The sequence below is a fragment of the Amblyomma americanum genome, chromosome 1 (assembly GCF_052857255.1).
Source record: "Amblyomma americanum isolate KBUSLIRL-KWMA chromosome 1, ASM5285725v1, whole genome shotgun sequence".
NCBI classification, from domain to species: Eukaryota; Metazoa; Arthropoda; class Arachnida; order Ixodida; family Ixodidae; genus Amblyomma; species Amblyomma americanum.
The window spans coordinates 381,826,335-381,896,409 of record NC_135497.1 but is presented as its reverse complement, the minus strand read 5'-3'; the positions used below and the strand labels follow the sequence as shown (position 1 = coordinate 381,896,409).

General features: G+C 49.9%; 3 protein-coding genes across 3 annotated transcripts; all 3 read left to right on the top strand.

The window, feature by feature from the left end:
• Positions 1 to 29,435: 29,435 nt before the first annotated feature.
• Positions 29,436 to 38,018, top strand: LOC144122702 (uncharacterized). Its single transcript, XM_077655813.1, has 4 exons — positions 29,436 to 29,726; positions 29,840 to 30,135; positions 30,877 to 31,109; positions 37,131 to 38,018. Exons 1-4 carry the CDS (start codon positions 29,512 to 29,514, stop codon positions 38,016 to 38,018), a joined length of 1,632 nt encoding a protein of 543 aa, XP_077511939.1. The 5' UTR covers positions 29,436 to 29,511.
• A 5,155-nt stretch (positions 38,019 to 43,173) lies between these two features.
• LOC144101622 (uncharacterized) lies at positions 43,174 to 51,668 on the top strand. Its single transcript, XM_077634767.1, has 4 exons — positions 43,174 to 43,532; positions 43,641 to 43,936; positions 44,678 to 44,910; positions 50,530 to 51,668. Exons 1-4 carry the CDS (start codon positions 43,318 to 43,320, stop codon positions 51,589 to 51,591), a joined length of 1,806 nt encoding a protein of 601 aa, XP_077490893.1. The 5' UTR covers positions 43,174 to 43,317; the 3' UTR covers positions 51,592 to 51,668.
• A 4,970-nt stretch (positions 51,669 to 56,638) lies between these two features.
• LOC144122686 (uncharacterized) lies at positions 56,639 to 65,236 on the top strand. Its single transcript, XM_077655812.1, has 4 exons — positions 56,639 to 56,929; positions 57,037 to 57,332; positions 58,074 to 58,306; positions 64,616 to 65,236. The coding sequence occupies exons 1-4, from the start codon at positions 56,715 to 56,717 to the stop codon at positions 65,234 to 65,236; spliced, it is 1,365 nt and encodes a 454-aa protein (XP_077511938.1). The 5' UTR covers positions 56,639 to 56,714.
• The last annotated feature ends 4,839 nt before the right edge of the window (positions 65,237 to 70,075 follow it).

The window sequence follows — 70,075 nt, the reverse complement described above, 5'->3', positions numbered from 1 at the left end:
AAGCATGGCTGGCAACACCACTTGATGTAAGTCTGTTTGATCCCATTTTCCTTTAAAAGGCGGCTGCCGCGGCCGGGACTGACCTAGAATTACGTGCGAGTGGAGAGGAGGACGCGAATATAAAGCGCAGTGCACGACGACAGAGGCACGCCTCATACATAGTGTTGTTCTGCATCATGGACTGCCCCTTTCAGTCCTTCCCGGTTACTGTCCAGGGTCCGCTCGCACGAAGCAACTTACACAGTCTAGTACCTAGTCTCGTTTTACTCGCAGTTTAGATCACGGTGCTAGAAGCGGTCTAGAATGAATCGCTGGGTTTGAGGAAGGAAAGGCGCATAACTGACTTATTTTTCTGGTGGACACCTCAACCGCACCTTCACGGAAGAGCGTGAATGTTTGCGTCTCTCGTTTCCTCAATTCCAGCGGAAAATCTAGGCTGCTGAAAAGGCTATGCTCGGAATCAGACAGTCCAATCTTATTCGTTGTCTTAGCATTCTTTTAGTTTTGAGGAAACGAAAGGCACATAGCTGGATCTCTTAGTAGGCAGACGCTTGAACTCCGAAGTCTGAAAAATTACCGCCGGCTAGATCGCGGCACGCACGTGATAATGATGCGATAAATGGCTGCTGTTGCACCGCCTACCCTGTGTTGCTTGACCTCCTCTCCACAGCTACCGCAGGCTAGATGGAGTTACGCATGGGGCGCCTGTGCGTCACACGGCTGCTGTTGTTACCCACAACTGGTGTTTAGCTCGCGCTAAGCTAATACAGCTTTCGCTCTAAAAAAAATCAATGCAGCATTCCTTAGGCGTCGAGTCGACCGGTGCTTTTCCCCTCTTCTTCGACTGAGACAGATTTTCAACATAAACAAGAAGGCAACGCTCTCAGCGCAGAGCCTCGACGCCAAAAAAAAAAAAACGTTGCTACGTCGTTGCACTGAGTTACGAAACTGACGCCTTACCGCAACAAAACGCGGCGATATAAGGGACAGGAATTCAAGGAGCGACAGGCACAACACCGAACTAAAAACTGAGTGTATTGCATGCGATATCGCAATAAATACACAGAAGGCATGCGACACAAGCAAAACAACATCAATCCAATATGTCCTACTTACTGGTCCATATCTAAGAAGCCGTTCTCTTTCTTCGATAGGCGAAGCGAAGGCACACTCAAGCACTTGTCGCCTCTTATATGGATAACAAAAGCTTCGTTCATTAGACGTGCGTAAGTGCGATGCACTTTGCATTTTAGAAACTGTGGAATGCCTTTCCACGCTCTCGCATGCTTGACTAGTGTATGTCGGCCAGAAAGGCCGTTGCTTAAATGACACATTTAGAGAGCGCGCAAACGATGTCCGAGTTGCCAGAAGTATTACAAAAGCCAAGCATGCGACGGCGTGTAAATGGATTCCTCAATTTGACAAATACAAAGTGCGTCGACACCGTGTTTTGCTTCTTCGTGTTCTTCTTGCTGAGACTACATGAAGGGACAGAACAGCAGAGAGGACGCGATGGTATGGTCCTTTGGATCTTGTTATCGAGATACGTTAATTGCAGGGTTTTTTCGTTTATCAGTACGACTTCCGAGAGCACGGTTAAATACACCGCACTTAATGATAAACGGTCTGCCTCAACGTTCACGCTGCCACATTTGGGCCAAAGAACCGGCGCGTACATTTAAATATTGCTTGATCAAGCCGCCGCGGTGGCTCAGTGGTTATGGCGCTCGGCTGCTGACCCGAAAGACGCGGGTACGATCCCGGCCAAGGCAGTCGAGTTTCGATGGAGGCGAAATTCTAGAGACCCGTGCGCTGTGCGATGTCACTGCACGTTAAAGAATCCTAGGTGGTCCAAATTTGCGGAGCCCTTCACTACGGCGTCCCTCATAGCCTGACTCGTTTTGGGACGTTAAACCCCACAGACCACAAGTCACAAATAATGCTTGATAAGTGTAATGAGCCGATGATGCAACAAGATTAGGTTCACTGTGCAGAGAACATGGCTAACTTGAGCGACCTAGGTTCTTTAATGTGCACAGAAATTTGAAGGGCGTTTCCGCACTCCGCCTGCTTCACAAATACTGCCTCCGAAGCCAGGAATTGGAAATGCACTCTCTTGCTCGGTAGAAGAACGCCACCGCCGCTATACGCGCAAGCGCCGGAGGCGAAGCAAAGCCTGGAGTACAATTTAGTGACTAGTGTTGTGTACTTTTAGCTACGTGACGTGAAAATGATTTGCTAAAGCGCCCCTGCCCTTCCTCCTGCCGCGCTTTTCTTTTCCGCCGACACCAATGAGGCTAAAAGACCGAGGTGCACGCACAAAGATAATACTTGAGACTGTTAACTGGACTTGGTTAATGTTCGTGGCGAAGAATGGCAGTGAGCCTGCTCAAGTATGATCCGTTAGTAACGTTCTGCCACAAAATGCCCCAGCGACATTCCAAAGTCGTGAAAATTATGCGGCTGCATATTTGTTATAAACATTCAGGCATATTTTCTGCCTTTCATACTGCCCTGTTTTGTGGCACCAAAATGCATAGTGAGTGCAAACTGCTGAACACCGTGAGATCGCCAGTCGAAATTTATTGGTGCGCTAACATACCATTCGCATCTAGTGCGCCTACGTTAGAGGGTCTGGAAAGTGAAGAGTGATAGGTAGAGACTAGGAAGGGTCCATACCACTGTTAGTAGCGCAAATTATTTTGTTTTCTGACATTGGGACCTCCAGAGTTTTGAGCAAGGGAATACCTCAGCGGTTACGACGCTCGGCTACTGTGCCGGCGGACATGGGTTCAGTCCCGGCTGCGGTGACCGCGTTTCGAGCAAAAGGCGCCCGTGTGCTTTGCGATGTGAGCGCACATTAAAGAATCTCAGGTGGCATGAATTAGTGTGGAGCGCTCCAGCTCGACTTCCCTCATGTAGCCAATGTGTCGCTCCGGGGAGTTAGACTGGACAGTTTACTATAGTCATTAATCCACAGCGGCCTTAATGACGATTCCGTGTCATAACATTTATTTGAACAAATGGGCTTGTGAGAAATGTGATTTCGTGTATTCATAACATTAGGCACAAAACAATTAGTCGCAGCTTGATGTACAATTTTCTGGTAGTCAGAATGTGGCAGCAGTTTATGCAATCATTGCACCCGTCTTCTTGGACGATAAATACTTTAATTTTCAGGAACATACGTCCACTAAATGCTGGACTGATTACTGCATAAGACATAATCGCTGGGTTGTAGTACCCTGTCTACCCTGGTGAATGCCCTGCGCTACAGTTCCAGGAGATCATGAACCGAAGGGGCTTTAAAACGCGGCATTCGAATAACGCAAGTCTGATAGCTCCAACAGCAGCTGGGTACTAAGCACGCATTAGCCATGATCGTGTCGAGTGCTTCCGGGCCCGAGTCAACTTCGTAGGTGTGCCGCGCAAAGCAAAACATAACCGCTTCAAGGCGGCGGCGACCGCACACGGGCACCAAACGCGCCCTCACGGGAGTTTGCGCAACGATCACTGTGGGTGGTACCAAACCGCGACACCTAGTCTCAGCACAACTTCTTCGCGGAGGGTGCCCACCGCGAGATACAAATAAAGAAAGTAGCGCTCACGCATTGAGGTGAATTGCGTCAACACTAAACGTGCAAAAACACAGCTTGACACGCCACCGAAAGCCGGGAACGCCGATTAGGTATACGTCCGCCGTTCGGCATTCGGTTTGCCCATGCCCCTAGGTATTTCCTGTTTTGGTGAGATGAATATTTCATAACAAAAATGAACCTTAAAATTAAAAGCAGCACTGCGCTCTTACCTACCAGAAATTCTCAGATTAATTCCTTTGATGCCGGCCGATACGGCCAGTTGCTTGCAGGAGTCATTGTGGTACGCCTTCTGTGCACGGTTTGGACAGTGGAATTTTGGACCCACATCGTGTGCTGCCTCCTCGCTTGGGTCACCGCCCACAGCCAGGCTGCACTTCTTGTTCTGCTCCGGGCGGCCGGAGCCACCGCTGGTACCACCCTGTGTGGAACTGGTCCGAAACAGGAGACTCCGTCTTCTCTGAGGACGCGGAGCGGAGACAAGGAGTCGGCCCCGACAAGGTTGGTGCCCCACTCTTCTGTCGTCTCGCATGCACTGGCTACCCACCGGAGCGGAGACGAGGAGGTGGCCTCGACAAGCTGGGCGCCCCGCTCCTCTGTCGGCCCGCTTGCACTAACTACCCACAGGAGCGGAGACGAAGAGGTGGCCTCGGCGATCTTGGAGCCCCGATCCTCTGTCGGCCCGCGTGCACAAGCTACCCTCAGGAGCGGAGACGTCGAGGTGGCCCCTACAAGCTGTCTGCTGTGCTCTTTTATTGTCCCGCGTCCACTGGCTACCCAAAGGAGCGGAGACGAGGAGGCGGCCCCGACAAAATGGATGCCCCGCTCATTTGTTGTTCCGCGTCCACTGGCTACTCACAGCAGCGGAGACGTGGAGGCGGCGCCGACAAGATGGGTGCCCCACTCTTTTGTTGTCCCGCGTCCACTGGCTTCCCACAGGAGCGGAGACGAGGAGACGGCCCCGACAAAATGGGTGCCCCGCTCCATTGTTGTTCCGCGTGCACTGGCTACCCACAGGAGCGGAGACGAGGAGGCGGGGCCGACAAGATGGGTGCCCCACTCATTTGTTGTCCCGCGTCCACTGGCTACCCACAGGAGCGGAGACGAGGAGGCGGCGCCGACAAGATGGGTGCCCCACTCTTTTGTTGTCCCGCGGCCACTGGCTACCCACAGGAGCGGAGACGAGGAGGCGGCCGCGACAAGATGGGTCCCCGGTTGTTTATTTCTCCGCGTCTCCTGGCTACCCACAGGAGCGGAGACGAGGAGGTGGCACTGACAAGATGGGTGCCCCGCTTCATTGTTGTCCCGCGTCCACTGGCTACCCACAGGAGCCGAGAGGTGGCGGCCCCGACAATATGGGTGCCCCGCTCCTTTGTTGTCCTGCGTCGACTGGCTACCCACAGGAGCGGAGACGAGGAGGCGGCCCCGACACCTGGGTGCCCTCCTTCCTTGTTGTCATGCGTCCACCTGTTACGCAGAGGAGCGGAGACGAGGAAGCGGCCTCGACAAGCTGTCAGCCCTGCTTCCTTGTTGTTCCGCGTCCACTGGCTGTCACAGGAGCGGAGACGAGGAGGCGGCCCCGGCAAGCTGGGCGCCCGGCTCATCTGTCTTTCCGCGGCCGCTGGTTACCTAGAGGAACGGAGACGAGGAGTTGGTCCTGGCAATCTCGGTGCCTTGCTTTTCTGTGGTCCCACGTATACTGGCTGTGAACAGCAGCGGATACGAGGAGGCGGCCCTGATAACCTAGAGCCACCCGCCCTTCTTTCGGGCCTCGTGGATCAGCTGCACCCCCAGCACCGTTATGGTCCGATGGCGGCGTGGCTGGAGGGGTGGCGGTGAAAGAGTGGTTGCGTGGTGCTGCCATCAGCTAATTGTCTGCTGCTGCTGCTGCTGGGGTCGTCGACCTGCGTCTGGACAGCGAGGACGTCCTTTTCTTTATATATCTACTTGCATTCTTTTTATTCTGGCTTCTATTACTATGCAGGCTGCGACGATTAAAAACAATAAAATGCATTTCGTATCTTTTATACTGAGGTTGTTGGCCTCTTCAATTGTCAGAGTGGAGGCGGGAATATAGTTCTAATCGACTTTAGCTTTAGGAGGATGGTTTGTTGCAGTGTTAGCGGGCTTAAATAGCCTACTATCAATTTGTGGAGCTAAAGAAGGCTAGGTTGAAATGTCGAGTAGCCCCGCACACTATCGATTAATTCTATAGAAAGATGAGGAATAAAAATTTACTGGACAAAAAAAAAGGTAATTATTTTTTTCTCTTCACGGGACTGTTCAAACCTATTTTTCTTGAGAAAAAAGGAGCTAGGTGCGATGCTGGAGCGCTTGCAAGCAGAAGATATATGACCTGACCAAATATCTGGCACTGTGTACGCAGATGTTGATATTGACTGAGGACAAGCAGGTCACCTCATGCGAAATTCGAGCACAACAAAAGTGGCTACCATGTCGCCTAGTCATTGGGTGCATAATAAAGTATAGACTGCTTTTATATTTTGGTATATTTGTCCAGTTAAGTGTAACTAGCGTTTCGAGACGGTGTTGTAGGCATGCGTTTTCTCGTAACGGTAATTTTCATTTGATGCACCAGACGTCCACACTGTAAACACAATGGTGACAGTTATGACGTGATCTTAATTTTCTTGACAATGTATTTATAGCTTTTTGGTCGCCTCCTAGTGGATCTACTTCTTCGGGAGAGATTTTGCACAAGCGGCAGTGACAATTGGCTCTCGAAAAGAAGCGACGCCGATCAGAAGACTCTCAGAAACTTGTACATAGAAAATGAAAAATCTTGAGCAGTATGCAATTTTTTTAAGTCAACGCACTAAGTGCTTTAGCGAGCAGTGTCCACGGACGAGCACCAGGAATTAGAAAACTGCTGAGAGCATTCTCTAAGGGCTATTTTCATCCTCTTTTTTTGAACCTTACTTCCCGGTACCTCTGTAATTTTAATAGCTTTTCATTTATACTCAATCGTTAACCGAATCGAGCTGGTAACCGAACACAACTAAGTTGGATTGCTGTTTTAGTGGAAGCTTTTCGCGCAAGCGCAACGTGCAGTAGAGTCTGGTACCGAACCAGAAACGCTCAGCCACATATCATGCAGAGACAACCATTGGAAGTGACCTCGCTATGTACCAGCGCCGCACCAGAAACGTGTCAACCTCGTTGTGTGCCGCAGTCACGCGGCGTGTTGAAGGTCTCCAGCGCAAAAAGTGGAAGAAAACGCGTGACTGTTGCGCACAGCGAGCTTGACGCGTTTCTGGGGCGGCGCTAGTAGAACGCAAGGTCACCTCCAATAGGTCACTCTGAATGGTGACTGAGTGTTTCTGGTTCGGCTCGGCAAATACCACAAGGCACACGAACATCATTTATCCAGTCATCTGATAAGACAAGCCGACACCTTCACCTGCTAGATTGGTAATAAGCAGGAGGAACAGCTCTACTATAAACCCGGGATATCCTGTCAGTGCCCATTCTGAAAATCATTTCCACAGCAGTCTCATGCGTGAACGGATGAACGCGGTAATTGCGTGTTCAACATATCCAGAAGCGACGTCATTACCGATGCCGCTTGAATGCTGATGGCATTAAAGCTTTCGTTCTCAAGAAAAGCCGTCCGTGTCAGGCCTTCTAACGAAATTCCTATAGGTCAAGAAGGCCGCTGTGCTGTTGCGTGTCCAGTTCGTATTTCCCGCCCAGGCGCCAGCTTCATCTGCAAGCACTGGACTCCTCTCCTCTCCGCTCTTTTTCTTCCTTCTCCTTGCAGTTTCCTTATCGCTGGAACCAAAAATTGCGCTTCAAGCTCCCTCATCTCGCGCGCCTTACGAGTTTTGTACGAAGGCTGCCGATCTAAGAAAATAATTAATGGGCAGTCTAGTGCGCTGCCCAATCTTCCGTCCTGTATGTGTAAACTTCGAAGCTCTCCGCACTGCTCATAACATTGTTTTGTTAGATCTGAAGCATTTGGAATAAACTCGCCGGGCGCGCGAGCTTAGGCAGCTTAGTGCGCCTACATTATCTCCCCCGACGACTATCTCTTTGATGCTTTGGCGCCAGTCCAAGTCACATTCTCCATCATTCGTGCTAAGCCTGTGCCACTATCATTCATGAAGAATGCAGCTCATATTGTTGACTGCAACAGCGCGTGCACGGTTGCAGAACTGTGCATGCGCGGAATCCAAATCCGGCTCATTGCGTTGTGTTCGATCTCCTGATTAGGTCTCCTTTCGTTAGATTCCCTTTCGAATCATGTATGTAGATAAACGTGTATGAATTGAATGATCAAGCGAAGGGAAGCAGCATTTTTTGATAATATTGCCTCCCTTCTCGATCCTTCCTCATCCAGCTTGTATAGCACGGAGCACTGGCGAGACAGTGCGTACAGAAATCGGTTTTAAGTACTCATTATTGTTGCCTTTAAGGAAGTATTAAAAGCCTAATTTTAAGGCGAAAGCATTTAACGGATCATGCTTGGGTCCGTCAGTCCGTCCGCCCGTTAAGCTCTTAAACTCGATAAGAAAAACGTCTTTGTGCACGATTGGATTCGAACCACCATCCTTCCGTTCCGCAGCAAAGCGTGCTATTGGCAACGCTACTTCCTTTTTTCGTTACAGCATAGAAATAGTGCCGAAAAGATAAATCTGCGCATGCTTACGCCACAAAACACCAGGCCACCATACCCCTGCATGACCCGTCGTTTCGAAACACCAAAAGTCTGGGAGGTACACACAAGCATCCAGATATGGGAGTCAGCTAGGCGGCGTTTGCAGGGCAGCATGTACTCCCCGCACCAAAGAGCATTGTTCACGAAACAAAGATTTCGACAACCGTGGTTATTCTTCGTCGCGATGTATCATGCGGGCCATCCACAGACTAAATTGTCCAGCAAGATAAATTGATCATATGGCACAACACAGTTTTTCTCCGCAGGCAAAAAACTTAAATTGTTGGGTGTAATGTCTATGTCCTTCTTAATTGTACGTTGTAAAATATCCCAGAACAAGACAGCGTCGACGCAGAGAATAAAACACTGGTCAATTTTCTCTGGTGTACTGCTCAGGCGGCCGTTGACCGACAATGGCGCAAGCATCTCCTTAATATGAAGCCACGCCTTCACAGGCAGCATAGACGTGTTCAGTTTAAAGAAGAATGTTTTTACTGCAGAAGAAATGCGCATTCGAAGAAATGTACTACTCTAAATACTGCCAACGCATATGTAGTTCTCCTTGTCTAGGACGCTAGAGAGTGTTTGCGAAAAGTCGTCGAACCTGACGGATGCTTCCAAACGCCCCCCAGTGTCTCCAGCATTTAGGATTAACCAACAATTGGGTGCTTAATTAAAATTTTAAGCACTGATCAGTGACACAATCAGCAATACCGCGCTAAAGGTTTTCGCCTTTCGCACTTAAGGTCAAGAAAATGTCCCACTGAATTTTCTTTTAAACACTTTTATGAAACACGCTGTACATGCGGATTTTATTAGAGAAATGGGTTGATTTTATTAAAAAGCATAGGACACAGCTTATCAGGGTGGTTTCTTAGAGCACCACTCTAAATATCGTAGGCTCCGTCAAGAAGTCCAAAACTGGGAAGATTTATCGACAGCTGTAATGACACGACAGATTGGGAGGTAGTCGAAGCTTTTAACAATGTCAATGTAATGTTAAATTTCAGTCCACGTTCTATATTTCTGTAATTTGTAGGGACATTTGAAAGCTCTGATCATGATCGCCTGTAACTGATTTCATTGCGTCATGTCTGTAGTATGCTTCATCTTGCAACTGCCACTTGAGTGAGGTTGAACTTGATTCGCACATTCTTCAATTTCTGAAACTTACCGTCAGTTTTATCCTACTGTTTCCTTGCTTATCCATCAGATGTATGATCACCTCTTCTTTGCTACTTTGTGATTCTACAGTTTGCTTGCTCCATACATCGAGCTGACAAAGATGAAAGTTCTACTCGTTGTACGCCTTGTGGTTTTTAATTTTTGCTTTTGCTCTTCATTTCCCAACCAATTTTTAAGGTAAGGAAGAGGTCGCACTTCGGTTAGACTCTAGCGAAAAATTACTATGAGTGGAAGAATGATACCTCACTATTTTTCTGCGGCTGAGTATTTCGATTTTTCTGCTGCAACTTAACTCTTTTAGCTTCTCTCTGCCGTGTCGCCATCATCTTTTGTTGTTTTCAGACTTGTGTTTCCGTCATTTCTCTCAGTTTCACTTAATTTTCGTGGGGAACCTTCTACAGTGCAGATGTCGCCGGTGTCAGTGCTGTATAGGATGCCATAAAATAAAACTCCAACTATAAGGGTTTGTTAAAGATGACTGCAGCCAAGGCGTGCTGGCCACTGTGTGTGCCGGAAGTGGCTTTTTTGGTAACGCCCCACCAGCGGTCTTTTCATCAACATGGACCTGGAGGAAGCAGCAGTTTTCAGGGGCGAGGAATAGAAATCGTGAACATCTACCAATCACCCTTCGTTGCAGAGTGTGAGTTCAATTCTGTTTTTTATATTTTTCGCACTTTTTCATCACACCCTTCTCAGTGCGCTGATATGAGCACCTTGGTTCGTCGGCCACCTTGCGTTGATATTATTGGCGCACGAACACGTGCGACGAAAACGAAGAGGGCGCCAGTGCTCACGGCCATCGCGGCTCCACCACCGCGAGCTCTCGCTTCTGCGTGCCCCCGAGGACCTTTTGTTGCGTCAGCCGCCGGCAGCCAGGTGTTCTCGCCGCCCAACAGAAAAACTACCGCTTGCGAGCAGTAGAGTTTAGCTCGCCCTGCGGGGTATGATCCACGCGGGTGGCTCTTCATATGCGCAGCGAAGTGTAGCTCTGTCTTCCGCGGCCACCAGCACGCAGCATCAATCGAACCACCAAAAACGCTGTTGCAACTTCGGGAAGCGGCAGGGACCGACCTACGATTCGCCGCTTTTCCTGATGCCCTGCAGGGCGTTCGAGGAGACCTCCATCCGCCGAGCCCTGTTCATCCAACGCCTTTCCAGGTAGGGGTCCACGTTCTGTCTTGTCTGTGTGCACTGCTCTAAGGCCAACTTGCTCCGGTTCTTTCTCACGGCGTCGACCCCCCCCCCCCCCCTTTTATTTTTTCAGCAATGTCGATGGGAACCGCTTCAAAAATATCCAAGGCGTTCGGCGCTCGCTTCTTCCCTCAGAATACTGGGCCCTGCTTCTTTCACTGAAGCCACAGCCTTGCCTTGTGCCACTCTACCACAGTTGCAGCGCCAAGGCTGTGGTGTGGCCGTTCGTCGCCGAGCAACAGCAGCCCGTCATCGTCGCTGAAAGGGAGAGGAAAATCCGGGACAGCCCTCTCTATGCGGCCGCCGCAGGGTCGTCCAAAGTGGAAGGCCATAGAGTGCACGGGCGCCGTCGATCCAGCTACCCCCGAGGTAAGTATGGCCACCACCCACATACAGATTAGCGTCGCTGAGAGCACTTCAACGTGCCCTCTCGTAGCTTTAATAATGAGAAACCTGATGTGAACTTTGTGTTTCACGTGCTGCCACGATAAGATCCGCCTGTACGAAATGCTTGACGAAATCTTTGATAGAGCCTGAATGGCCTTAGTTTATTCTTTTCATGATATTCCAGTGTTCTTAATGTGTTTGATTTCGCAGGACCAAATGCACGAACTTATAATTATCCTGTGCTCACCTCCTACAATGTGCGCTGCTTAACGGCGCTATTTCGAAAGCATGCTATATAATATCATGTCATATTTCTCTTTTTCATTTCGAGGTTGATGATTTCAAACTTAAATAACTGTTTGTGCGCAAACTGCAATCGATTACAATGTTTCCGGTCACTAACTTCAGAATAGTTTTTAGAGAGTGCAGAAACATCTCCTGCGTAAACTCAAACCATGTTCGCGAAAGCTCAACTTCTTTTCAACTTAGGGTTCCTTCCACGTTCACTAATAATTAATGTGTCGTGAACAGTCTGGGGGATGGCAATTACCTCGGAGCCAACCACAGTTCTCCGGAGTACCACGCGTATTGAGATCTGTACTTAGATTCTGAAAATTTGCTGCAATGGAAGACGCAGGTGTCGTATAGGAATGTGCAGCGTTTTCGGTAGATATAAGATCAGTCTCGTGAAGAAAAACAAGCTCCCGGCCATCATTATTTCCAGTTGAGAAAGGACAGTCGGGTCAACTGCCGCCCACAATTCCCTCGACTGCTGACCCATCCACACGTCGACCTGGAGAAAAGAACTTGCGTTCGCACCGCAACTTGAGGCGACCACCGGAACAACCAGGGTGCAGACCAGTCCTGCATTTGGAATCAAAGGCGCGAAACCTGCCTCCCGCGAGGCCACATCTTGGAGAGGTGCATGCAGACCTCGCTGCTCCTGCCGCCCTGCGTGTGAGTTGGAAATGTGAAAAAGCCGCCGCCTTTCGATTCTTTCGTGTACCATGCTACGCTCTAGAGTACGCGCCTCTCTTAATCGCGCTTGCGTTTGACGTTGGTGCTACAGCGCTGTTTAGAGCGCCTATTCCACACAGGAGGTGTCGGTAACGTAAATGCACTTTTATTTTTACACCGCTCACACACTGCGCGCGAGGCAGCAATCAATACTTAAATTTGGTGCAAAAAGTAGCACCTGTTAGCCTGATTCAAAATATCGAGCGCACGGAAGCTATCGAGAATAAAACGCTCTCGATTACTCCGTGGACATTACTTTCTTATTTACGATTTCTCAGTGCTGTAGCTATGGCCGTATGCTGTTTCGCGCATAACTACACTGAGAGGTCTTGGTTGCAGAATGCTTTTCAGTTCTATTTTATTCAGTGGGCAATGTATTCCGAATCCTGCAAAGACTCTTCAATCGACGTTTAAGAAAAATTTTAAAATTGCCGGAAAAAAATGTGGATATACTTTTTCCTGAGGGCCGAAAGCACTCGCGGATTACTAAACCTTTATTCTTATTTGTGGCGGAAGCATGTCTTTGGCTACATCGAATGTAGGTAGATGAGCCGCGGAAATGACATTCAAAAAATGCAGCGGGCGAAATTACTCTTAATGTCTCATTTGCGGAATTCATGTCTACCTTTGTTCAATATGAACCGACTTGTCAAGGAAAGATTCTGCTGGGCCGTACTTCGCATGCCATTCGTTGAGGATGTCCTGCGCCACCAGGAAGGCTAACAGCGTTGAATTGAATCGCACTTCACTGGAACAATCCAGAAGTTGACATCTCATGAACTTGGGAAGATTTCATGGCACCAGCGAGACACCTCTACCCTGATGGCTGCCCATTGAGCCAGGTGTTGTTGCCACACTCCTTTCAGGAAAATGTTGAAACTTTTTGGACAGCTCATCCCTTCAGAGATTGGGGCAGAAAATAGGGCTACATTCTGTGTTCTACTCTAGAGAGACTTCAACAGATCACTGATTGGCTGAAGTAGCGAAAGCGGTTTTGAGGCTTGGTTACATTGAACGTTGCTGTGATGCAGTCATGCCATTTGCGTCCTCCATGGGCATAGAAAACCTGTACTTTGCTGTAGTTGCGTAAAAGTGTTATTAGAAATAAGAAGAAAAAATCACATTATAGCCCAAATAATATGTCTCAATATAGGCGTTACGGCTTTGTTAAAGTAGTTATCAATGTTTTACTATGTGTTTTTTTTTAAATCTGTGCAAATGTTTTTTTTAAATAGACAAGAAAGTTATGCAATGCGATATGCCCACTTTGTTGAAACATACGGCATGGCGGACATAATACCCGTGGTAGCAGGGGTTAAAGCAGATTAGTTAACTATTATTTATATCTTAATTTCGAGCAGTAGGGCACAATGTTGTATGACTGAATTTGAGGCATGCAATAGTGTAAGCGAACACAGTTTTAAGATTTCTAAGTCGGCACTGCGTTTCGAGATATCCAATGTCGAATTTTGCGCGCAGTGTTTTTATCGTTCACGCCTTTATGCCTTTGTCTGCCGGTGCTGTGGGTTCCATGATGATTGAAAGAAACCAACGAACCCGACAGCATACCCCCTAATTGTGCACGTACCGTAACCAACGCGCGGGAAGCGCCGTAAATAGTACTGCCGCACTTCACGCCGGTTAAACTCGTTTAAAGGGCAAAAAGACGCAAAGATTAACGGATACTTAACTTACGGCGAAAGCATGGCTGGCAACACCACTTGATGTCAGTCTGTTTGATCCCATTTTCCTTTAAAAGGCGGCTGCCGCGGCCGGGAATGACCTAGAATTACGTGCGAGTGGAGAGGAGGACGCGAATATAAAGCGCAGTGCACGACGACAGAGGCACGCCTCATACATAGTGTTGTTCTGCATCATGGACTGCCCCTTTCAGTCCTTCCCGGTTACTGTCCAGGGTCCGCTCGCACGAAGCAACTTACACAGTCTAGTACCTAGTCTCGTTTTACTCGCAGTTTAGATCACGGTGCTAGAAGCGGTCTAGAATGAACCGCTGGGTTTGAGGAAGGAAAGGCGCATAACTGACTTATTTTTCTGGTGGACACCTCAACCGCACCTTCACAGAAGAGCGTGAATGTTTGCGTCTTTCCTTTCCTCAATTCCAGCGGAAAATCTAGGCTGCTAATAAGGCTATGCTCGAAATCAGACAGTCCAATCTTATTCGTTGTCTTAGCATTCTTTTAGTTTTGAGGAAACGAAAGGCACATAGCTGGGTCTCTTAGTAGGCAGACGCTTGAACTCCGAAGTCTGAAAAATTACCGCCGGCTAGATCGCGGTACGCACGTGATAATGATTCGTTAAATGGCTGCTGTTGCACCGCCTACCCTGTGTGGCTTGACCTCCTCTCCACCGCTACCGCAGGCTAGGTGGATTTACGCATGGGGCGCCTTTGCGTCACACGGCTGCTGTTGTTACCCACAACTGGTGTTTAGCTCGCGCTAAGCTATTACAGCTTTCGCTCTAAAAAAACAATGCAGCATTCCTTAGGCGTCGAGTCGACCGGTGCTTTTCCCCTCTTCTTCGACGGAGACAGATTTTCAACATAAACAAGAAGGCAACGCTCTCAGCGCAGAGCCTCGACGCCAAAAAAAAAAAAAAAAACGTTGTTACGTCGTTGCACTGAGTTACGAAACTGACGCCTTACCGCAACAAAACGGGGCGATATAAGGGACAGGAATTCAAGGAGCGACAGGCACAACACCGAACTAAAAAATGAGTGTATTTCATGCGATATCGCAATAAATACACAGAAGGCATGCGACACAAGCAAAACAACATCAATCCAATATGTCCTACTTACTGGTCCATATCTAAGAAGCCGTTCTCTTTCCTCGATAGGCGAAGCGAAGGCACACTCAAGCACTTGTCGCCTCTTATATGGATAACAAAAGCTTCGTTTATTAGACGTGCGTAAGTGCGATGCACTTTGCATTTTAGAAACTGTGGAATGCCTTTCCACGCTCTCGCATGCTTGGCTAGTGTATGTCGGCCAGAAAGGCCGTTGCTTAAATGACACATTTAGAGAGCGCGCAAACGATGTCCGAGTTGCCAGAAGTATTACAAAAGCCTAGCATGCGACGGCGTGTAAATGGATTCCTCAATTTGACAAATACAAAGTGCGTCGACACCGTGTTTTGCTTCTTCGTGTTCTTCTTGCTGAGACTACATGAAGGGACAGAACAGCAGAGAGGACGCGATGGTATGGTCCTTTGGATCTTGTTATCGAGATACGTTAATTGCAGGGTTTTTTCGTTTATCAGTACGACTTCCGAGAGCACGGTTAACTATACCGCACTTAATGATAAACGGTCTGCCTCAACGTTCACGCTGCCACATTTGGGCCAAAGAACCGGCGCGCACATTTAAATAATGCTTGATCAAGCCGCCGCGGTTGCTCAGTGGTTATGGCGCTCGGCTGCTGACCCGAAAGACGCGGGTACGATCCCGGCCAAGGCAGTCGAGTTTCGATGGAGGCGAAATTCTAGAGACCCGTGCGCTGTGCGTTGTCACTGCACGTTAAAGAGTCCTAGGTGGTCCAAATTTCCGGAGCCCTTCACTACGGCGTCCCTCATAGCCTGACTCGTTTTGGGACGTTAAACCCCACAGACCACAAATCACAAATAATGCTTGATCAGTGTAATGAGCCGATGATGCAACAAGATTAGGTTCACTGTGCAGAGAACATGGCTAACTTGAGCGACCTAGGTTCTTTAATGTGCACAGAAATCTGAAGGGCGTTTCCGCACTCCGACTGCTTCACAAATACTGCCTCCGAAGCCAGGAATTGAAAATGCACTCTCTTGCTCGGTAGAAGAACGCCACCGCCGCTATACGCGCAAGCGCCGTAGGCGAAGCGAAGCCTGGAGTACAATTTAGTGACTAGTGTTGTGTACTTTTAGCTAAGTGACGTGAAAATGATTTGCTAAAGCGCCCCTGCCCTTCCTCCTGCCGCGCTTTTCTTTTCCGCCGACACCGATGAGGCTAAAAGACCGAGGTGCACGCACAAAGATAATACTTGAGACTGTTAACTGGACTTGGTTAATGTTCGTGGCGAAGAATGGCAGTGAGCCTGCTCAAGTATGATCCGTTAGTAACGTTCTGCCACAAAATGCCCCAGCGACATTCCAAAGTCGTGAAAATTATGCGGCTGCATATTTGTTATAAACATTCAGGCATATTTTCCGCCTTTCACACTGCCCTGTTTTGTGGCACCAAAATGCATAGTGAGTGCAAACTGCTGAACACCGTGAGATCGCCAGTCGAAATTTATTGGTGCGCTAACATACCATTCGCATCTAGTGCGCCTGCGTTAGAGGGTCTGGAAAGTGAAGAGTGATAGGTAGAGACTAGGAAGGGTCCATACCACTGTTAGTAGCGCAATTTATTTTGTTTTCTGACATTGGGACCTCCAGAGTTTTGAGCAAGGGGATACCTCAGCGGTTACGACGCTCGGCTACTGTGCCGGCGGACATGGGTTCAGTCCCGGCTGCGGTGACCGCGTTTCGAGCAAAAGGCGCCCGTGTGCTTTGCGATGTGAGCGCGCATTAAAGAATCTCAGGTGGCATGAATTAGTGTGGAGCCCTCCAGCTCGACTTCCCTCATGTAGCCAATGTGTCGCTCCGGGGAGTTAGACTGGACAGTTTACTATAGTCATTAATCCACAGCGGCCTTAATGACGATTCCGTGCCATAACATTTATTTGAACAAATGGGCTTGTGAGAAATGTGATTTCGTGTATTCATAACATTAGGCACAAAACAATTAGTCGCAGCATGATGTACAATTTTCTGGTAGTCAGAATGTGGCAGCAGTTTATGCAATCATTGCACCCGTCTATTTAGACGATAAATACTTTAGTTTTCAGGAACATACGTCCACTAAATGCTGGACTGATAACTGCATAAGACATAATCGCTGGGTTGCAGTATCCTGTCTACCCTGGTGAATGCCCTGCGCTACAGTTCCAGGAGATCATGAACCGAAGGGGCTTTAAAACGCGGCATTCGAATATCGCAGGTCTGATAGATCCAACTGCAGCTGGGTACTAAGCACGCATTAGCCATGATCGTGTCGAGTGCTTCCGGGACCGAGTCGACTTCGTAGGTGTGCCGCGCAAAGCAAAACATAACCGTTTCAAGGCGGCGGCGACCGCACACGGGCACCAAACGCGCCCTCACGGGAGTTTGCACAACGATCACTGTGGGTGGTACCAAACCGCGACACCTAGTCTCAGCACAACTTCATCGCGGAGGGTGCCCACCGCGAGATACAAATAGAGAATGTAACACTCACGCATTGAGGTGAATTGCGGCAACACTAAACGTGCAAAAACACAGCTTGACACGCCACCGAAAGCCGGGAACGCCGAATAGGTATACGTCCGCCGTTCGGCATTCGGTTTGCCCATGCCCCTCAGTATTTCCTGTTTTGGTGAGATGAATATTTCATAACAAAATGAACCTTAAAATTAAAAGCAGCACTGCGCTCTTACCTACCAGAAATTCTCAGATTAATTCCTTTGGTGCCGGCCGATACGGCCAGTTGCTTGCAGGAGTCATTGTGGTACGCCTTTTGTGCACGGTTTGGACAGTGGAATTTTGGACCCACATATCGTGTTGCTTCCTCGCTTGGGTCACCGCCCTCAGCCAGGCTGCACTTCTTGTTCTGCTCCGGGCGGCAGGAGCCACCGCTGGTACCACCCTGTGTGGAACTGGTCCGAAACAGGAGACTCCGCCTTCTCGGAGGACGTGGAGCGGAGACAAGGAGTCGGTCCCGACAAGGTTGGTGCCCCACTCTTCTGTCGTCTCGCATGCACTGGCTACCCACCGGAGCGGAGACGAGGAGGTGGCCTCGACAAGCTGGGCGCCCCGCTCCTCTGTCGGCCCGCTTGCACTAACTACCCACAGGAGCGGAGACGAGGGGGTAGCCTCGGCGATCTTGGCGCCCCGATCCTCTGTCGGCCCGCGTGCACAAGCTACCCTCAGGAGCGGAGACGTCGTGGTGGCCCCTACAAGCTGTCTGCTGTGCTCCTTTATTGTCCCGCGTCCACTGGCTACCCAAAGGAGCGGAGACGAGGAGGCGGCCCCGACAAAATGGATGCCCCGCTCATTTGTTGTTCCGCGTCCACTGGCTACTCACAGGAGCGGAGACGTGGAGGCGGCGCCGACAAGATGGGTGCCCCACTCTTTTGTTGTCCCGCGTGCACTGGCTACCCACAGGAGCGGAGACGAGGAGGCGGGGCCGACAAGATGGGTGCCCCACTCATTTGTTGTCCCGCTTCCACTGGCTACCCACAGGAGCGGAGACGAGGAGGCGGCGCCGACAAGATGGGTCCCCGGTTGTTTATTTTTCCGCGTCTCCTGGCTACCCAGAGGAGCGGAGACGAGGAGGCTGCCCCGGCAAGCTGGGCGCCCGGCTCATCTGTCTTTCCGCGTCCGCTGGTTACCTAGAGAAGCGGAGACGAGGAGTTGGTCCTGGCAATCTCGGTGCCTTGCTTTTCTGTGGTCCCACGTATACTGGCTGTGAACAGCAGCGGATACGAGGAGGCGGCCCTGATAACCTAGAGCCACCCGCCCTTCTTTCGGGCCTCGTGGATCAGCTGCACCCCCAGCATCGTTATGGTCCGATGGCGGCGCGGCTGGAGGGGTGGCGGTGAAAGAGTGGTTGCTTGGTGCTGCCATCAGCTGCTGCTGCTGCTGCTGCTGCTGCTGCTGCTGCTGCTGCTGCTGCTGCTGCTGCTGCTGCTGCTGCTGCTGCTGCTGCTGCTGCTGCTGCTGCTGCTGCTGCTGCTGCTGCTGCTGCTGCTGCTGCTGCTGCTGCTGCTGCTGCTGCTGCTGCTGCTGCTGCTGCTGCTGCTGCTGCTGCTGCTGCTGCTGCTGCTGCTGCTGCTGCTGCTGCTGCTGCTGCTGCTGCTGCTGCTGCTGCTGCTGCTGCTGCTGCTGCTGCTGCTGCTGCTGCTGCTGCTGCTGCTGCTGCTGCTGCTGCTGCTGCTGCTGCTGCTGCTGCTGCTGCTGCTGCTGCTGCTGCTGCTGCTGCTGCTGCTGCTGCTGCTGCTGCTGCTGCTGCTGCTGCTGCTGCTGCTGCTGCTGCTGCTGCTGCTGCTGCTGCTGCTGCTGCTGCTGCTGCTGCTGCTGCTGCTGCTGCTGCTGCTGCTGCTGCTGCTGCTGCTGCTGCTGCTGCTGCTGCTGCTGCTGCTGCTGCTGCTGCTGCTGCTGCTGCTGCTGCTGCTGCTGCTGCTGCTGCTGCTGCTGCTGCTGCTGCTGCTGCTGCTGCTGCTGCTGCTGCTGCTGCTGCTGCTGCTGCTGCTGCTGCTGCTGCTGCTGCTGCTGCTGCTGCTGCTGCTGCTGCTGCTGCTGCTGCTGCTGCTGCTGCTGCTGCTGCTGCTGCTGCTGCTGCTGCTGCTGCTGCTGCTGCTGCTGCTGCTGCTGCTGCTGCTGCTGCTGCTGCTGCTGCTGCTGCTGCTGCTGCTGCTGCTGCTGCTGCTGCTGCTGCTGCTGCTGCTGCTGCTGCTGCTGCTGCTGCTGCTGCTGCTGCTGCTGCTGCTGCTGCTGCTGCTGCTGCTGCTGCTGCTGCTGCTGCTGCTGCTGCTGCTGCTGCTGCTGCTGCTGCTGCTGCTGCTGCTGCTGCTGCTGCTGCTGCTGCTGCTGCTGCTGCTGCTGCTGCTGCTGCTGCTGCTGCTGCTGCTGCTGCTGCTGCTGCTGCTGCTGCTGCTGCTGCTGCTGCTGCTGCTGCTGCTGCTGCTGCTGCTGCTGCTGCTGCTGCTGCTGCTGCTGCTGCTGCTGCTGCTGCTGCTGCTGCTGCTGCTGCTGCTGCTGCTGCTGCTGCTGCTGCTGCTGCTGCTGCTGCTGCTGCTGCTGCTGCTGCTGCTGCTGCTGCTGCTGCTGCTGCTGCTGCTGCTGCTGCTGCTGCTGCTGCTGCTGCTGCTGCTGCTGCTGCTGCTGCTGCTGCTGCTGCTGCTGCTGCTGCTGCTGCTGCTGCTGCTGCTGCTGCTGCTGCTGCTGCTGCTGCTGCTGCTGCTGCTGCTGCTGCTGCTGCTGCTGCTGCTGCTGCTGCTGCTGCTGCTGCTGCTGCTGCTGCTGCTGCTGCTGCTGCTGCTGCTGCTGCTGCTGCTGCTGCTGCTGCTGCTGCTGCTGCTGCTGCTGCTGCTGCTGCTGCTGCTGCTGCTGCTGCTGCTGCTGCTGCTGCTGCTGCTGCTGCTGCTGCTGCTGCTGCTGCTGCTGCTGCTGCTGCTGCTGCTGCTGCTGCTGCTGCTGCTGCTGCTGCTGCTGCTGCTGCTGCTGCTGCTGCTGCTGCTGCTGCTGCTGCTGCTGCTGCTGCTGCTGCTGCTGCTGCTGCTGCTGCTGCTGCTGCTGCTGCTGCTGCTGCTGCTGCTGCTGCTGCTGCTGCTGCTGCTGCTGCTGCTGCTGCTGCTGCTGCTGCTGCTGCTGCTGCTGCTGCTGCTGCTGCTGCTGCTGCTGCTGCTGCTGCTGCTGCTGCTGCTGCTGCTGCTGCTGCTGCTGCTGCTGCTGCTGCTGCTGCTGCTGCTGCTGCTGCTGCTGCTGCTGCTGCTGCTGCTGCTGCTGCTGCTGCTGCTGCTGCTGCTGCTGCTGCTGCTGCTGCTGCTGCTGCTGCTGCTGCTGCTGCTGCTGCTGCTGCTGCTGCTGCTGCTGCTGCTGCTGCTGCTGCTGCTGCTGCTGCTGCTGCTGCTGCTGCTGCTGCTGCTGCTGCTGCTGCTGCTGCTGCTGCTGCTGCTGCTGCTGCTGCTGCTGCTGCTGCTGCTGCTGCTGCTGCTGCTGCTGCTGCTGCTGCTGCTGCTGCTGCTGCTGCTGCTGCTGCTGCTGCTGCTGCTGCTGCTGCTGCTGCTGCTGCTGCTGCTGCTGCTGCTGCTGCTGCTGCTGCTGCTGCTGCTGCTGCTGCTGCTGCTGCTGCTGCTGCTGCTGCTGCTGCTGCTGCTGCTGCTGCTGCTGCTGCTGCTGCTGCTGCTGCTGCTGCTGCTGCTGCTGCTGCTGCTGCTGCTGCTGCTGCTGCTGCTGCTGCTGCTGCTGCTGCTGCTGCTGCTGCTGCTGCTGCTGCTGCTGCTGCTGCTGCTGCTGCTGCTGCTGCTGCTGCTGCTGCTGCTGCTGCTGCTGCTGCTGCTGCTGCTGCTGCTGCTGCTGCTGCTGCTGCTGCTGCTGCTGCTGCTGCTGCTGCTGCTGCTGCTGCTGCTGCTGCTGCTGCTGCTGCTGCTGCTGCTGCTTGCTGCTGCTGCTGCTGCTGCTGCTGCTGCTGCTGCTGCTGCTGCTGCTGCTGCTGCTGCTGCTGCTGCTGCTGCTGCTGCTGCTGCTGCTGCTGCTGCTGCTGCTGCTGCTGCTGCTGCTGCTGCTGCTGCTGCTGCTGCTGCTGCTGCTGCTGCTGCTGCTGCTGCTGCTGCTGCTGCTGCTGCTGCTGCTGCTGCTGCTGCTGCTGCTGCTGCTGCTGCTGCTGCTGCTGCTGCTGCTGCTGCTGCTGCTGCTGCTGCTGCTGCTGCTGCTGCTGCTGCTGCTGCTGCTGCTGCTGCTGCTGCTGCTGCTGCTGCTGCTGCTGCTGCTGCTGCTGCTGCTGCTGCTGCTGCTGCTGCTGCTGCTGCTGCTGCTGCTGCTGCTGCTGCTGCTGCTGCTGCTGCTGCTGCTGCTGCTGCTGCTGCTGCTGCTGCTGCTGCTGCTGCTGCTGCTGCTGCTGCTGCTGCTGCTGCTGCTGCTGCTGCTGCTGCTGCTGCTGCTGCTGCTGCTGCTGCTGCTGCTGCTGCTGCTGCTGCTGCTGCTGCTGCTGCTGCTGCTGCTGCTGCTGCTGCTGCTGCTGCTGCTGCTGCTGCTGCTGCTGCTGCTGCTGCTGCTGCTGCTGCTGCTGCTGCTGCTGCTGCTGCTGCTGCTGCTGCTGCTGCTGCTGCTGCTGCTGCTGCTGCTGCTGCTGCTGCTGCTGCTGCTGCTGCTGCTGCTGCTGCTGCTGCTGCTGCTGCTGCTGCTGCTGCTGCTGCTGCTGCTGCTGCTGCTGCTGCTGCTGCTGCTGCTGCTGCTGCTGCTGCTGCTGCTGCTGCTGCTGCTGCTGCTGCTGCTGCTGCTGCTGCTGCTGCTGCTGCTGCTGCTGCTGCTGCTGCTGCTGCTGCTGCTGCTGCTGCTGCTGCTGCTGCTGCTGCTGCTGCTGCTGCTGCTGCTGCTGCTGCTGCTGCTGCTGCTGCTGCTGCTGCTGCTGCTGCTGCTGCTGCTGCTGCTGCTGCTGCTGCTGCTGCTGCTGCTGCTGCTGCTGCTGCTGCTGCTGCTGCTGCTGCTGCTGCTGCTGCTGCTGCTGCTGCTGCTGCTGCTGCTGCTGCTGCTGCTGCTGCTGCTGCTGCTGCTGCTGCTGCTGCTGCTGCTGCTGCTGCTGCTGCTGCTGCTGCTGCTGCTGCTGCTGCTGCTGCTGCTGCTGCTGCTGCTGCTGCTGCTGCTGCTGCTGCTGCTGCTGCTGCTGCTGCTGCTGCTGCTGCTGCTGCTGCTGCTGCTGCTGCTGCTGCTGCTGCTGCTGCTGCTGCTGCTGCTGCTGCTGCTGCTGCTGCTGCTGCTGCTGCTGCTGCTGCTGCTGCTGCTGCTGCTGCTGCTGCTGCTGCTGCTGCTGCTGCTGCTGCTGCTGCTGCTGCTGCTGCTGCTGCTGCTGCTGCTGCTGCTGCTGCTGCTGCTGCTGCTGCTGCTGCTGCTGCTGCTGCTGCTGCTGCTGCTGCTGCTGCTGCTGCTGCTGCTGCTGCTGCTGCTGCTGCTGCTGCTGCTGCTGCTGCTGCTGCTGCTGCTGCTGCTGCTGCTGCTGCTGCTGCTGCTGCTGCTGCTGCTGCTGCTGCTGCTGCTGCTGCTGCTGCTGCTGCTGCTGCTGCTGCTGCTGCTGCTGCTGCTGCTGCTGCTGCTGCTGCTGCTGCTGCTGCTGCTGCTGCTGCTGCTGCTGCTGCTGCTGCTGCTGCTGCTGCTGCTGCTGCTGCTGCTGCTGCTGCTGCTGCTGCTGCTGCTGCTGCTGCTGCTGCTGCTGCTGCTGCTGCTGCTGCTGCTGCTGCTGCTGCTGCTGCTGCTGCTGCTGCTGCTGCTGCTGCTGCTGCTGCTGCTGCTGCTGCTGCTGCTGCTGCTGCTGCTGCTGCTGCTGCTGCTGCTGCTGCTGCTGCTGCTGCTGCTGCTGCTGCTGCTGCTGCTGCTGCTGCTGCTGCTGCTGCTGCTGCTGCTGCTGCTGCTGCTGCTGCTGCTGCTGCTGCTGCTGCTGCTGCTGCTGCTGCTGCTGCTGCTGCTGCTGCTGCTGCTGCTGCTGCTGCTGCTGCTGCTGCTGCTGCTGCTGCTGCTGCTGCTGCTGCTGCTGCTGCTGCTGCTGCTGCTGCTGCTGCTGCTGCTGCTGCTGCTGCTGCTGCTGCTGCTGCTGCTGCTGCTGCTGCTGCTGCTGCTGCTGCTGCTGCTGCTGCTGCTGCTGCTGCTGCTGCTGCTGCTGCTGCTGCTGCTGCTGCTGCTGCTGCTGCTGCTGCTGCTGCTGCTGCTGCTGCTGCTGCTGCTGCTGCTGCTGCTGCTGCTGCTGCTGCTGCTGCTGCTGCTGCTGCTGCTGCTGCTGCTGCTGCTGCTGCTGCTGCTGCTGCTGCTGCTGCTGCTGCTGCTGCTGCTGCTGCTGCTGCTGCTGCTGCTGCTGCTGCTGCTGCTGCTGCTGCTGCTGCTGCTGCTGCTGCTGCTGCTGCTGCTGCTGCTGCTGCTGCTGCTGCTGCTGCTGCTGCTGCTGCTGCTGCTGCTGCTGCTGCTGCTGCTGCTGCTGCTGCTGCTGCTGCTGCTGCTGCTGCTGCTGCTGCTGCTGCTGCTGCTGCTGCTGCTGCTGCTGCTGCTGCTGCTGCTGCTGCTGCTGCTGCTGCTGCTGCTGCTGCTGCTGCTGCTGCTGCTGCTGCTGCTGCTGCTGCTGCTGCTGCTGCTGCTGCTGCTGCTGCTGCTGCTGCTGCTGCTGCTGCTGCTGCTGCTGCTGCTGCTGCTGCTGCTGCTGCTGCTGCTGCTGCTGCTGCTGCTGCTGCTGCTGCTGCTGCTGCTGCTGCTGCTGCTGCTGCTGCTGCTGCTGCTGCTGCTGCTGCTGCTGCTGCTGCTGCTGCTGCTGCTGCTGCTGCTGCTGCTGCTGCTGCTGCTGCTGCTGCTGCTGCTGCTGCTGCTGCTGCTGCTGCTGCTGCTGCTGCTGCTGCTGCTGCTGCTGCTGCTGCTGCTGCTGCTGCTGCTGCTGCTGCTGCTGCTGCTGCTGCTGCTGCTGCTGCTGCTGCTGCTGCTGCTGCTGCTGCTGCTGCTGCTGCTGCTGCTGCTGCTGCTGCTGCTGCTGCTGCTGCTGCTGCTGCTGCTGCTGCTGCTGCTGCTGCTGCTGCTGCTGCTGCTGCTGCTGCTGCTGCTGCTGCTGCTGCTGCTGCTGCTGCTGCTGCTGCTGCTGCTGCTGCTGCTGCTGCTGCTGCTGCTGCTGCTGCTGCTGCTGCTGCTGCTGCTGCTGCTGCTGCTGCTGCTGCTGCTGCTGCTGCTGCTGCTGCTGCTGCTGCTGCTGCTGCTGCTGCTGCTGCTGCTGCTGCTGCTGGGGTCGTCTACCTGCGTCTAGACAGCGAGGACGTCCTTTTCTTTATATATCTACTTGCATTCTTTTTATTCTGGCTTCTATTACTATGCAGGCTGAGACGATTAAAAACAATAAAATGCATTCCGTATCTTTTATACTGAGGTCGCTGGCCTCTTCAATTGTCAGAGTGGAGGCGGGAATATAGTTCTAATCGACTTTAGCTTTAGTAGGATGGTTTGTTGCAGTGTTAGCGGGCTTAAATAGCCTACTATCAATTTGTGGAGCTAAAGAAGGCTAGGTTGAAATGTCGAGAAGCCACGCACACTATCGATTAATTCTATAGAAAGATGAGGAATAAAAATTTACTGGACAAAAAAAGGTAATTATTTTTTTCCCTTCACGGGACTGTTCAAACCTATTTTTGTTGAGAAAAAGGAGCTAGGTTCGGTGCTGGAGCGCTTGCAAGCAGAAGATATATGACCTGACCAAATATCTGGCACTGTGTACGCAGATGTTGATATTGACTGAGGACAAGCAGGTCACCTCATGCGAAATTCGAGCACAACAAAAGTGGCTACCATGTCGCCTAGCCATTGGGTGCATAAAAAAGTATAGACTGCTTTTATATTTTGGTATATTTGTCCAGTTAAGTGTAACTAGCGTTTCGAGACGGTGTTGTAGGCATGCGTTTTCTCGTAACGGTAATTTTCATTTGATGCACCAGACGTCCACACTGTAAACACAATGGTGACAGTTATGACGTGATCTTAATTTTCTTGACTATGTATTTATAGCCTTTTGGTCGCCTCCTAGTGGATCTACTTCTTCGGGAGAGATTTTGCACAAGCGGCAGTGACAATTGGCTCTCGAATAGAAGCGATGCCGATCAGAAGACTCTCAGAAACTTGTACATAGAAAATGAAAAATCTTGAGCAGTATGCAATTTTTTTAAGTCAACGCACTAAGTGCTTTAGCGAGCAGTGTCCACGAACGAGTACCAGGAATTAGAAAAACTGCTGAGAGCATTCTCTAAGGGCTATTTTCATCCTCTTTTTTTGAACCTTACTTCCCGGTACCTTTGTAATTTTAATAGCTTTTCATTTATACTCAATCGTTAACCGAATCGAGCTGGTAACTGAACACAACTAAGTTGGATTGCTGTTTTAGTGGAAGCTTTTCGCGCAAGCGCAACGTGCAGTAGAGTCTGGTACCAAACCAAAAACGCTCAGCCACCAGTCATGCAGAGACAACCATTGGAAGTGACCTCGCTATGTACCAGCGCCGCACCAGAAACGTGTCAACCTCGTTGTGTGCCGCAGTCACGGGGCGTGTTGAAGGTCTCCAGCGCAAAAAGTGGAAGAAAACGCGTGACTGTTGCGCACAGCGAGCTTGACGCGTTTCTGGGGCGGCGCTAGTAGAACGCAAGGTCACCTCCAATAGGTCTCTCTGAATGGTGACTGAGTGTTTCTGGTTCGGCTCGGCAAATACCACAAGGCACACGAACATCATTTATCCAGTCATCTGATAAGACAAGCCGACACCTTCACCTGCTAGATTGGTAATAAGCAGGAAGAACAGCTCTACTATAAACCCGGGATATCCTGTCAGTGCCCATTCTGAAAATCATCTCCACAGCAGTCTCATGCGTGAACGGATGAACGCGGTAATTGCGTGTTCAACATATCAAGAAGCGACGTCATTACCGATGCCGCTTGAATGCTGATGGCATTAAAGCTTTCGTTCTCAAGAAAAGTCGTCCGTGTCAGGCCTTCTAACGAAATTCCTATAGGTCAAGAAGGCCGCTGTGCTGTTGCGTGTCCAGTTCGTATTTCCCGCCCAGGCGCCAGCTTCATCTGCAAGCACTGGACTCCTCTCCTCTCCGCTCTTTTTATTCCTTCTCCTTGCAGTTTCCTTATCGCTGGAACCAAAAATTGCGCTTCAAGCTCCCTCATCTCGCGCGCCTTACGAGTTTTGTACGAAGGCTGCCGATCTAAGAAAATAATTAATGGGCAGTCTAGTGCGCTGCCCAATGTTCCGTCCTGTATGAGTAAACTTTGAAGCTCTCCGCACTGCTCATAACATTGTTTTGTTAGATCTGAAGCATTTGGAATAAACTCGCAGGGCACGCGAGCTTAGGCAGCTTAGTGCGCCTACATTATCCCCACCCCGACGACTATCTCTTTGATGCTTTGGCGCCAGTCCAAGTCACATTCTCCATCATTCGTGCTAAGCCTGTGCCACTATCATTCATGAAGAATGCAGCTCATATTGTTGACAGCAACAGCGCGTGCACGGTTGCAGAACTGTGCATGCGCGGAATCCAAATCCGGCTCATTGCGTTGTGTTCGATCTCCTGATTAGGTCTCCTTTCGTTAGATTCCCTTTCGAATCATGTATGTAGATAAACGTGTATGAATTGAATGATCAGGCGAAGGGAAGCAGCATTTTTTGATAATATTGCCTCTCTTCTCGATCCTTCCTCATCCAGCTTGTATAGCACGGAGCACTGGCGAGACAGTGCGTACAGAAATCGGTTTTAAGTACTCATTATTGTTGCCTTTAAGGAAGTATTAAAAGCCTAATTTTAAGGCGAAAGCATTTAACGGATCATGCTTGGGTCCGTCAGTCCGTCCGCCCGTTAAGCTCTTAAACTCGATAAGAAAAACGTCTTTGTGCACGATTGGATTCGAACCACCATCCTTCCGTTCTGCAGCAAAGCGTGCTATTGGCAACAATACTTCCTTTTTCCTTTACAGCATAGAAATAGTGCCGAAAAGATAAATCTGCGCATGCTTACGCCACAAAACACCAGGCCACCATACCCCTGCATGAGCCGTCGTTTCAAAACACCAAAAGTCTGGGAGGTACACACAAGCATCCAGATATGGGAGTCAGCTAGGCGGCGTTTGGAGGGCAGCATGTACTCCCCGCACCAAAGAGCATTGTACACGAAACAAAGATTTCGACAACCGTGCTTATTCTTCGTTGCGATGTATCATGCGGGCCATCCACAGACTAAATTGTCCAGCAAGATAAATTGATCATACGGCACAACACAGTTTTTCTCCGCAGGCAAAAAACTTATATTGTTGGGTGTAATGTCTATGTCCTTCTTAATTGTACGTTGTAAAATATCCCAGAACAAGACAGCGTCAACGCAGAGAATAAAACAATGGTCAATTTTCTCTGGTGTACTGCTCAGGCGGCCGTTGACCGACCATGGCGCAAGCATCTCCTTAATATGAAGCCACGCCTTCACAGGCAGCATAGACGTGTTCAGTTTAAAGAAGAATGTTTTTACTGCAGAAGAAATGCGCATTCGAAGAAATGTACTACGCTAAATACTGCCAACGCATATGTAGTTCTCCTTGTCTAGGACGCTAGAGAGTGTTTGCGAAAAGTCGTCGAACCTGACGGATGCTTACAAACGCCCTCCAGTGTCTCCAGCATTAAGGATTCACCAACAATTGGGTGCTTAATTAAAATTTTAGGCACAGATCAGTGACACAATTAGCAATACCGCGCTAAAGGTTTTCGCCTTTCGCACTTAAGGTCAAGAAAATGTCCCACTGAATTTTCTTTTAAACACTTTTATAAAACACGCTATACATGCGGATTTTATTAGAGAAATGGGTTGATTTTATTAAAAAGCATAGGACACAGCTTATCAGAGTGGTTTCTTAGAGCACCACTCTAAAAATCGTGGGTGCCGTCAAGAAGTCCAAAACTGGGAAGATTTATCGACAGCTATAATGACACGACAGATTGGGAGGTAGTCGAAACTTTTAACAATGTCAATGTAATGTTAAATTTCAGTCCACGTTCTATATTTCTGTAATTTGTAGGGACATTTGAAAGCTCTGATCATGATCGCCTGTAACTGATTTCATTGCGTCATGTCTGTAGTATGCTTCATCTTGCAACTGCCACTTGAGTGAGGTTGAACTTGATTCGCACATTCTTCAATTTCCGAAACTTACCGTCAGTTTTATCCTACTGTTTCCTCGCTTATCCATCAGATGTATGATCACCTCTTCTTTGCTAATTTGTGATTCTACAGTTTGCTTGCTCCATACATCGAGCTGACAAAGATGAAAGTTGTACTCGTTGTACGCCTTGTGATTTTTAATTTTTGCTTTTGCTATTCATTTCCCAACCAATTTTTAAGGTAAGGAAGAGGTCGCACTTCGGTTAGACTCTAGCGAAAAATTACTATGAGTGGAAGAATGATTACGAACCTCACTATTTTTCTGCGGCTGAGTATTTCGATTTTTCTGCTGCAACTTAACTCTTTTAGCTTCTCTCTGCCGTGTCGCCATCATCTTTTGTTGTCTTCAGACTTGTGTTTCCGTCATTTCTCTCAGTTTCACTTAATTTTCGTGGGGAACCTTCTACAGCGCAGATGTCGCCGGTGTCAGTGCTGTATAGGATGCCATAAAATAAAACTCCAACTTTAAGGGTTTGTTAAGATGACTGCAGCCAAGGCGTGCTGGCCACTGTGTGTGCCGGAAGTGGCTTTTTTCGTAACGCCCCACCAGCGGTCTTTTCATCAACATGGACCTGGAGGCAGCAGCAGTTCTCAGGGGCGAGGAATAGAAATCTTGAGCATCTACCAATCACCCTTCGTTGCAGAGTGTGAGTTCAATTCTGTTTTTTATATTTTTCGCACTTTTTCATCACACCCTTCTCAGTGCGCTGATATGAGCCCCTTGGTTCGTCGGCCACCTTGCGTTGATATTAATGGCGCACGAACACGTGCGACGAAAACGAAGAGGGCGCCAGTGCTCACGGCCATCACGGCTCCACCACCGCGAGCTCTCGCTTCTGCGTGCCCCCGAGGACCTTTTGTTGCGTGAGCCGCCGGCAGCCAGGTGTTCTCGCCGCCCAACAGCCAAACTACCGCTTGCGAGCAGTAGAGTTTAGCTCGCCCTGCGGGGTATGATCCACGCGGGTGGCTCTTCATATGCGCAGCGAAGTGTAGCTCTGTCTTCCGCGGCCACCAGCACGCAGCATCAATCGAACCACCAAAAACGCTGTTGCAACTTCGGGAAGCGGCAGGGACCGACCTACGATTCGCCGCTTTTCCTGATGCCCTGCAGGGTGTTCGAGGAGACCTCCTCCCGCCGTGCCCTGTTCATCCAACGCCTTTCCAGGTAGGGGTCCACGTTCTGTCTTGTCTGTGTGCACTGCTCTAACGCCAACTTGCTCCGGTTCTTTCTCACGGCGTCGACCCCCCCCCCCCCCCCCCCCCGTTTTATTTTTTCAGCAATGTCGATGGGAACCGCTCCAAAAATATCCAAGGCGTTCGGCGCTCGCTTCTTCCCTCAGAATACTGGGCCCTGCTTCTTTCACTGAAGCCACAGCCTTGCCTTGTGCCACGCTACCACAGTTGCAGCGCCAAGGCTGTGGTGTGGCCGTTCGTCGCCGAGCAGCAGCAGCCCGTCATCGTCGCTGAAAGGGAGAGGAAAATCCGGGACAGCCCTCTCTATGCTGCCGCCGCAGGGTCGTCCAAAGTAGAAGGCCATAGAGTGCACGGGCGCCGTCGATCCAGCTACCCCCGAGGTAAGTATGGCCACCACCCACATACAGATTAGCGTCGCTGAGAGCACTTCAACATGCCCTCTCGTAGCTTTAATAATGAGAAACCTGATGTGAACTTTGTGTTTCATGTGCTGCCACGATAAGATCCGCCTGTTCGAAATGCTTGACGAAATCCTTGATAGAGCCTGAATGGCCTAAGTTTATTCTTTTCATGGTAATACAGTGTTCTTAATGTGTTTGATTTGGCAGGACCAAATGCACGAACTTATTAATATCCTGTGCTCACCTCCTGCAATGTGCGCTGCTTACCGGCGCTAATTTGAAAGCATGCTATATAATATCATGTCATATTTCTCTTTTTCATTTCGAGGTTGATGATTTCAAACTTAAATAACTGCTTGTGCACAAGCTGCAATCGATTACAATGTTTCCGGTCACTAACTTCAGAATAGTTTTTAGAGATTGCCGAAACATCTCCTGCATAAACTCAAACCATGTTCGCGAAAGCTCAACTTTTTTTCAACTTAGGGTTCCTTCCACGTTCACTAATAATGAATGTGGCGTGAACAGTCTGGGGATGGCAATTACCTCGGAGCCAACCACAGTTCTCCGGAGTACCACGCGTATTGAGATCTGTACTTGGATTCTGAAAATTTGCTGCAATGGATAACACAGGTCTCGTGGAGGAATGTGCAGCGTTTTCGGTAGATATAAGAGCAGCCTCGTGAAGAAAAGCAAGCTTCCTGCCATCTATCTTTCCAGTTGAGAAAGTACAGTCGGGTCAACTGCCGCACAAAATTCCCCCGACTGCTGACCCATCCACACGTCGACCTGGAGAAAAGAACTTGCGTTCGCACCGCAACTTGACGCGACCACCGGAACAACCAGGGTGCAGACCAGTCCTGCATTTGGAATCAAAGGCGCGAAACCTGCCTCCCGCGAGGCCACATCTTGGAGAGGTGCATGCAGACCTCGCTGCTCCTGCCGCCCTGCGTGTGAGTTGGAAATGTGAAAAAGCCGCCGCCTTTCGATTCTTTCGTGTACCATGCTACGCTCTAGAGTACGCGCCTCTCTTAATCGCGCTTGCGTTTGACGTTGGTGCTACAGCGCTGTTTAGAGCGCCCATTCCACACAGGAGGTGTCGGTAACGTAAATGCACTTTTATTTTTACACCGCTCACACACTGCGCGCGAGGCAGCAATCAATACTTAAATTTGGTGCAAAAAGTAGCACCTGTTAGCCTGATTCAATATATCGAGCGCACGGAAGCTATCGAGAATAAAACGCTCTCGATTACTCCGTGGGCATTACTTTCTTATTTACGATTTCTCAGTGCTGTAGCTATTGCCGTATGCTGTTTCGCGCAGAACTACACTGGGAGGTCTGAGTTGCAGAATGCTTTTCAGTTCTATTTTATTCTGTGGGCAAAGTATTCCGAATCCTGCAAAGACTCTTCAATCGAAGTTTAAGAAAAATTTTAAAATTGCCGGAAAAAAATGTGGATATACTTTTTCCTGAGGGCCGAAAGCACTCGCGGATTACTAAACCTTTATTCTTATTTGTGGCGGAAGCATGTCTTTGGCCACATCGAATGTAGGTAGATGAGCCGCGGAAATGACATTCAAAAAATGCAGCGGGCGAAATTACTCTTAATGTCTCATTTGCGGAATTCATGTCTACCTTTGTTCAATATGAACCGACTTGTCAAGGAAAGATTCTGCTGGGCCGTACTTCGCATGCCATTCGTTGAGGATGTCCTGCGCCACCAGGAAGGCTAACAGCGTCGAATTGAATCGCACTTCACTGGAACAATCCAGAAGTTGACATCTCATGAACTTGGGAATATTTCATGGCACCAGCGAGACACCTCTACCCTGATGGCTGCCCATTGAGCCAGGTGTTGTTGCCACACTCCTTTTAGGAAAATGTTGAAACTTTTTGGACAGCTCATCCCTTCAGAGATTGGGGCAGAAAATAGGGCTACATTCTGTGTTCTACTCTAGAGAGACTTCAACAGATCACTGATTGGCTGAAGTAGCGAAAGCGGTTTTGAGGCTTGGTTACATTGAACGTTGCTGTGATGCAGTCATGCCATTTGCGTCCTCCATGGGCATAGAAAACCTGTACTTTGCTGTAGTTGCGTAAAAGTGTTATTAGAAATAAGAAGAAAAAATCACATTATAGCCCAAATAATATGTCTCAATATAGGCGTTACGGCTTTGTTAAAGTAGTTATCAATGTTTTACTATGTGTTTTTTTTTAAATCTGTGCAAATGTTTTTTTTAAATAGACAAGAAAGTTATGCAATGCGATATGCCCACTTTGTTGAAACATACGGCATGGCGGACATAATGCCCGTGGTAGCAGGGGTTAAAGCAGATTAGTTAACTATTATTTATATCTTAATTTCGAGCAGTAGGGCACAATGTTGTATGACTGAATTTGAGGCATGCAATAGTGTAAGCGAACACAGTTTTAAGATTTCTAAGTCGGCACTGCGTTTCGAGATATCCAATGTCGAATTATGCGCGCAGTGTTTTTATCGTTCACGCCTTTATGCCTTTGTCTGCCGGTGCTGTGGGTTCCATGATGATTGAAAGAAACCAACGAACCCGACAGCATACCCCCTAATTGTGCACGTACCGTAACCAACGCGCGGGAAGCGCCGTAAATAGTACTGCCGCACTTCACGCCGGTTAAACTCGTTTAAAGGGCAAAAAGACGCAAAGATTAACGGATACTTAACTTACGGCGAAAGCATGGCTGGCAACACCACTTGATGTCAGTCTGTTTGATCCCATTTTCCTTTAAAAGGCGGCTGCCGCGGCCGGGAATGACCTAGAATTACGTGCGAGTGGAGAGGAGGACGCGAATATAAAGCGCAGTGCACGACGACAGAGGCACGCCTCATACATAGTGTTGTTCTGCATCATGGACTGCCCCTTTCAGTCCTTCCCGGTTACTGTCCAGGGTCCGCTCGCACGAAGCAACTTACACAGTCTAGTACCTAGTCTCGTTTTACTCGCAGTTTAGATCACGGTGCTAGAAGCCGTCTAGAATGAACCGCTGGGTTTGAGGAAGGAAAGGCGCATAACTGACTTATTTTTCTGGTGGACACCTCAACCGCACCTTCACAGAAGAGCGTGAATGTTTGCGTCTTTCCTTTCCTCAATTCCAGCGGAAAATCTAGGCTGCTAATAAGGCTATGCTCGGAATCAGACAGTCCAATCTTATTCGTTGTCTTAGCATTCTTTTAGTTTTGAGGAAACGAAAGGCACATAGCTGGGTCTCTTAGTAGGCAGACGCTTGAACTCCGAAGTCTGAAAAATTACCGCCGGCTAGATCGCGGTACGCACGTGATAATGATGCGTTAAATGGCTGCTGTTGCACCGCCTACCCTGTGTGGCTTGACCTCCTCTCCACCGCTACCGCAGGCTAGGTGGATTTACGCATGGGGCGCCTTTGCGTCACACGGCTGCTGTTGTTACCCACAACTGGTGTTTAGCTCGCGCTAAGCTATTACAGCTTTCGCTCTAAAAAAAACAATGCAGCATTCCTTAGGCGTCGAGTCGACCGGTGCTTTTCCCCTCTTCTTCGACGGAGACAGATTTTCAACATAAACAAGAAGGCAACGCTCTCAGCGCAGAGCCTCGACGCCAAAAAAAAAAAAAACGTTGTTACGTCGTTGCACTGAGTTACGAAACTGACGCCTTACCGCAACAAAACGGGGCGATATAAGGGACAGGAAATCAAGGAGTGACAGGCACAACACCGAACTAAAAAATGAGTGTATTTCATGCGATATCGCAATAAATACACAGAAGGCATGCGACACAAGCAAAACAACATCAATCCAATATGTCCTACTTACTGGTCCATATCTAAGAAGCCGTTCTCTTTCCTCGATAGGCGAAGCGAAGGCACACTCAAGCACTTGTCGCCTCTTATATGGATAACAAAAGCTTCGTTTATTAGACGTGCGTAAGTGCGATGCACTTTGCATTTTAGAAACTGTGGAATGCCTTTCCACGCTCTCGCATGCTTGGCTAGTGTATGTCGGCCAGAAAGGCCGTTGCTTAAATGACACATTTAGAGAGCGCGCAAACGATGTCCGAGTTGCCAGAAGTATTACAAAAGCCAAGCATGCGACGGCGTGTAAATGGATTCCTCAATTTGAAAAATACAAAGTGCGTCGACACAGTGTTTTGCTTCTTCGTGTTCTTCTTGCTGAGACTACATGAAGGGACAGAACAGCAGAGAGGACGCGATGGTATGGTCCTTTGGATCTTGTTATCGAGATACGTTAATTGCAGGGTTTTTTCGTTTATCAGTACGACTTCCGAGAGCACGGTTAACTCTACCGCACTTAATGATAAACGGTCTGCCTCAACGTTCACGCTGCCACATTTGGGCCAAAGAACCGGCGCGTACATTTAAATAATGCTTGATCAAGCCGCCGCGGTTGCTCAGTGGTTATGGCGCTCGGCTGCTGACCCGAAAGACGCGGGTACGATCCCGGCCAAGGCAGTCGAGTTTCGATGGAGGCGAAATTCTAGAGACCCGTGCGCTGTGTGATGTCACTGCACGTTAAAGAGTCGTAGGTGGTCCAAATTTCCGGAGCCCTTCACTACGGCGTCCCTCATAGCCTGACTCGTTTTGGGACGTTAAACCCCACAGACCACAAATCACAAATAATGCTTGATCATTGTAATGAGCCGATGATGCAACAAGATTAGATTCACTGTGCAGAGAACATGGCTAACTTGAGCGACCTAGGTTCTTTAATGTGCACAGAAATCTGAAGGGCGTTTCCGCACTCCGACTGCTTCACAAATACTGCCTCCGAAGCCAGGAATTGGAAATGCACTCTCTTGCTCGGTAGAAGAACGCCACCGCCGCTATACGCGCAAGCGCCGGAGGCGAAGCGAAGCCTGGAGTACAATTTAGTGACTAGTGTTGTGTACTTTTAGCTAAGTGACGTGAAAATGATTTGCTAAAGCGCCCCTGCCCTTCCTCCTGCCGCGCTTTCCTTTTCCGCCGACACCGATGAGGATAAGCCGACACCGATGAGGATAAAAGACCGACTACCTTGAGCTCCGCCTCGACAAACGCCTTTACCCTCCTCCTCATCCATCACTCACGGTGCCGGAGTCTCGCCTTCTTCGGCACATTGAGATGAATGCAGTTATCACCCCGTCCCGCCTCTTCCTCTATCGCTATCGATCGGACCCTTCCTGTCCCAACTGCCCCTGCATCTATGCGGACCTGGCCTATTGCCTCTTCTATTGCCCGGCTGCTCAGCAGTCGGGTTCCTTCCCCCCACCCTTTCTATCCATCACCACCTGGCTCGACTGGCTTGGCGCTGAAGGGGAAGAAGAACAGCGGCTTCTGGTCGCCCAGGCGGTCGACATGCTCGGCCTATAAATTATGGTCGAATAAAAGTCTTTACTACTACTACTAAAAGACCGAGGTGCACGCACAAAGATAATACTTGAGACTGTTAACTGGACTTGGTTAATGTTCGTGGCGAAGAATGGCAGTGAGCCTGCTCAAGTATGATCCGTTAGTAACGTTCTGCCACAAAATGCCCCAGCGACATTCCAAAGTCGTGAAAATTATGCGGCTGCATATTTGTTATAAACATTCAGGCATATTTTCTGCCTTTCATACTGCCCTGTTTTGTGGCACCAAAATGCATAGTGAGTGCAAACTGCTGAACACCGTGAGATCGCCAGTCGAAATTTATTGGTGCGCTAACATACCATTCGCATCTAGTGCGCCTACGTTAGAGGGTCTGGAAAGTGAAGAGTGATAGGTAGAGACTAGGAAGGGTCCATACCACTGTTAGTAGCGCAAATTATTTTGTTTTCTGACATTGGGACCTCCAGAGTTTTGAGCAAGGGGATACCTCAGCGGTTACGACGCTCGGCTACTGTGCCGGCGGACATGGGTTCAGTCCCGGCTGCGGTGACCGCGTTTCGAGCAAAAGGCGCCCGTGTGCTTTGCGATGTGAGCGCGCATTAAAGAATCTCACGTGGCATGAATTAGTGTGGAGCCCTCCAGCTCGACTTCCCTCATGTAGCCAATGTGTCGCTCCGGGGAGTTAGACTGGACAGTTTACTATAGTCATTAATCCACAGCGGCCTTAATGACGATTCCGTGTCATAACATTTATTTAACAAATGGGCTTGTGAGAAATGTGATTTCGTGTATTCATAACATTAGGCACAAAACAATTAGTCGCAGCATGATGTACAATTTTCTGGTAGTCAGAATGTGGCAGCAGTTTATGCAATCATTGCACCCGTCTACTTAGACGATAAATACTTTAGTTTTCAGGAACATACGTCCACTAAATGCTGGACTGATAACTGCATAAGACATAATCGCTGGGTTGCAGTATCCTGTCTACCCTGGTGAATGCCCTGCGCTACAGTTCCAGGAGATCATGAACCGAAGGGGCTTTAAAACGCGGCATTCGAATAACGCAGGTCTGATAGATCCAACTGCAGCTGGGTACTAAGCACGCATTAGCCATGATCGTGTCGAGTGCTTCCGGGCCCGAGTCGACTTCGTAGGTGTGCCGTGCAAAGCAAAACATAACCGCTTCAAGGCGGCGGCGACCGCACACGGGCACCAAACGCGCCCTCACGGGAGTTTGCACAACGATCACTGTGGGTGGTACCAAACCGCGACACCTAGTCTCAGCACAACTTCATCGCGGAGGGTGCCCACCGCGAGATACAAATAGAGAATGTAACGCTCACGCATTGAGGTGAATTGCGGCAACACTAAACGTGCAAAAACACAGCTTGACACGCCACCGAAAGTCGGGAACGCCGATTAGGTATACGTCCGCCGTTCGGCATTCGGTTTGCCCATGCCCCTCAGTATTTCCTGTTTTGGTGAGATGAATATTTCATAACAAAATGAACCTTAAAATTAAAAGCAGCACTGCGCTCTTACCTACCAGAAATTCTCAGATTAATTACTTTGGTGCCGGCCGATACGGCCAGTTGCTTGCAGGAGTCGTTGTGGTACGCCTTCTGTGCACGGTTTGGACAGTGGAATTTTGGACCCACATATCGTGTTGCTTCCTCGCTTGGGTCACCGCCCACAGCCAGGCTGCACTTCTTGTTCTGCTCCGGGCGGCAGGAGTCACCGCTGGTACCACCCTGTGTGGAACTGGTCCGAAACAGGAGACTCCGCCTTCTCGGAGGACGTGGAGCGGTGACAAGGAGTCGGTCCCGACAGGGTTGGTGCCCCACTCTTCTGTCGTCTCGCATGCACTGGCTACCCACAGGAGCGGAGACGAGGGGGTAGCCTCGGCGATCTTGGCGCCCCGATCCTCTGTCGGCCCGCGTGCACAAGCTACCCTCAGGAGCGGAGACGTCGTGGTGGCCCCTACAAGCTGTCTGCTGTGCTTCTTTATTGTCTCGCGTCCACTGGCTACCCAAAGGAGCGGAGACGAGGAGGCGGCCCCGACAAAATGGATGCCCCGCTCATTTGTCGCGTCCACTGGCTACTCACAGGAGCGGAGACGTGGAGGCGGCGCCGACAAGATGGTGCACCACTCTTTTGTTGTCCCGCGTCCACTGGTTTTCCCACAGGAGCGGAGACGAGGAGACGGCCCCGACAAAATGGGTTCCCCGCTCCATTGTTGTTCCGCGTGCACTGGCTACCCACAGGAGCGGAGACGAGGAGGCGGGGCCGACAAGATGGGTGGCCCCTACTCATTTGTTGTCCCGCTTCCACTGGCTACCCACAGGAGCGGAGACGAGGAGGCGGCGCCGACAAGATGGGTCCCCGGTTGTTTATTTTTCCGCGTCTCCTGGCTACCCAGAGGAGCGGAGAGAGGAGGCTGCCCGGCAAGCTGGGCGCCCGGCTCATCTGTCTTTCCGTGACCCGCTGGTTACCTAGAGAAGCGGAGACGAGGAGTTGGTCCTGGCAATCTCGGTGCCTTGCTTTTCCTGTGGATCCCACGTATACTGGCTGTGAACAGCAGCGGATACGAGGAGGCGGCCCTGATAACCTAGAGCCACCCGCCCTTCTTTCGGGCCTACGAGGATCAGCTGCACCCCCAGCATCGTTATGGTCCGATGGCGGCGCGGCTGGAGGGGTGGCGGTGAAAGAGTGGTTGCTTGGTGCTGCCATCAGCTAACTGTCTGCTGCTGCTGCCTGCTGCTGCTGCTGCTGTCTGCTGCTGCTGCTGCTGCTGCTGCTGCTGCTGCTGCTGCTGCTGCTGCTGCTGCTGCTGCTGCTGCTGCTGCTGCTGCTGGGGTCGTCTACCTGCGTCTGGACAGCGAGGATGTCCTTTTCTTTATATATCTACTTGCATTCTTTTTATTCTGGCTTCTATTACTATGCAGGCTGCGACGATTAAAAACAATAAAATGCATTCCGTATCTTTTATACTGAGGTCGCTGGCCTCTTCAATTGTCAGAGTGGAGGCGGGAATATAGTTCTAATCGACTTTAGCTTTAGTAGGATGGTTTGTTGCAGTGTTAGCGGGCTTAAATAGCCTACTATCAATTTGTGGAGCTAAAGAAGGCTAGGTTGAAATGTCGAGAAGCCACGCACACTATCGATTAATTCTATAGAAAGATGAGGAATAAAAATTTACTGGACAAAAAAAGGTAATTATTTTTTTCCCTTCACGGGACTGTTCAAACCTATTTTTGTTGAGAAAAAGGAGCTAGGTGCGATGCTGGAGCGCTTGCAAGCAGAAGATATATGACCTGACCAAATATCTGGCACTGTGTACGCAGATGTTGATATTGACTGAGGACAAGCAGGTCACCTCATGCGAAATTCGAGCACAACAAAAGTGGCTACCATGTCGCCTAGCCATTGGGTGCATAAAAAAGTATAGACTGCTTTTATATTTTGGTATATTTGTCCAGTTAAGTGTAACTAGCGTTTCGAGACGGTGTTGTAGGCATGCGTTTTCTCGTAACGGTAATTTTCATTGGATGCACCAGACGTCCACACTGTAAACACAATGGTGACAGTTATGACGTGATCTTAATTTTCTTGACAATGTATTTATAGCTTTTTGGTCGCCTCCTAGTGGATCTACTTCTTCGGGAGAGATTTTGCACAAGCGGCAGTGACAATTGGCTCTCGAAAAGAAGCGATGCCGATCAGAAGACTCTCAGAAACTTGTACATAGAAAATGAAAAATCTTGAGCAGTATGCAATTTTTTTAAGTCAACGCACTAAGTGCTTTAGCGAGCAGTGTCCACGAACGAGTACCAGGAATTAGAAAAACTGCTGAGAGCATTCTCTAAGGGCTATTTTCATCCTCTTTTTTTGAACCTTACTTCCCGGTACCTTTGTAATTTTAATAGCTTTTCATTTATACTCAATCGTTAACCGAATCGAGCTGGTAACTGAACACAACTAAGTTGGATTGCTGTTTTAGTGGAAGCTTTTCGCGCAAGCGCAACGTGCAGTAGAGTCTGGTACCAAACCAGAAACGCTCAGCCACCAGTCATGCAGAGACAACCATTGAAAGTGACCTCGCTATGTACCAGCGCCGCACCAGAAACGTGTCAACCTCGTTGTGTGCCGCAGTCACGCGGCGTGTTGAAGGTCTCCAGCGCAAAAAGTGGAAGAAAACGCGTGACTGTTGCGCACAGCGAGCTTGACGCGTTTCTGGGGCGGCGCTAGTAGAACGCAAGGTCACCTCCAATAGGTCTCTCTGAATGGTGACTGAGTGTTTCTGGTTCGGCTCGGCAAATACCACAAGGCACACGAACATCATTTATCCAGTCATCTGATAAGACAAGCCGACACCTTCACCTGCTAGATTGGTAATAAGCAGGAGGAACAGCTCTACTATAAACCCGGGATATCCTGTCAGTGCCCATTCTGAAAATCATTTCCACAGCAGTCTCATGCGTGAACGGATGAACGCGGTAATTGCGTGTTCAACATATCCAGAAGCGACGTCATTACCGATGCCGCTTGAATGCTGATGGCATTAAAGCTTTCGTTCTCAAGAAAAGTCGTCCGTGTCAGGCCTTCTAACGAAATTCCTATAGGTCAAGAAGGCCGCTGTGCTGTTGCGTGTCCAGTTCGTATTTCCCGCCCAGGCGCCAGCTTCATCTGCAAGCACTGGACTCCTCTCCTCTCCGCTCTTTTTATTCCTTCTCCTTGCAGTTTCCTTATCGCTGGAGCCAAAAATTGCGCTTCAAGCTCCCTCATCTCGCGCGCCTTACGAGTTTTGTACGAAGGCTGCCGATCTAAGAAAATAATTAATGGGCAGTCTAGTGCGCTGCCCAATGTTCCGTCCTGTATGAGTAAACTTTGAAGCTCTCCGCACTGCTTATAACATTGTTTTGTTAGATCTGAAGCATTTGGAATAAACTCGCAGGGCACGCGAGCTTAGGCAGCTTAGTGCGCCTACATTATCCCCCCCCCCCCCCCCCGACGACTATCTCTTTGATGCTTTGGCGCCAGTCCAAGTCACATTCTCCATCATTCGTGCTAAGCCTGTGCCACTATCATTCATGAAGAATGCAGCTCATATTGTTGACAGCAACAGCGCGTGCACGGTTGCAGAACTGTGCATGCGCGGAATCCAAATCCGGCTCATTGCGTTGTGTTCGATCTCCTGATTAGGTCTCCTTTCGTTAGATTCCCTTTCGAATCATGTATGTAGATAAACGTGTATGAATTGAATGATCAGGCGAAGGGAAGCAGCATTTTTTGATAATATTGCCTCTCTTCTCGATCCTTCCTCATCCAGCTTGTATAGCACGGAGCACTGGCGAGACAGTGCGTACAGAAATCGGTTTTAAGTACTCATTATTGTTGCCTTTAAGGAAGTATTAAAAGCCTAATTTTAAGGCGAAAGCATTTAACGGATCATGCTTGGGTCCGTCAGTCCGTCCGCCCGTTAAGCTCTTAAACTCGATAAGAAAAACGTCTTTGTGCACGATTGGATTCGAACCACCATCCTTCCGTTCCGCAGCAAAGCGTGCTATTGGCAACGCTACTTCCTTTTTTCGTTACAGCATAGAAATAGTGCCGAAAAGATAAATCTGCGCATGCTTACGCCACAAAACACCAGGCCACCATACCCCTGCATGACCCGTCGTTTCGAAACACCAAAAGTCTGGGAGGTACACACAAGCATCCAGATATGGGAGTCAGCTAGGCGGCGTTTGCAGGGCAGCATGTACTCCCCGCACCAAAGAGCATTGTTCACGAAACAAAGATTTCGACAACCGTGGTTATTCTTCGTCGCGATGTATCATGCGGGCCATCCACAGACTAAATTGTCCAGCAAGATAAATTGATCATATGGCACAACACAGTTTTTCTCCGCAGGCAAAAAACTTAAATTGTTGGGTGTAATGTCTATGTCCTTCTTAATTGTACGTTGTAAAATATCCCAGAACAAGACAGCGTCGACGCAGAGAATAAAACATTGGTCAATTTTCTCTGGTGTACTGCTCAGGCGGCCGTTGACCGACAATGGCGCAAGCATCTCCTTAATATGAAGCCACGCCTTCACAGGCAGCATAGACGTGTTCAGTTTAAAGAAGAATGTTTTTACTGCAGAAGAAATGCGCATTCGAAGAAATGTACTACTCTAAATACTGCCAACGCATATGTAGTTCTCCTTGTCTAGGACGCTAGAGAGTGTTTGCGAAAAGTCGTCGAACCTGACGGATGCTTCCAAACGCCCCCCAGTGTCTCCAGCATTTAGGATTAACCAACAATTGGGTGCTTAATTAAAATTTTAAGCACTGATCAGTGACACAATCAGCAATACCGCGCTAAAGGTTTTCGCCTTTCGCACTTAAGGTCAAGAAAATGTCCCACTGAATTTTCTTTTAAACACTTTTATGAAACACGCTGTACATGCGGATTTTATTAGAGAAATGGGTTGATTTTATTAAAAAGCATAGGACACAGCTTATCAGAGTGGTTTCTTAGAGCACCACTCTAAAAATCGTGGCCGCCGTCAAGAAGTCCAAAACTGGGAAGATTTATCGACAGCTATAATGACACGACAGATTGGGAGGTAGTCGAAACTTTTAACAATGTCAATGTAATGTTAAATTTCAGTCCACGTTCTATATTTCTGTAATTTGTAGGGACATTTGAAAGCTCTGATCATGATCGCCTGTAACTGATTTCATTGCGTCATGTCTGTAGTATGCTTCATCTTGCAACTGCCACTTGAGTGAGGTTGAACTTGATTCGCACATTCTTCAATTTCCGAAACTTACCGTCAGTTTTATCCTACTGTTTCCTCGCTTATCCATCAGATGTATGATCACCTCTTCTTTGCTAATTTGTGATTCTACAGTTTGCTTGCTCCATACATCGAGCTGACAAAGATGAAAGTTGTACTCGTTGTACGCCTTGTGATTTTTAATTTTTGCTTTTGCTATTCATTTCCCAACCAATTTTTAAGGTAAGGAAGAGGTCGCACTTCGGTTAGACTCTAGCGAAAAATTACTATGAGTGGAAGAATGATTACGAACCTCACTATTTTTCTGCGGCTGAGTATTTCGATTTTTCTGCTGCAACTTAACTCTTTTAGCTTCTCTCTGCCGTGTCGCCATCATCTTTTGCTGTCTTCAGACTTGTGTTTCCGTCATTTCTCTCAGTTTCACTTAATTTTCGTGGGGAACCTTCTACAGCGCAGATGTCGCCGGTGTCAGTGCTGTATAGGATGCCATAAAATAAAACTCCAACTTTAAGGGTTTGTTAATATGACTGCAGCCAAGGCGTGCTGGCCACTGTGTGTGCCGGAAGTGGCTTTTTTCGTAACGCCCCACCAGCGGTCTTTTCATCAACATGGACCTGGAGGCAGCAGCAGTTCTCAGGGGCGAGGAATAGAAATCGTGAACATCTACCAATCACCCTTCGTTGCAGAGTGTGAGTTCAATTCTGTTTTTTATATTTTTCGCACTTTTTCATCACACCCTTCTCAGTGCGCTGATATGAGCCCCATGGTTCGTCGGCCACCTTGCGTTGATATTAATGGCGCACGAACACGTGCGACGAAAACGAAGAGGGCGCCAGTGCTCACGGCCATCACGGCTCCACCACCGCGAGCTCTCGCTTCTGCGTGCCCCCGAGGACCTTTTGTTGCGTCAGCCGCCGGCAGCCAGGTGTTCTCGCCGCCCAACAGCCAAACTACCGCTTGCGAGCAGTAGAGTTTAGCTCGCCCTGCGGGGTATGATCCACGCGGGTGGCTCTTCATATGCGCAGCGAAGTGTATCTCTGTCTTCCGCGGCCACCAGCACGCAGCATCAATCGAACCACCAAAAACGCTGCTGCAACTTCGGGAAGCGGCAGGGACCGACCTACGATTCGCAGCTTTTCCTGATGCCCTGCAGGGTGTTCGAGGAGACCTCCTCCCGCCGAGCCCTGTTCATCCAACGCCTTTCCAGGTAGGGGTCCACGTTCTGTCTTGTCTGTGTGCACTGCTCTAACGCCAACTTGCTCCGGTTCTTTCTCACGGCGTCGACCCCCCCCCCCCCCCCCTTTTATTTTTTCAGCAATGTCGATGGGAACCGCTCCAAAAATATCCAAGGCGTTCGGCGCTCGCTTCTTCCCTCAGAATACTGGGCCCTGCTTCTTTCACTGAAGCCACAGCCTTGCCTTGTGCCACGCTACCACAGTTGCAGCGCCAAGGCTGTGGTGTGGCCGTTCGTCGCCGAGCAACAGCAGCCCGTCATCGTCGCTGAAAGGGAGAGGAAAATCCGGGACAGCCCTCTCTATGCGGCCGCCGCAGGGTCGTCCAAAGTGGAAGGCCATAGAGTGCACGGGCGCCGTCGATCCAGCTACCCCCGAGGTAAGTATGGCCACCACCGACATACAGATTAGAGTCGCTGAGAGCACTTCAACGTGCCCTCTCGTAGCTTTAATAATGAGAAACCTGATGTGAACTTTGTGTTTCACGTGCTGCCACGATAAGATCCGCCTGTTCGAAATGCTTGACGAAATCCTTGATAGAGCCTGAATGGCCTAAGTTTATTCTTTTCATGGTAAAACAGTGTTCTTAATGTGTTTGATTTGGCAGGACCAAATGCACGAACTTATTAATATCCTGTGCTCACCTCCTGCAATGTGCGCTGCTTACCGGCGCTAATTTGAAAGCATGCTATATAATATCATGTCATATTTCTCTTTTTCATTTCGAGGTTGATGATTTCAAACTTAAATAACTGCTTGTGCACAAACTGCAATCGATTACAATGTTTCCGGTCACTAACTTCAGAATAATTTTTAGAGATTGCCGAAACATCTCCTGCATAAACTCAAACCATGTTCGCGAAAGCTCAACTTCTTTTCAACTTAGGGTTCCTTCCACGTTCACAAATAATGAATGTGGCGTGAACAGTCTGGGGATGGCAATTACCTCGGAGCCAACCACAGTTCTCCGGAGTACCACGCGTATTGAGATCTGTACTTGGATTCTGAAAATTTGCTGCAATGGATAACACAGGTCTCGTGGAGGAATGTGCAGCGTTTTCGGTAGATATAAGAGCAGCCTTGTGAAGAAAAGCAAGCTTCCTGCCATCTATCTTTCCAGTTGAGAAAGTACAGTCGGGTCAACTGCCGCACAAAATTCCCTCGACTGCTGACCCATCCACACGTCGACCTGGAGAAAAGAACTTGCGTTCGCACCGCAACTTGACGCGACCACCGGAACAACCAGGGTGCAGACCAGTCCTGCATTTGGAATCAAAGGCGCGAAACCTGCCTCCCGCGAGGCCACATCTTGGAGAGGTGCATGCAGACCTCGCTGCTCCTGCCGCCCTGCGTGTGAGTTGGAAATGTGAAAAAGCCGCCGCCTTTCGATTCTTTCGTGTACCATGCTACGCTCTAGAGTACGCGCCTCTCTTAATCGCGCTTGCGTTTGACGTTGGTGCTACAGCGCTGTTTAGAGCGCCTATTCCACACAGGAGGTGTCGGTAACGTAAATGCACTTTTATTTTTACACCGCTCACACACTGCGCGCGAGGCAGCAATCAATACTTAAATTTGGTGCAAAAAGTAGCACCTGTTAGCCTGATTCAATATATCGAGCGCACGGAAGCTATCGAGAATAAAACGCTCTCGATTACTCCGTGGGCATTACTTTTTTATTTACAATTTCTCAGTGCTGTAGCTATTGCCGTATGCTGTTTCGCGCAGAACTACACTGGGAGGTCTGGGTTGCAGAATGCTTTTCAGTTCTATTTTATTCTGTGGGCAAAGTATTCCGAATCCTGCAAAGACTCTTCAATCGAAGTTTAAGAAAAATTTTAAAATTGCCGGAAAAAAATGTGCATATACTTTTTCCTGAGGGCCGAAAGCACTCGCGGATTACTAAACCTTTATTCTTATTTGTGGCGGAAGCATGTCTTTGGCCACATCGAATGTAGGTAGATGAGCCGCGGAAATGACATTCAAAAAATGCAGCGGGCGAAATTACTCTTAATGTCTCATTTGCGGAATTCATGTCTACCTTTGTTCAATATGAACCGACTTGTCAATGAAAGATTCTGCTATGCCGTACTTCGCATGCCATTCGTTGAGGATGTCCTGCGCCACCAGGAAGGCTAACAGCGTCGAATTGAATCGCACTTCACTGGAACAATCCAGAAGTTGACATCTCATGAACTTGGGAATATTTCATGGCACCAGCGAGACACCTCTACCCTGATGGCTGCCCATTGAGCCAGGTGTTGTTGCCACACTCCTTTTAGGAAAATGTTGAAACTTTTTGGACAGCTCATCCCTTCAGAGATTGGGGCAGAAAATAGGGCTACATTCTGTGTTCTACTCTAGAGAGACTTCAACAGATCACTGATTGGCTGAAGTAGCGAAAGCGGTTTTGAGGCTTGGTTACATTGAACGTTGCTGTGATGCAGTCATGCCATTTGCGTCCTCCATGGGCATAGAAAACCTGTACTTTGCTGTAGTTGCGTAAAAGTGTTATTAGAAATAAGAAGAAAAAATCACATTATAGCCCAAATAATATGTCTCAATATAGGCGTTACGGCTTTGTTAAAGTAGTTATCAATGTTTTACTATGTGTTTTTTTTTTAAATCTGTGCAAATGTTTTTTTTAAATAGACAAGAAAGTTATGCAATGCGATATGCCCACTTTGTTGAAACATACGGCATGGCGGACATAATGCCCGTGGTAGCAGGGGTTAAAGCAGATTAGTTAACTATTATTTATATCTTAATTTCGAGCAGTAGGGCACAATGTTGTATGACTGAATTTGAGGCATGCAATAGTGTAAGCGAACACAGTTTTAAGATTTCTAAGTCGGCACTGCGTTTCGAGATATCCAATGTCGAATTATGCGCGCAGTGTTTTTATCGTTCACGCCTTTATGCCTTTGTCTGCCGGTGCTGTGGGTTCCATGATGATTGAAAGAAACCAACGAACCCGACAGCATACCCCCTAATTGTGCACGTACCGTAACCAACGCGCGGGAAGCGCCGTAAATAGTACTGCCGCACTTCACGCCGGTTAAACTCGTTTAAAGGGCAAAAAGACGCAAAGATTAACGGATACTTAACTTACGGCGAAAGCATGGCTGGCAACACCACTTGATGTCAGTCTGTTTGATCCCATTTTCCTTTAAAAGGCGGCTGCCGCGGCCGGGAATGGCCTAGAATTACGTGCGAGTGGAGAGGAGGACGCGAATATAAAGCGCAGTGCACGACGACAGAGGCACGCCTCATACATAGTGTTGTTCTGCATCATGGACTGCCCCTTTCAGTCCTTCCCGGTTACTGTCCAGGGTCCGCTCGCACGAAGCAACTTACACAGTCTAGTACCTAGTCTCGTTTTACTCGCAGTTTAGATCACGGTGCTAGAAGCGGTCTAGAATGAACCGCTGGGTTTGAGGAAGGAAAGGCGCATAACTGACTTATTTTTCTGGTGGACACCTCAACCGCACCTTCACAGAAGAGCGTGAATGTTTGCGTCTTTCCTTTCCTCAATTCCAGCGGAAAATCTAGGCTGCTAATAAGGCTATGCTCGGAATCAGACAGTCCAATCTTATTCGTTGTCTTAGCATTCTTTTAGTTTTGAGGAAACGAAAGGCACATAGCTGGGTCTCTTAGTAGGCAGACGCTTGAACTCCGAAGTCTGAAAAATTACCGCCGGCTAGATCGCGGTACGCACGTGATAATGATGCGTTAAATGGCTGCTGTTGCACCGCCTACCCTGTGTGGCTTGACCTCCTCTCCACCGCTACCGCAGGCTAGGTGGATTTACGCATGGGGCGCCTTTGCGTCACACGGCTGCTGTTGTTACCCACAACTAGTGTTTAGCTCGCGCTAAGCTATTACAGCTTTCGCTCTAAAAAAAACAATGCAGCATTCCTTAGGCGTCGAGTCGACCGGTGCTTTTCCCCTCTTCTTCGACGGAGACAGATTTTCAACATAAACAAGAAGGCAACGCTCTCAGCGCAGAGCCTCGACGCCAAAAAAAAAAAAAAACGTTGTTACGTCGTTGCACTGAGTTACGAAACTGACGCCTTACCGCAACAAAACGGGGCGATATAAGGGACAGGAATTCAAGTAGTGACAGGCACAACACCGAACTAAAAAATGAGTGTATTTCATGCGATATCGCAATAAATACACAGAAGGCATGCGACACAAGCAAAACAACATCAATCCAATATGTCCTACTTACTGGTCCATATCTAAGAAGCCGTTCTCTTTCCTCGATAGGCGAAGCGAAGGCACACTCAAGCACTTGTCGCCTCTTATATGGATAACAAAAGCTTCGTTTATTAGACGTGCGTAAGTGCGATGCACTTTGCATTTTAGAAACTGTGGAATGCCTTTCCACGCTCTCGCATGCTTGGCTAGTGTATGTCGGCCAGAAAGGCCGTTGCTTAAATGACACATTTAGAGAGCGCGCAAACGATGTCCGAGTTGCCAGAAGTATTACAAAAGCCAAGCATGCGACGGCGTGTAAATGGATTCCTCAATTTGAAAAATACAAAGTGCGTCGACACAGTGTTTTGCTTCTTCGTGTTCTTCTTGCTGAGACTACATGAAGGGACAGAACAGCAGAGAGGACGCGATGGTATGGTCCTTTGGATCTTGTTATCGAGATACGTTAATTGCAGGGTTTTTTCGTTTATCAGTACGACTTCCGAGAGCACGGTTAACTATACCGCACTTAATGATAAACGGTCTGCCTCAACGTTCACGCTGCCACATTTGGGCCAAAGAACCGGCGCGTACATTTAAATAATGCTTGATCAAGCCGCCGCGGTTGCTCAGTGGTTATGGCGCTCGGCTGCTGACCCGAAAGACGCGGGTACGATCCCGGCCAAGGCAGTCGAGTTTCGATGGAGGCGAAATTCTAGAGACCCGTGCGCTGTGTGATGTCACTGCACGTTAAAGAGTCGTAGGTGGTCCAAATTTCCGGAGCCCTTCACTACGGCGTCCCTCATAGCCTGACTCGTTTTGGGACGTTAAACCCCACAGACCACAAATCACAAATAATGCTTGATCATTGTAATGAGCCGATGATGCAACAAGATTAGGTTCACTGTGCAGAGAACATGGCTAACTTGAGCGACCTAGGTTCTTTAATGTGCACAGAAATCTGAAGGGCGTTTCCGCACTCCGACTGCTTCACAAATACTGCCTCCGAAGCCAGGAATTGGAAATGCACTCTCTTGCTCGGTAGAAGAACGCCACCGCCGCTATACGCGCAAGCGCCGGAGGCGAAGCGAAGCCTGGAGTACAATTTAGTGACTAGTGTTGTGTACTTTTAGCTAAGTGACGTGAAAATGATTTGCTAAAGCGCCCCTGCCCTTCCTCCTGCCGCGCTTTTCTTTTCCGCCGACACCGTTGAGGATAAAAGACCGAGGTGCACGCACAAAGATAATACTTGAGACTGTTAACTGGACTTGGTTAATGTTCGTGGCGAAGAATGGCAGTGAGCCTGCTCAAGTATGATCCGTTAGTAACGTTCTGCCACAAAATGCCCCAGCGACATTCCAAAGTCGTGAAAATTATGCGGCTGCATATTTGTTATAAACATTCAGGCATATTTTCTGCCTTTCATACTGCCCTGTTTTGTGGCACCAAAATGCATAGTGAGTGCAAACTGCTGAACACCGTGAGATCGCCAGTCGAAATTTATTGGTGCGCTAACATACCATTCGCATCTAGTGCGCCTGCGTTAGAGGGTCTGGAAAGTAAAGAGTGATAGGTAGAGACTAGGAAGGGTCCATACCACTGTTAGTAGCGCAATTTATTTTGTTTTCTGACATTGGGACCTCCAGAGTTTTGAGCAAGAGGATACCTCAGCGGTTACGACGCTCGGCTACTGTGCCGGCGGACATGGGTTCAGTCCCGGCTGCGGTGACCGCGTTTCGAGCAAAAGGCGCCCGTGTGCTTTGCGATGTGAGCGCGCAATGAAGAATCTCAGGTGGCATGAATTAGTGTGGAGCCCTCCAGCTCGACTTCCCTCATGTAGCCAATGTGTCGCTCCGGGGAGTTAGACGGGACAGTTTACTATAGTCATTAATCCACAGCGGCCTTAATGACGATTCCGTGTCATAACATTTATTTGAACAAATGGGCTTGTGAGAAATGTGATTTCGTGTATTCATAACATTAGGCACAAAACAATTAGTCGCAGCATGATGTACAATTTTCTGGTAGTCAGAATGTGGCAGCAGTTTATGCAATCATTGCACCCGTCTACTTATACGATAAATACTTTAGTTTTCAGGAACATACGTCCACTAAATGCTGGACTGATAACTGCATAAGACATAATCGCTGGGTTGCAGTATCCTGTCTACCCTGGTGAATGCCCTGCGCTACAGTTCCAGGAGATCATGAACCGAAGGGGCTTTAAAACGCGGCATTCGAATAACGCAGGTCTGATAGATCCAACTGCAGCTGGGTACTAAGCACGCATTAGCCATGATCGTGTCGAGTGCTTCCGGGCCCGAGTCGACTTCGTAGGTGTGCCGCGCAAAGCAAAACATAACCGCTTCAAGGCGGCGGCGACCGCACACGGGCACCAAACGCGCCCTCACGGGAGTTTGCACAACGATCACTGTGGGTGGTACCAAACCGCGACACCTAGTCTCAGCACAACTTCATCGCGGAGGGTGCCCACCGCGAGATACAAATAGAGAATGTAACGCTCACGCATTGAGGTGAATTGCGGCAACACTAAACGTGCAAAAACACAGCTTGACACGCCACCGAAAGTCGGGAACGCCGATTAGGTATACGTCCGCCGTTCGGCATTCGGTTTGCCCATGCCCCTCAGTATTTCCTGTTTTGGTGAGATGAATATTTCATAACAAAATGAACCTTAAAATTAAAAGCAGCACTGCGCTCTTACCTACCAGAAATTCTCAGATTAATTCCTTTGGTGCCGGCCGATACGGCCAGTTGCTTGCAGGAGTCGTTGTGGTACGCCTTCTGTGCACGGTTTGGACAGTGGAATTTTGGACCCACATATCGTGTTGCTTCCTCGCTTGGGTCACCGCCCACAGCCAGGCTGCACTTCTTGTTCTGCTCCGGGCGGCAGGAGCCACCGCTGGTACCACCCTGTGTGGAACTGGTCCGAAACAGGAGACTCCGCCTTCTCGGAGGACGTGGAGCGGTGACAAGGAGTCGGTCCCGACAGGGTTGGTGCCCCACTCTTCTGTCGTCTCGCATGCACTGGCTACCCACCGGAGAGGAGACGAGGAGGTGGCCTCGACAAGCTGGGCGCCCCGCTCCTCTGTCGGCCCGCTTGCACTAACTACCCACAGGAGCGGAGACGAGGGGGTAGCCTCGGCGATCTTGGCGCCCCGATCCTCTGTCGGCCCGCGTGCACAAGCTACCCTCAGGAGCGGAGACGTCGTGGTGGCCCCTACAAGCTGTCTGCTGTGCTTCTTTATTGTCCCGCGTCCACTGGCTACCCAAAGGAGCGGAGACGAGGAGGCGGCCCCGACAAAATGGATGCCCCGCTCATTTGTTGTTCCGCGTCCACTGGCTACTCACAGGAGCGGAGACGTGGAGGCGGCGCCGACAAGATGGGTGCCCCACTCTTTTGTTGTCCCGCGTCCACTGGTTTCCCACAGGAGCGGAGACGAGGAGACGGCCCCGACAAAATGGGTTCCCCGCTCCATTGTTGTTCCGCGTGCACTGGCTACCCACAGGAGCGGAGACGAGGAGGCGGGGCCGACAAGATGGGTGCCCTACTCATTTGTTGTCCCGCTTCCACTGGCTACCCACAGGAGCGGAGACGAGGAGGCGGCGCCGACAAGATGGGTCCCCGGTTGTTTATTTTTCCGCGTCTCCTGGCTACCCAGAGGAGCGGAGACGAGGAGGCTGCCCCGGCAAGCTGGGCGCCCGGCTCATCTGTCTTTCCGCGACCGCTGGTTACCTAGAGAAGCGGAGACGAGGAGTTGGTCCTGGCAATCTCGGTGCCTTGCTTTTCTGTGGTCCCACGTATACTGGCTGTGAACAGCAGCGGATACGAGGAGGCGGCCCTGATAACCTAGAGCCACCCGCCCTTCTTTCGGGCCTCGTGGATCAGCTGCACCCCCAGCATCGTTATGGTCCGATGGCGGCGCGGATGGAGGGGTGGCGGTGAAAGAGTGGTTGCTTGGTGCTGCCATCAGCTAATTGTCTGCTGCTGCTGCTGCTGCTGCTGCTGCTGCTGCTGCTGGGGTCGTCTACCTGCGTCTGGACAGCGAGGATGTCCTTTTCTTTATATATCTACTTGCATTCTTTTTATTCTGGCTTCTATTACTATGCAGGCTGCGACGATTAAAAACAATAAAATGCATTCCGTATCTTTTATACTGAGGTCGCTGGCCTCTTCAATTGTCAGAGTGGAGGCGGGAATATAGTTCTAATCGACTTTAGCTTTAGTAGGATGGTTTGTTGCAGTGTTAGCGGGCTTAAATAGCCTACTATCAATTTGTGGAGCTAAAGAAGGCTAGGTTGAAATGTCGAGAAGCCACGCACACTATCGATTAATTCTATAGAAAGATGAGGAATAAAAATTTACTGGACAAAAAAAAGGTAATTATTTTTTTCCCTTCACGGGACTGTTCAAACCTATTTTTGTTGAGAAAAAGGAGCTAGGTGCGATGCTGGAGCGCTTGCAAGCAGAAGATATATGACCTGACCAAATATCTGGCACTGTGTACGCAGATGTTGATATTGACTGAGGACAAGCAGGTCACCTCATGCGAAATTCGAGCACAACAAAAGTGGCTACCATGTCGCCTAGCCATTGGGTGCATAACAAAGTATAGACTGCTTTTATATTTTGGTATATTTGTCCAGTTAAGTGTAACTAGCGTTTCGAGACGGTGTTGTAGGCATGCGTTTTCTCGTAACGGTAATTTTCATTTGATGCACCAGACGTCCACACTGTAAACACAATGGTGACTGTTATGACGTGATCTTAATTTTCTTGACAATGTATTTATAGCTTTTTGGTCGCCTCCTAGTGGATCTACTTCTTCGGGAGAGATTTTGCACAAGCGGCAGTGACAATTGGCTCTCGAAAAGAAGCGATGCCGATCAGAAGACTCTCAGAAACTTGTACATAGAAAATGAAAAATCTTGAGCAGTATGCAATTTTTTTAAGTCAACGCACTAAGTGCTTTAGCGAGCAGTGTCCACGAACGAGTACCAGGAATTAGAAAAACTGCTGAGAGCATTCTCTAAGGGCTATTTTCATCCTCTTTTTTTGAACCTTACTTCCCGGTACCTTTGTAATTTTAATAGCTTTTCATTTATACTCAATCGTTAACCGAATCGAGCTGGTAACTGAACACAACTAAGTTGGATTGCTGTTTTAGTGGAAGCTTTTCGCGCAAGCGCAACGTGCAGTAGAGTCTGGTACCAAACCAGAAACGCTCAGCCACCAGTCATGCAGAGACAACCATTGGAAGTGACCTCGCTATGTACCAGCGCCGCACCAGAAACGTGTCATCCTCGTTGTGTGCCGCAGTCACGCGGCGTGTTGAAGGTCTCCAGCGCAAAAAGTGGAAGAAAACGCGTGACTGTTGCGCACAGCGAGCTTGACGCGTTTCTGGGGCGGCGCTAGTAGAACGCAAGGTCACCTCCAATAGGTCTCTCTGAATGGTGACTGAGTGTTTCTGGTTCGGCTCGGCAAATACCACAAGGCACACGAACATCATTTATCCAGTCATCTGATGAGACAAGCCGACACCTTCACCTGCTAGATTGGTAATAAGCAGGAGGAACAGCTCTACTATAAACCCGGGATATCCTGTCAGTGCCCATTCTGAAAATCATTTCCACAGCAGTCTCATGCGTGAACGGATGAACGCGGTAATTGCGTGTTCAACATATCCAGAAGCGACGTCATTACCGATGCCGCTTGAATGCTGATGGCATTAAAGCTTTCGTTCTCAAGAAAAGTCGTCCGTGTCAGGCCTTCTAACGAAATTCCTATAGGTCAAGAAGGCCGCTGTGCTGTTGCGTGTCCAGTTCGTATTTCCCGCCCAGGCGCCAGCTTCATCTGCAAGCACTGGACTCCTCTCCTCTCCGCTCTTTTTATTCCTTCTCCTTGCAGTTTCCTTATCGCTGGAGCCAAAAATTGCGCTTCAAGCTCCCTCATCTCGCGCGCCTTACGAGTTTTGTACGAAGGCTGCCGATCTAAGAAAATAATTAATGGGCAGTCTAGTGCGCTGCCCAATGTTCCGTCCTGTATGAGTAAACTTTGAAGCTCTCCGCACTGCTTATAACATTGTTTTGTTAGATCTGAAGCATTTGGAATAAACTCGCAGGGCACGCGAGCTTAGGCAGCTTAGTGCGCCTACATTATCCCCACCCCGACGACTATCTCTTTGATGCTTTGGCGCCAGTCCAAGTCACATTCTCCATCATTCGTGCTAAGCCTGTGCCACTATCATTCATGAAGAATGCAGCTCATATTGTTGACAGCAACAGCGCGTGCACGGTTGCAGAACTGTGCATGCGCGGAATCCAAATCCGGCTCATTGCGTTGTGTTCGATCTCCTGATTAGGTCTCCTTTCGTTAGATTCCCTTTCGAATCATGTATGTAGATAAACGTGTATGAATTGAATGATCAGGCGAAGGGAAGCAGCATTTTTTGATAATATTGCCTCTCTTCTCGATCCTTCCTCATCCAGCTTGTATAGCACGGAGCACTGGCGAGACAGTGCGTACAGAAATCGGTTTTAAGTACTCATTATTGTTGCCTTTAAGGAAGTATTAAAAGCCTAATTTTAAGGCGAAAGCATTTAACGGATCATGCTTGGGTCCGTCAGTCCGTCCGCCCGTTAAGCTCTTAAACTCGATAAGAAAAACGTCTTTGTGCACGATTGGATTCGAACCACCATCCTTCCGTTCTGCAGCAAAGCGTGCTATTGGCAACAATACTTCCTTTTTCCTTTACAGCATAGAAATAGTGCCGAAAGGATAAATCTGCGCATGCTTACGCCACAAAACACCAGGCCACCATACCCCTGCATGAGCCGTCGTTTCAAAACACCAAAAGTCTGGGAGGTACACACAAGCATCCAGATATGGGAGTCAGCTAGGCGGCGTTTGGAGGGCTGCATGTACTCCCCGCACCAAAGAGCATTGTACACGAAACAAAGATTTCGACAACCGTGCTTATTCTTCGTTGCGATGTATCATGCGGGCCATCCACAGACTAAATTGTCCAGCAAGATAAATTGATCATATGGCACAACACAGTTTTTCTCCGCAGGCAAAAAACTTATATTGTTGGGTGTAATGTCTATGTCCTTCTTAATTGTACGTTGTAAAATATCCCAGAACAAGACAGCGTCAACGCAGAGAATAAAACAATGGTCAATTTTCTCTGGTGTACTGCTCAGGCGGCCGTTGACCGACCATGGCGCAAGCATCTCCTTAATATGAAGCCACGCCTTCACAGGCAGCATAGACGTGTTCAGTTTAAAGAAGAATGTTTTTACTGCAGAAGAAATGCGCATTCGAAGAAATGTACTACGCTAAATACTGCCAACGCATATGTAGTTCTCCTTGTCTAGGACGCTAGAGAGTGTTTGCGAAAAGTCGTCGAACCTGACGGATGCTTACAAACGCCCTCCAGTGTCTCCAGCATTAAGGATTCACCAACAATTGGGTGCTTAATTAAAATTTTAGGCACAGATCAGTGACACAATTAGCAATACCGCGCTAAAGGTTTTCGCCTTTCGCACTTAAGGTCAAGAAAATGTCCCACTGAATTTTCTTTTAAACACTTTTATGAAACACGCTATACATGCGGATTTTATTAGAGAGATGGGTTGATTTTATTAAAAAGCATAGGACACAGCTTATCAGAGTGGTTTCTTAGAGCACCACTCTAAAAATCGTGGGTGCCGTCAAGAAGTCCAAAACTGGGAAGATTTATCGACAGCTATAATGACACGACAGATTGGGAGGTAGTCGAAACTTTTAACAATGTCAATGTAATGTTAAATTTCAGTCCACGTTCTATATTTCTGTAATTTGTAGGGACATTTGAAAGCTCTGATCATGATCGCCTGTAACTGATTTCATTGCGTCATGTCTGTAGTATGCTTCATCTTGCAACTGCCACTTGAGTGAGGTTGAACTTGATTCGCACATTCTTCAATTTCCGAAACTTACCGTCAATTTTATCCTACTGTTTCCTCGCTTATCCATCAGATGTATGATCACCTCTTCTTTGCTAATTTGTAATTCTACAGTTTGCTTGCTCCATACATCGAGCTGACAAAGATGAAAGTTTTACTCGTTGTACGCCTTGTGATTTTTAATTTTTGCTTTTGCTATTCATTTCCCAACCAATTTTTAAGGTAAGGAAGAGGTCGCACTTCGGTTAGACTCTAGCGAAAAATTACTGTGAGTGGAAGAATGATTACGAACCTCACTATTTTTCTGCGGCTGAGTATTTCGATTTTTCTGCTGCAACTTAACTCTTTTAGCTTCTCTCTGCCGTGTCGCCATCATCTTTTGTTGTTTTCAGACTTGTGTTTCCGTCATTTCTCTCAGTTTCACTTAATTCTCGTGGGGAACCTTCTACAGCGCAGATGTCGCCGGTGTCAGTGCTGTATAGGATGCCATAAAATAAAACTCCAACTTTAAGGGTTTGTTAAGATGACTGCAGCCAAGGCGTGCTGGCCACTGTGTGTGCCGGAAGTGGCTTTTTTCGTAACGCCCCACCAGCGGTCTTTTCATCAACATGGACCTGGAGGCAGCAGCAGTTCTCAGGGGCGAGGAATAGAAATCTTGAGCATCTACCAATCACCCTTCGTTGCAGAGTGTGAGTTCAATTCTGTTTTTTATATTTTTCGCACTTTTTCATCACACCCTTCTCAGTGCGCTGATATGAGCCCCTTGGTTCGTCGGCCACCTTGCGTTGATATTAATGGCGCACGAACACGTGCGACGAAAACGAAGAGGGCGCCAGTGCTCACGGCCATCACGGCTCCACCACCGCGAGCTCTCGCTTCTGCGTGCCCCCGAGGACCTTTTGTTGCGTGAGCCGCCGGCAGCCAGGTGTTCTCGCCGCCCAACAGCCAAACTACCGCTTGCGAGCAGTAGAGTTTAGCTCGCCCTGCGGGGTATGATCCACGCGGGTGGCTCTTCATATGCGCAGCGAAGTGTAGCTCTGTCTTCCGCGGCCACCAGCACGCAGCATCAATCGAACCACCAAAAACGCTGTTGCAACTTCGGGAAGCGGCAGGGACCGACCTACGATTCGCCGCTTTTCCTGATGCCCTGCAGGGTGTTCGAGGAGACCTCCTCCCGCCGTGCCCTGTTCATCCAACGCCTTTCCAGGTAGGGGTCCACGTTCTGTCTTGTCTGTGTGCACTGCTCTAACGCCAACTTGCTCCGGTTCTTTCTCACGGCGTCGACCCCCCCCCCCCCCCGTTTTATTTTTTCAGCAATGTCGATGGGAACCGCTCCAAAAATATCCAAGGCGTTCGGCGCTCGCTTCTTCCCTCAGAATACTGGGCCCTGCTTCTTTCACTGAAGCCACAGCCTTGCCTTGTGCCACGCTACCACAGTTGCAGCGCCAAGGCTGTGGTGTGGCCGTTCGTCGCCGAGCAGCAGCAGCCCGTCATCGTCGCTGAAAGGGAGAGGAAAATCCGGGACAGCCCTCTCTATGCTGCCGCCGCAGGGTCGTCCAAAGTAGAAGGCCATAGAGTGCACGGGCGCCGTCGATCCAGCTACCCCCGAGGTAAGTATGGCCACCACCCACATACAGATTAGCGTCGCTGAGAGCACTTCAACATGCCCTCTCGTAGCTTTAATAATGAGAAACCTGATGTGAACTTTGTGTTTCATGTGCTGCCACGATAAGATCCGCCTTTTCGAAATGCTTGACGAAATCCTTGATAGAGCCTGAATGGCCTAAGTTTATTCTTTTCATGGTAAAACAGTGTTCTTAATGTGTTTGATTTGGCAGGACCAAATGCACGAACTTATTAATATCCTGTGCTCACCTCCTGCAATGTGCGCTGCTTACCGGCGCTAATTTGAAAGCATGCTATATAATATCATGTCATATTTCTCTTTTTCATTTCGAGGTTGATGATTTCAAACTTAAATAACTGCTTGTGCACAAACTGCAATCGATTACAATGTTTCCGGTCACTAACTTCAGAATAGTTTTTAGAGATTGCCGAAACATCTCCTGCATAAACTCAAACCATGTTCGCGAAAGCTCAACTTCTTTTCAACTTAGGGTTCCTTCCACGTTCACAAATAATGAATGTGGCGTGAACAGTCTGGGGATGGCAATTACCTCGGAGCCAACCACAGTTCTCCGGAGTACCACGCGTATTGAGATCTGTACTTGGATTCTGAAAATTTGCTGCAATGGATAACACAGGTCTCGTGGAGGAATGTGCAGCGTTTTCGGTAGATATAAGAGCAGCCTCGTGAAGAAAAGCAAGCTTCCTGCCATCTATCTTTCCAGTTGAGAAAGTACAGTCGGGTCAACTGCCGCACAAAATTCCCCCGACTGCTGACCCATCCACACGTCGACCTGGAGAAAAGAACTTGCGTTCGCACCGCAACTTGACGCGACCACCGGAACAACCAGGGTGCAGACCAGTCCTGCATTTGGAATCAAAGGCGCGAAACCTGCCTCCCGCGAGGCCACATCTTGGAGAGGTGCATGCAGACCTCGCTGCTCCTGCCGCCCTGCGTGTGAGTTGGAAATGTGAAAAAGCCGCCGCCTTTCGATTCTTTCGTGTACCATGCTACGCTCTAGAGTACGCGCCTCTCTTAATCGCGCTTGCGTTTGACGTTGGTGCTACAGCGCTGTTTAGAGCGCCTATTCCACACAGGAGGTGTCGGTAACGTAAATGCACTTTTATTTTTACACCGCTCACACACTGCGCGCGAGGCAGCAATCAATACTTAAATTTGGTGCAAAAAGTAGCACCTGTTAGCCTGATTCAATATATCGAGCGCACGGAAGCTATCGAGAATAAAACGCTCTCGATTACTCCGTGGGCATTACTTTCTTATTTACGATTTCTCAGTGCTGTAGCTATTGCCGTATGCTGTTTCGCGCAGAACTACACTGGGAGGTCTGAGTTGCAGAATGCTTTTCAGTTCTATTTTATTCTGTGGGCAAAGTATTCCGAATCCTGCAAAGACTCTTCAATCGAAGTTTAAGAAAAATTTTAAAATTGCCGGAAAAAAATGTGGATATACTTTTTCCTGAGGGCCGAAAGCACTCGCGGATTACTAAACCTTTATTCTTATTTGTGGCGGAAGCATGTCTTTGGCCACATCGAATGTAGGTAGATGAGCCGCGGAAATGACATTCAAAAAATGCAGCGGGCGAAATTACTCTTAATGTCTCATTTGCGGAATTCATGTCTACCTTTGTTCAATATGAACCGACTTGTCAAGGAAAGATTCTGCTGGGCCGTACTTCGCATGCCATTCGTTGAGGATGTCCTGCGCCACCAGGAAGGCTAACAGCGTCGAATTGAATCGCACTTCACTGGAACAATCCAGAAGTTGACATCTCATGAACTTGGGAATATTTCATGGCACCAGCGAGACACCTCTACCCTGATGGCTGCCCATTGAGCCAGGTGTTGTTGCCACACTCCTTTTAGGAAAATGTTGAAACTTTTTGGACAGCTCATCCCTTCAGAGATTGGGGCAGAAAATAGGGCTACATTCTGTGTTCTACTCTAGAGAGACTTCAACAGATCACTGATTGGCTGAAGTAGCGAAAGCGGTTTTGAGGCTTGGTTACATTGAACGTTGCTGTGATGCAGTCATGCCATTTGCGTCCTCCATGGGCATAGAAAACCTGTACTTTGCTGTAGTTGCGTAAAAGTGTTATTAGAAATAAGAAGAAAAAATCACATTATAGCCCAAATAATATGTCTCAATATAGGCGTTACGGCTTTGTTAAAGTAGTTATCAATGTTTTACTATGTGTTTTTTTTTAAATCTGTGCAAATGTTTTTTTTAAATAGACAAGAAAGTTATGCAATGCGATATGCCCACTTTGTTGAAACATACGGCATGGCGGACATAATGCCCGTGGTAGCAGGGGTTAAAGCAGATTAGTTAACTATTATTTATATCTTAATTTCGAGCAGTAGGGCACAATGTTGTATGACTGAATTTGAGGCATGCAATAGTGTAAGCGAACACAGTTTTAAGATTTCTAAGTCGGCACTGCGTTTCGAGATATCCAATGTCGAATTATGCGCGCAGTGTTTTTATCGTTCACGCCTTTATGCCTTTGTCTGCCGGTGCTGTGGGTTCCATGATGATTGAAAGAAACCAACGAACCCGACAGCATACCCCCTAATTGTGCACGTACCGTAACCAACGCGCGGGAAGCGCCGTAAATAGTACTGCCGCACTTCACGCCGGTTAAACTCGTTTAAAGGGCAAAAAGACGCAAAGATTAACGGATACTTAACTTACGGCGAAAGCATGGCTGGCAACACCACTTGATGTCAGTCTGTTTGATCCCATTTTCCTTTAAAAGGCGGCTGCCGCGGCCGGGAATGACCTAGAATTACGTGCGAGTGGAGAGGAGGACGCGAATATAAAGCGCAGTGCACGACGACAGAGGCACGCCTCATACATAGTGTTGTTCTGCATCATGGACTGCCCCTTTCAGTCCTTCCCGGTTACTGTCCAGGGTCCGCTCGCACGAAGCAACTTACACAGTCTAGTACCTAGTCTCGTTTTACTCGCAGTTTAGATCACGGTGCTAGAAGCCGTCTAGAATGAACCGCTGGGTTTGAGGAAGGAAAGGCGCATAACTGACTTATTTTTCTGGTGGACACCTCAACCGCACCTTCACAGAAGAGCGTGAATGTTTGCGTCTTTCCTTTCCTCAATTCCAGCGGAAAATCTAGGCTGCTAATAAGGCTATGCTCGGAATCAGACAGTCCAATCTTATTCGTTGTCTTAGCATTCTTTTAGTTTTGAGGAAACGAAAGGCACATAGCTGGGTCTCTTAGTAGGCAGACGCTTGAACTCCGAAGTCTGAAAAATTACCGCCGGCTAGATCGCGGTACGCACGTGATAATGATGCGTTAAATGGCTGCTGTTGCACCGCCTACCCTGTGTGGCTTGACCTCCTCTCCACCGCTACCGCAGGCTAGGTGGATTTACGCATGGGGCGCCTTTGCGTCACACGGCTGCTGTTGTTACCCACAACTGGTGTTTAGCTCGCGCTAAGCTATTACAGCTTTCGCTCTAAAAAAAACAATGCAGCATTCCTTAGGCGTCGAGTCGACCGGTGCTTTTCCCCTCTTCTTCGACGGAGACAGATTTTCAACATAAACAAGAAGGCAACGCTCTCAGCGCAGAGCCTCGACGCCAAAAAAAAAAAAAAACGTTGTTACGTCGTTGCACTGAGTTACGAAACTGACGCCTTACCGCAACAAAACGGGGCGATATAAGGGACAGGAAATCAAGGAGTGACAGGCACAACACCGAACTAAAAAATGAGTGTATTTCATGCGATATCGCAATAAATACACAGAAGGCATGCGACACAAGCAAAACAACATCAATCCAATATGTCCTACTTACTGGTCCATATCTAAGAAGCCGTTCTCTTTCCTCGATAGGCGAAGCGAAGGCACACTCAAGCACTTGTCGCCTCTTATATGGATAACAAAAGCTTCGTTTATTAGACGTGCGTAAGTGCGATGCACTTTGCATTTTAGAAACTGTGGAATGCCTTTCCACGCTCTCGCATGCTTGGCTAGTGTATGTCGGCCAGAAAGGCCGTTGCTTAAATGACACATTTAGAGAGCGCGCAAACGATGTCCGAGTTGCCAGAAGTATTACAAAAGCCAAGCATGCGACGGCGTGTAAATGGATTCCTCAATTTGAAAAATACAAAGTGCGTCGACACAGTGTTTTGCTTCTTCGTGTTCTTCTTGCTGAGACTACATGAAGGGACAGAACAGCAGAGAGGACGCGATGGTATGGTCCTTTGGATCTTGTTATCGAGATACGTTAATTGCAGGGTTTTTTCGTTTATCAGTACGACTTCCGAGAGCACGGTTAACTCTACCGCACTTAATGATAAACGGTCTGCCTCAACGTTCACGCTGCCACATTTGGGCCAAAGAACCGGCGCGTACATTTAAATAATGCTTGATCAAGCCGCCGCGGTTGCTCAGTGGTTATGGCGCTCGGCTGCTGACCCGAAAGACGCGGGTACGATCCCGGCCAAGGCAGTCGAGTTTCGATGGAGGCGAAATTCTAGAGACCCGTGCGCTGTGTGATGTCACTGCACGTTAAAGAGTCGTAGGTGGTCCAAATTTCCGGAGCCCTTCACTACGGCGTCCCTCATAGCCTGACTCGTTTTGGGACGTTAAACCCCACAGACCACAAATCACAAATAATGCTTGATCATTGTAATGAGCCGATGATGCAACAAGATTAGATTCACTGTGCAGAGAACATGGCTAACTTGAGCGACCTAGGTTCTTTAATGTGCACAGAAATCTGAAGGGCGTTTCCGCACTCCGACTGCTTCACAAATACTGCCTCCGAAGCCAGGAATTGGAAATGCACTCTCTTGCTCGGTAGAAGAACGCCACCGCCGCTATACGCGCAAGCGCCGGAGGCGAAGCGAAGCCTGGAGTACAATTTAGTGACTAGTGTTGTGTACTTTTAGCTAAGTGACGTGAAAATGATTTGCTAAAGCGCCCCTGCCCTTCCTCCTGCCGCGCTTTCCTTTTCCGCCGACACCGATGAGGATAAGCCGACACCGATGAGGATAAAAGACCGACTACCTTGAGCTCCGCCTCGACAAACGCCTTTACCCTCCTCCTCATCCATCACTCACGGTGCCGGAGTCTCGCCTTCTTCGGCACATTGAGATGAATGCAGTTATCACCCCGTCCCGCCTCTTCCTCTATCGCTATCGATCGGACCCTTCCTGTCCCAACTGCCCCTGCATCTATGCGGACCTGGCCCATTGCCTCTTCTATTGCCCGGCTGCTCAGCAGTCGGGTTCCTTCCCCCCACCCTTTCTATCCATCACCACCTGGCTCGACTGGCTTGGCGCTGAAGGGGAAGAAGAACAGCGGCTTCTGGTCGCCCAGGCGGTCGACATGCTCGGCCTATAAATTATGGTCGAATAAAAGTCTTTACTACTACTACTAAAAGACCGAGGTGCACGCACAAAGATAATACTTGAGACTGTTAACTGGACTTGGTTAATGTTCGTGGCGAAGAATGGCAGTGAGCCTGCTCAAGTATGATCCGTTAGTAACGTTCTGCCACAAAATGCCCCAGCGACATTCCAAAGTCGTGAAAATTATGCGGCTGCATATTTGTTATAAACATTCAGGCATATTTTCTGCCTTTCATACTGCCCTGTTTTGTGGCACCAAAATGCATAGTGAGTGCAAACTGCTGAACACCGTGAGATCGCCAGTCGAAATTTATTGGTGCGCTAACATACCATTCGCATCTAGTGCGCCTACGTTAGAGGGTCTGGAAAGTGAAGAGTGATAGGTAGAGACTAGGAAGGGTCCATACCACTGTTAGTAGCGCAAATTATTTTGTTTTCTGACATTGGGACCTCCAGAGTTTTGAGCAAGGGGATACCTCAGCGGTTACGACGCTCGGCTACTGTGCCGGCGGACATGGGTTCAGTCCCGGCTGCGGTGACCGCGTTTCGAGCAAAAGGCGCCCGTGTGCTTTGCGATGTGAGCGCGCATTAAAGAATCTCACGTGGCATGAATTAGTGTGGAGCCCTCCAGCTCGACTTCCCTCATGTAGCCAATGTGTCGCTCCGGGGAGTTAGACTGGACAGTTTACTATAGTCATTAATCCACAGCGGCCTTAATGACGATTCCGTGTCATAACATTTATTTAACAAATGGGCTTGTGAGAAATGTGATTTCGTGTATTCATAACATTAGGCACAAAACAATTAGTCGCAGCATGATGTACAATTTTCTGGTAGTCAGAATGTGGCAGCAGTTTATGCAATCATTGCACCCGTCTACTTAGACGATAAATACTTTAGTTTTCAGGAACATACGTCCACTAAATGCTGGACTGATAACTGCATAAGACATAATCGCTGGGTTGCAGTATCCTGTCTACCCTGGTGAATGCCCTGCGCTACAGTTCCAGGAGATCATGAACCGAAGGGGCTTTAAAACGCGGCATTCGAATAACGCAGGTCTGATAGATCCAACTGCAGCTGGGTACTAAGCACGCATTAGCCATGATCGTGTCGAGTGCTTCCGGGCCCGAGTCGACTTCGTAGGTGTGCCGTGCAAAGCAAAACATAACCGCTTCAAGGCGGCGGCGACCGCACACGGGCACCAAACGCGCCCTCACGGGAGTTTGCACAACGATCACTGTGGGTGGTACCAAACCGCGACACCTAGTCTCAGCACAACTTCATCGCGGAGGGTGCCCACCGCGAGATACAAATAGAGAATGTAACGCTCACGCATTGAGGTGAATTGCGGCAACACTAAACGTGCAAAAACACAGCTTGACACGCCACCGAAAGTCGGGAACGCCGATTAGGTATACGTCCGCCGTTCGGCATTCGGTTTGCCCATGCCCCTCAGTATTTCCTGTTTTGGTGAGATGAATATTTCATAACAAAATGAACCTTAAAATTAAAAGCAGCACTGCGCTCTTACCTACCAGAAATTCTCAGATTAATTCCTTTGGTGCCGGCCGATACGGCCAGTAGCTTGCAGGAGTCGTTGTGGTACGCCTTCTGTGCACGGTTTGGACAGTGGAATTTTGGACCCACATATCGTGTTGCTTCCTCGCTTGGGTCACCGCCCACAGCCAGGCTGCACTTCTTGTTCTGCTCCGGGCGGCAGGAGTCACCGCTGGTACCACCCTGTGTGGAACTGGTCCGAAACAGGAGACTCCGCCTTCTCGGAGGACGTGGAGCGGTGACAAGGAGTCGGTCCCGACAGGGTTGGTGCCCCACTCTTCTGTCGTCTCGCATGCACTGGCTACCCACAGGAGCGGAGACGAGGGGGTAGCCTCGGCGATCTTGGCGCCCCGATCCTCTGTCGGCCCGCGTGCACAAGCTACCCTCAGGAGCGGAGACGTCGTGGTGGCCCCTACAAGCTGTCTGCTGTGCTTCTTTATTGTCTCGCGTCCACTGGCTACCCAAAGGAGCGGAGACGAGGAGGCGGCCCCGACAAAATGGATGCCCCGCTCATTTGTTGTTCCGCGTCCACTGGCTACTCACAGGAGCGGAGACGTGGAGGCGGCGCCGACAAGATGGGTGCCCCACTCTTTTGTTGTCCCGCGTCCACTGGTTTCCCACAGGAGCGGAGACGAGGAGACGGCCCCGACAAAATGGGTTCCCCGCTCCATTGTTGTTCCGCGTGCACTGGCTACCCACAGGAGCGGAGACGAGGAGGCGGGGCCGACAAGATGGGTGCCCTACTCATTTGTTGTCCCGCTTCCACTGGCTACCCACAGGAGCGGAGACGAGGAGGCGGCGCCGACAAGATGGGTCCCCGGTTGTTTATTTTTCCGCGTCTCCTGGCTACCCAGAGGAGCGGAGACGAGGAGGCTGCCCCGGCAAGCTGGGCGCCCGGCTCATCTGTCTTTCCGCGACCGCTGGTTACCTAGAGAAGCGGAGACGAGGAGTTGGTCCTGGCAATCTCGGTGCCTTGCTTTTCTGTGGTCCCACGTATACTGGCTGTGAACAGCAGCGGATACGAGGAGGCGGCCCTGATAACCTAGAGCCACCCGCCCTTCTTTCGGGCCTCGTGGATCAGCTGCACCCCCAGCATCGTTATGGTCCGATGGCGGCGCGGCTGGAGGGGTGGCGGTGAAAGAGTGGTTGCTTGGTGCTGCCATCAGCTAACTGTCTGCTGCTGCTGCTGCTGCTGCTGCTGCTGCTGCTGCTGCTGCTGCTGCTGCTGCTGCTGCTGCTGCTGCTGCTGCTGCTGCTGCTGCTGCTGCTGCTGCTGCTGCTGCTGGGGTCGTCTATCTGCGTCTGGACAGCGAGGATGTCCTTTTCTTTATATATCTACTTGCATTCTTTTTATTCTGGCTTCTATTACTATGCAGGCTGCGACGATTAAAAACAATAAAATGCATTCCGTATCTTTTATACTGAGGTCGCTGGCCTCTTCAATTGTCAGAGTGGAGGCGGGAATATAGTTCTAATCGACTTTAGCTTTAGTAGGATGGTTTGTTGCAGTGTTAGCGGGCTTAAATAGCCTACTATCAATTTGTGGAGCTAAAGAAGGCTAGGTTGAAATGTCGAGAAGCCACGCACACTATCGATTAATTCTATAGAAAGATGAGGAATAAAAATTTACTGGACAAAAAAAGGTAATTATTTTTTTCCCTTCACGGGACTGTTCAAACCTATTTTTGTTGAGAAAAAGGAGCTAGGTGCGATGCTGGAGCGCTTGCAAGCAGAAGATATATGACATGACCAAATATCTGGCACTGTGTACGCAGATGTTGATATTGACTGAGGACAAGCAGGTCACCTCATGCGAAATTCGAGCACAACAAAAGTGGCTACCATGTCGCCTAGCCATTGGGTGCATAAAAAAGTATAGACTGCTTTTATATTTTGGTATATTTGTCCAGTTAAGTGTAACTAGCGTTTCGAGACGGTGTTGTAGGCATGCGTTTTCTCGTAACGGTAATTTTCATTTGATGCACCAGACGTCCACACTGTAAACACAATGGTGACTGTTATGACGTGATCTTAATTTTCTTGACAATGTATTTATAGCTTTTTGGTCGCCTCCTAGTGGATCTACTTCTTCGGGAGAGATTTTGCACAAGCGGCAGTGACAATTGGCTCTCGAAAAGAAGCGATGCCGATCAGAAGACTCTCAGAAACTTGTACATAGAAAATGAAAAATCTTGAGCAGTATGCAATTTTTTTAAGTCAACGCACTAAGTGCTTTAGCGAGCAGTGTCCACGAACGAGTACCAGGAATTAGAAAAACTGCTGAGAGCATTCTCTAAGGGCTATTTTCATCCTCTTTTTTTGAACCTTACTTCCCGGTACCTTTGTAATTTTAATAGCTTTTCATTTATACTCAATCGTTAACCGAATCGAGCTGGTAACTGAACACAACTAAGTTGGATTGCTGTTTTAGTGGAAGCTTTTCGCGCAAGCGCAACGTGCAGTAGAGTCTGGTACCAAACCAGAAACGCTCAGCCACCAGTCATGCAGAGACAACCATTGGAAGTGACCTCGCTATGTACCAGCGCCGCACCAGAAACGTGTCAACCTCGTTGTGTGCCGCAGTCACGCGGCGTGTTGAAGGTCTCCAGCGCAAAAAGTGGAAGAAAACGCGTGACTGTTGCGCACAGCGAGCTTGACGCGTTTCTGGGGCGGCGCTAGTAGAACGCAAGGTCACCTCCAATAGGTCTCTCTGAATGGTGACTGAGTGTTTCTGGTTCGGCTCGGCAAATACCACAAGGCACACGAACATCATTTATCCAGTCATCTGATAAGACAAGCCGACACCTTCACCTGCTAGATTGGTAATAAGCAGGAGGAACAGCTCTACTATAAACCCGGGATATCCTGTCAGTGCCCATTCTGAAAATCATTTCCACAGCAGTCTCATGCGTGAACGGATGAACGCGGTAATTGCGTGTTCAACATATCCAGAAGCGACGTCATTACCGATGCCGCTTGAATGCTGATGGCATTAAAGCTTTCGTTCTCAAGAAAAGTCGTCCGTGTCAGGCCTTCTAACGAAATTCCTATAGGTCAAGAAGGCCGCTGTGCTGTTGCGTGTCCAGTTCGTATTTCCCGCCCAGGCGCCAGCTTCATCTGCAAGCACTGGACTCCTCTCCTCTCCGCTCTTTTTATTCCTTCTCCTTGCAGTTTCCTTATCGCTGGAGCCAAAAATTGCGCTTCAAGCTCCCTCATCTCGCGCGCCTTACGAGTTTTGTACGAAGGCTGCCGATCTAAGAAAATAATTAATGGGCAGTCTAGTGCGCTGCCCAATGTTCCGTCCTGTATGAGTAAAGTTTGAAGCTCTCCGCACTGCTCATAACATTGTTTTGTTAGATCTGAAGCATTTGGAATAAACTCGCAGGGCACGCGAGCTTAGGCAGCTTAGTGCGCCTACATTATCCCCCCCCCCCCGACGACTATCTCTTTGATGCTTTGGCGCCAGTCCAAGTCACATTCTCCATCATTCGTCCTAAGCCTGTGCCACTATCATTCATGAAGAATGCAGCTCATATTGTTGACAGCAACAGCGCGTGCACGGTTGCAGAACTGTGCATGCGCGGAATCCAAATCCGGCTCATTGCGTTGTGTTCGATCTCCTGATTAGGTCTCCTTTCGTTAGATTCCCTTTCGAATCATGTATGTAGATAAACGTGTATGAATTGAATGATCAGGCGAAGGGAAGCAGCATTTTTTGATAATATTGCCTCTCTTCTCGATCCTTCCTCATCCAGCTTGTATAGCACGGAGCACTGGCGAGACAGTGCGTACAGAAATCGGTTTTAAGTACTCATTATTGTTGCCTTTAAGGAAGTATTAAAAGCCTAATTTTAAGGCGAAAGCATTTAACGGATCATGCTTGGGTCCGTCAGTCCGTCCGCCCGTTAAGCTCTTAAACTCGATAAGAAAAACGTCTTTGTGCACGATTGGATTCGAACCACCATCCTTCCGTTCCGCAGCAAAGCGTGCTATTGGCAACGCTACTTCCTTTTTTCGTTACAGCATAGAAATAGTGCCGAAAAGATAAATCTGCGCATGCTTACGCCACAAAACACCAGGCCACCATACCCCTGCATGACCCGTCGTTTCGAAACACCAAAAGTCTGGGAGGTACACACAAGCATCCAGATATGGGAGTCAGCTAGGCGGCGTTTGCAGGGCAGCATGTACTCCCCGCACCAAAGAGCATTGTTCACGAAACAAAGATTTCGACAACCGTGGTTATTCTTCGTCGCGATGTATCATGCGGGCCATCCACAGACTAAATTGTCCAGCAAGATAAATTGATCATATGGCACAACACAGTTTTTCTCCGCAGGCAAAAAACTTAAATTGTTGGGTGTAATGTCTATGTCCTTCTTAATTGTACGTTGTAAAATATCCCAGAACAAGACAGCGTCGACGCAGAGAATAAAACATTGGTCAATTTTCTCTGGTGTACTGCTCAGGCGGCCGTTGACCGACAATGGCGCAAGCATCTCCTTAATATGAAGCCACGCCTTCACAGGCAGCATAGACGTGTTCAGTTTAAAGAAGAATGTTTTTACTGCAGAAGAAATGCGCATTCGAAGAAATGTACTACTCTAAATACTGCCAACGCATATGTAGTTCTCCTTGTCTAGGACGCTAGAGAGTGTTTGCGAAAAGTCGTCGAACCTGACGGATGCTTCCAAACGCCCCCCAGTGTCTCCAGCATTTAGGATTAACCAACAATTGGGTGCTTAATTAAAATTTTAAGCACTGATCAGTGACACAATCAGCAATACCGCGCTAAAGGTTTTCGCCTTTCGCACTTAAGGTCAAGAAAATGTCCCACTGAATTTTCTTTTAAACACTTTTATGAAACACGCTGTACATGCGGATTTTATTAGAGAAATGGGTTGATTTTATTAAAAAGCATAGGACACAGCTTATCAGAGTGGTTTCTTAGAGCACCACTCTAAAAATCGTGGCCGCCGTCAAGAAGTCCAAAACTGGGAAGATTTATCGACAGCTATAATGACACGACAGATTGGGAGGTAGTCGAAACTTTTAACAATGTCAATGTAATGTTAAATTTCAGTCCACGTTCTATATTTCTGTAATTTGTAGGGACATTTGAAAGCTCTGATCATGATCGCCTGTAACTGATTTCATTGCGTCATGTCTGTAGTATGCTTCATCTTGCAACTGCCACTTGAGTGAGGTTGAACTTGATTCGCACATTCTTCAATTTCCGAAACTTACCGTCAGTTTTATCCTACTGTTTCCTCGCTTATCCATCAGATGTATGATCACCTCTTCTTTGCTAATTTGTGATTCTACAGTTTGCTTGCTCCATACATCGAGCTGACAAAGATGAAAGTTGTACTCGTTGTACGCCTTGTGATTTTTAATTTTTGCTTTTGCTATTCATTTCCCAACCAATTTTTAAGGTAAGGAAGAGGTCGCACTTCGGTTAGACTCTAGCGAAAAATTACTATGAGTGGAAGAATGATTACGAACCTCACTATTTTTCTGCGGCTGAGTATTTCGATTTTTCTGCTGCAACTTAACTCTTTTAGCTTCTCTCTGCCGTGTCGCCATCATCTTTTGTTGTCTTCAGACTTGTGTTTCCGTCATTTCTCTCAGTTTCACTTAATTTTCGTGGGGAACCTTCTACAGCGCAGATGTCGCCGGTGTCAGTGCTGTATAGGATGCCATAAAATAAAACTCCAACTTTAAGGGTTTGTTAATATGACTGCAGCCAAGGCGTGCTGGCCACTGTGTGT

What these genes read in the sequence shown, in the direction of transcription:
- LOC144122702 (XM_077655813.1), top strand. Translation starts at nt 29,512, where the DNA reads ATGATCCACGCGGGTGGCTCTTCATATGCGCAGCGAAGTGTAGCTCTG. An exon ending in TTCATCCAACGCCTTTCCAG is followed by an intron (nt 29,727 to 29,839) that starts GTAGGGGTCCAC and finishes TTATTTTTTCAG; the next exon opens with CAATGTCGATGGGAACCGCT. An exon ending in CTGCTCCTGCCGCCCTGCGT is followed by an intron (nt 31,110 to 37,130) that starts GTGAGTTGGAAA and finishes CGATACGGCCAG; the next exon opens with TTGCTTGCAGGAGTCGTTGT.
- LOC144101622 (XM_077634767.1), top strand. Translation starts at nt 43,318, where the DNA reads ATGATCCACGCGGGTGGCTCTTCATATGCGCAGCGAAGTGTATCTCTG. An exon ending in TTCATCCAACGCCTTTCCAG is followed by an intron (nt 43,533 to 43,640) that starts GTAGGGGTCCAC and finishes TTATTTTTTCAG; the next exon opens with CAATGTCGATGGGAACCGCT. An exon ending in CTGCTCCTGCCGCCCTGCGT is followed by an intron (nt 44,911 to 50,529) that starts GTGAGTTGGAAA and finishes CGATACGGCCAG; the next exon opens with TTGCTTGCAGGAGTCGTTGT.
- LOC144122686 (XM_077655812.1), top strand. Translation starts at nt 56,715, where the DNA reads ATGATCCACGCGGGTGGCTCTTCATATGCGCAGCGAAGTGTAGCTCTG. An exon ending in TCGATCCAGCTACCCCCGAG is followed by an intron (nt 57,333 to 58,073) that starts GTAAGTATGGCC and finishes CTATCTTTCCAG; the next exon opens with TTGAGAAAGTACAGTCGGGT. An exon ending in CTGCTCCTGCCGCCCTGCGT is followed by an intron (nt 58,307 to 64,615) that starts GTGAGTTGGAAA and finishes GGCTACCCACAG; the next exon opens with GAGCGGAGACGAGGGGGTAG.